This window comes from Eimeria necatrix, genomic scaffold (assembly GCF_000499385.1).
Source record: "Eimeria necatrix Houghton genomic scaffold, Enh_scaff2, whole genome shotgun sequence".
NCBI lineage: Eukaryota > Apicomplexa > Conoidasida > Eucoccidiorida > Eimeriidae > Eimeria > Eimeria necatrix.
In genome coordinates this window covers 113602-181193 of record NW_013652627.1, presented here as the reverse complement: position 1 = coordinate 181193, position 67592 = coordinate 113602, and the positions used below count along the sequence as shown (strand labels likewise).

Genomic DNA, 67592 nt, shown 5'->3' with positions numbered 1-67592 from the left:
GTCACGCAGGACCTCCTTCTCCTCTTGCTGCTGCTGCTGCTGCTGCTGCTGCTGCTGCTGGTCACACTTGCTGGAGACGACAAGAGTGCAGCCCCTTAAAGCCATTATTTCTGCTGCTCTTTGGGGGCTGTGCGGCAGCAAGAAGACTGGGGGCCTCCCTACTGGCTCGTGAGAGGCAGGGGGTGGAGGCGGCTGCTTCAGCTGCTGCAGCAGCGTCTGATCTGCTGCAGTTGGCGGCCCCCGCTGTCTGTGCAGCTTCTGCTGCAGTTGCTGCAGCTGCTGCTGCTGCTTCTGCACAGCAGCAACCCACTGCTGCTGCTGTTGCTGCTGCTGCTGCTGAAAAGAAGCCACAGAGCCAACGAACTTCGGACCCAGACAGCCACGCCGCAGCAGCAACACTCCGTTGCAGACCTGCTGCAGCAGCTGGCGGTCGTGAGAAGCAATTATCATAGGAAGCGGCAGCTGCTGCAGCAGCTGCTGCAACGCAGAAGCAGAAGTAGCGTCTAAGTGGTTCGTCGGCTCATCCAGCAGCAGCAAAAAAGGCCGCCCACATAGCGCCTTCGCAAGCAGCAAACGCATTCGTTCCCCGCCGCTGAGGGTCCCGAGTTGCTGCTGCTGCTGCTGCTGCTCTGAAAAGCCTACATGGTGCAGCACCGTAGCTACCCACCGCTCATCATCTTCCTGCTGCTGCTGCTGCTGCTGCAGTTGAGACAGTTGTGACGCTGCAGCCAGCATAGCACGGTCCGGTGCCTGCGAGTTGCTGCTGCTGCTGCTGTTGTTGCTGTTCAGAGTGAGGTCCTGAAGCAGTCTTCGTTGCTGCTCTATCTGATACTGCAGCTGCTGCTGCTGCTGCCGCAGGTGGCTGTACACTTCCTCTCTGACGGTCTTTGCTGCAGCAGCAGCACTGAAGCCTTCGAGGCCCTCTTGCTGCAGCAGCGCCACGCGAGAAGGGGAGCATTTGAAGCGAATGAGGCCTGAGACGACACCTGTTCCCATTTCAAATGGACTCTGCTGCTGCTGCTGCTCCTGTGTCTGCTCTTGAAGCTGCTGCTGCTGCGGCGGCGGTGGAGGCTGCTGCTGCGGCTGCTGCTGCGGCTGCTGCTGCGGCTGAGAGGACATCCTCCGCAGCTGTCTACGCGCAGCCTTACTCAATTTTTGGCGATGAGTTCGCTGCTCAGAGCTTCCACTACTTTTCTCCTGCTGCTGCTGCTGCTGCCTGAGCTGCTGCTGCTTTTGCAACTGTTGAAATAGCTGCTGCTGCTGCTGCGCAGCAGCAGCTGCAATCGCATGCAGCAAAGTGGTCTTTCCCGCTCCATTGCTGCCGATTAGGGCCAGCTTTTCGTGCCGCTGCAGCTGCAGCGACACCTGCTGCAGCAGCGCAGCAGCGCCGGAGTGTACAGACACCCCTTCTAGGCGCAGGATCTCTCCCTGGCTCTTTCCGTCCTCTGCTGCTGCGTGCTGCTCCTGCTGCAGCTGCTGCTGCAGCTGCAGCACGAGGGGTGACGGTGCAACAGGCGCATGCCCTGCAGGTGCGCCAGCACTCGCCGCGCAGTGGGCCGTTCGTGGGAGGACTTTTCGAGTTGCTGCTGTCGCTGCTGCTGCTGCCGTTGCTGCTGCTGCTGCTGCTGCTGCTCCCGTAGCCCCCTTTCCTGCCACTGGGAATGAAAGCAAGAAGGATGCGCAGCGGGAGAGTCGGCTTGACGCTGAGGAACAGCAGCAGAATGCCAGCAGCAGCAGCGGCAGCAGCAGCAGTGGTCGTAAGGCTACGCACCCTGAAGCCCTCAGCGGGGCCATCAGTAAGCAGGGCCTGTCAGCTGCTGCTCCTTACGCAGCAGATGCCTGCTGCTGCTTCTGCTGTCACCCTCGGCACTGCTGCTGCTGTTGCTGCTGCTGCTCCGATGCCCAGCCCAGCTACAGAAGCTGCAGCACTATTCAGCTCAGCGCCCCCGGTGTGTGGCTGCTGCTCCGCGCACTACTGCATTTAGTGGGACACCCCACCCACAATTTCGAGCTGCTGCTGCTTTCCCCGCTGCTGCCGCAGCAGTTGCTGCTGTCTTTGCCTCTGCTGCTGCCGACTGTGCAGCGGTGAGGCTTCGCATGGGATCAGTCTGGCGAAACCTTTAAGGCGCTGCCCAACCAAAGCTGCTATTGGGGTTTCTGCTTCGGCTTCACCTTTGCTGCTGCCGCTGCTGCTGTTCTTGTTGCTGCACTGCCTGGGGGCGTCGAGTCGCAGCTGCCGCCAACCCCCGCCATTGTTGCTGCCTTTGCCTTTCCCGCGGTTTATGGGGATTTAAAATGACCTGGTAATGCCATGAATTTCACAGAGCCCCGGATCGTCCGGCGTAGCAGCAGCAGCAGCTACTTTTTGCTCTCGCTGCTGCTGCTGCTGCTCCGCTTGCTGCTGCTATTGTGGCTGCATGCGGGGGGCCTCCCTGTGTGGCTGTTGCTGCATCCCGACGACTGCGGTGTAGAACATTTCCTTGATTTTTATTTAAGAGAGGAGGTTAAGGAGTGGTGACGGCCACAGCGAGCCCTCCAGCGCCACCGACTGCAGCTTCGCCGCTGCAGTAGCAGCAGCAGCAGGAACGGATTCTGCACGAATATCAGGATGACAACTGGAGCTTCGAAGTTCACGTGAGTCCGCTGGATCTGACAGCTCTGCAGCTTGAGGCATCTACGACGCCCTCTGCTGCTGCTGTGGCAGCACCTGCCGCAGCAGGTGCTGCTGCTGCTGCTGCTGCAGTCAATGCAGCAAACGCAGCAGCAACTGGAGGAGACTGCGCCGCTTCCTTCTGGGGCGAGCGCTCACTGGGAGTATCTGCTAGGAGCCGATGGACGGCGGCAACACTCAGATGGGCCCCCCTGGGGCCCCAAAGTCAGGAGTTTCTGCTGCTGCTGCAGGGGCAGCAGCAGCAAGCGCCGCGCCTAAGCGACGCAGTCGATGGGACCAGACACCGGCTGAGATTGAAAGGGAGCAGCTGCAGCGACAGCAGCAGCAGCAGTCCTCAAGTACTGCATGTGGGGTCCCAGTAGGATACGCTGCTCCTCGTGGCAGCAGCAGCTGCAGCAGCAGCAGCAGCAGCAGTAGCGTTGGTGTCTACAGTCCTGGAGGTGGGAGCACACGAGATGCTACCCACAAGAGTTTGAGCCACAGCAGCCGCAGCTACAACAGCAGCAGCAGCAGCAGCAATAGCAGCAGCAGCAGGGATTTCAGCAAGCACGGCACCGGCCAGTGCGTTGGAAGCTCAGACAGGATTAGCGGCTGGGATTCCGTTGGTTCAAGGCCGAGCAGCAGCAGCAGCAGCAGCAGCAGCGGCATACCTTACAGAAGGGGCTTTGACGTGGGCCCGGACACAGCAGCTGCAGCGTCCCCACATGATCACCAGCAGCAGCAGCAGCACTGGAGCCAGCAGCAGCAGCAGCAGCGGGACAGCTACAGTCATGCAGCAGAGAGACACAGTGGGAGCATCTGGAGAGAAAGAGGAAGCAGTCGTTATTGCGGCAAAGGCCGCCGCAGCTGCAGCAGGGGCCGCGCGAGCCGCAGCCGCAGCAGCAGCCGTGGCCGCCGCAGCAGCAGCCGTGGCCGCCGCAGCAGCAGCCGTGGCCGCCGCAGCAGCAGCCGCGATCGCCGCAGCAGCAGCCGCGGCCGCCACAGCAGCAGCCGCTGCCGCCGCAGCAGCAGCCACAGCCGCCGCAGCAGCAGGAGCCACTACCAGCGGTCTAGAGGAGGCTGGGACGTTGTAGAGGCCCCACAGCCCACAGCAGCAGGGGGCCCCCAAGGGCATTCGCTGGGGGCCCTCCAGGGGCAGCCACTGGGGGCCCCCCAGGGGCATCTGGTAGGGGCCCCTCAGGGCCACTGGGGCCCCCGTGGGCAGTTTGGCCCAGCTGGAGGGTACCGGGGTGCTGGGGCGGGGGACTTCAGCGCGGGGTCGGGGTCGGGAGAGTCAGCAGCAGCAGCAGCAGCAGCAGCAGCAGCAGCAGCAGCTGTTGCTGCTGCTGCTGCTGACTCCGGAGCCCAGCGACAGAGCCAGGGCTGGAGGGGGACCCCCCGCCGACCAGCGCCGCAGCCGCAGTACTCACAGCACAGATTTCACCAGCCACTGCATCCGCAGCAGCAGCAGCAGCAGCAGCACTGGGCGCAGCAGCACCACCTAGCGCAGCAGCACCACTTGAGGCACCCCTCGCCGCCGCAGAGGGCATATGGGTGGGCCCGCAGCGGGCCGTCTGCTGCGGCCGCAGCTTCCATGGGCGTCCCGGGAGGGCCTGCAGCAGCAGCAGCAGCATCAGCAGCAGCAGAAGACCCGCAGGAAACAGCGCACGTGTGGGGCGCAGCAGCTGCTTCGGAGATCCGGGCCCTTGCAGAAAAAGCAGATCTTTCGCTTCCTGCTGCTGACCCGGACAACCCCTGGGGAGATAGCCGGGAAGTGGAGCTGCAGCGGCTGGAGGCGTGGGGCCGTGCTGCTGTTGCTGCTGCAGTGCAGCGAGGCTTCGGCGGCGCTGCTGCAGCAGAGGCAGCTTTAAACGAGTACAAAAAGGTCTTGCTGCAGCAGAGACAGTCGCTCGCAGCAGCAGGGACGCCGGTCACAGACATGCATCTTTTCACCGAAGGAAGCGCAGAGGAGCAGCAGCAGCAGCAGCAGCAGCAGCAGCAAGACAGCAGCACGATTTACGTTAGAAAGGACCGCAACCTGGAGTCGCCAGGAGACTCCAGCTTGCCGAGTCCGTCGGCTGCACCAGCAGCCGCAGCAACAGGACAAGGCACACAAGAATCGAAGTCAGTAGAAGCTGCAGCGGCAGCAGCAGCAACTGCAGACGTTGCGAAGCAGGGGGAAACCAAAGGCCCTACTGCTGCTGCTGCTGCTGAGCAAGATGCTGCAGCAGCAGCAGGAGGCACAGCGGAAGACAGCAGCAGCGCAGCAGCGGACGCTGCACCACAGCAGGGCGCAGAGGCGCCCACTGATGATGATGCACCTGCTGCTGCTGCTGCTGCTACTGCAGCAGCAACCGCAGCCGCTGCAGCAGCGGCGACTGCCCCTCCCGAAGTAACAGAGTCGGTCGAGGGCGCTGCCGAGGTGCAGCATAGAAGCAGTGAAGACAGCAAAAGGGAAGCAGACTGCGACGCGGCAGCAGCAGCAACGGCAGCGGCAGCAGCAGCTGCAGCGCCTGCCGCTGCACCCTCACCTGCAGAAGCAGCAAAGCTTGAAGGTGCAGTAGCAGCCAAAGCAGCAGCACATAAAGTAAGTGGAGATCGAGGCGCGAGAGGCAAGGAGGAAGTTGACGCTGGCAGCTCAGCAGCTGCTGCCAATGCTGCTGCTGCTGCGCATGCTGCTGCAGCCTCAGAAACACAGGAGAAGTCACCGTGTCGCACCAATGAGAAGCCGCAGCAGAAGCAGCAAACAGAGAAAGACGCAGAAGAGCAGCGAGAGGAGGGACAGGCTGTTGGGACAGAGGCTGCAGCTGCAGCATCGCAACAGGAAAAGCACGAGCCCAACGAGCAACAGGGGCCGCAGCAGCAGCAGCAGGTGCAGCAGCAGCAAGAAACGCAGAAGGAGCAAGTCAATCCGCAGGTGGAGCCGCAACAAGAGCAGCATTCGGCCAAGCAAGAGCCACAGAAAAAGGAACAGGAAGACCAGGAGAATCAAGGGGAACATAAACAGGAACAAGCCCAAAGGCAGCAGCAACAGCAGCAGCAGCTGGAGCAGCAGCAGCAGGAACCACAGCAGCGAGAGCAGCAACTCGAAGCTGACGAGTCGCAAGCTGGCAAGAAGGCGAAGTCCCAGAAGGCGGCAGCGGCAAAGTCTGGGGGCGGCAGCAGCAGCAAAAAGAAGAACACAAAATCGGGGGAAACTCGGGTCTCTCGCGAGCTGTGGGGTCTGCTGCAGGAAAACTACCAGCCCATAGAGCCGCGCAGAAATGCTGCGCGCAACAGCAGCATGGGCAGCAGCAGCAACAGCAGCAGCTCCAAGACCGGTAGCAGCAGCAGCAGCAGCACACCTTCAACGGCAGGTCGCAGTAGCCAAGCAAAAAGTGAGGCGACCCAGCGAAGGGGGCAGAAGCAGCAACAAGTGAAACTACACGAGAAGCAGCAGCAGCAGAAACAGCAGCAGAAGCAACAGCAAAGGCAGCAAGAGCAACAGCAAAAGCAGCAGGAGCAGCAACAGAGCTCACAGCTGCCTACGGCAGAGAGAGAAGCAACGGCTAGCGAACGGGCTCCCGCTGATGCAGCAGCTGCGGCAACAGCGGCACCTGAAGACGCAGCAGCAGCAACGAAGGAGCAGACGCAGCAGCAGAAAGAAGCTGAAGCAACGACATCTGCAGCACCAGCAGACCAAACAGCGGCCGGGGCATCGCCGCCGGAGACGCCGGTAGCTACGGCAGCAGCAGCAACAGAAACAGCAGAGTCTGCGGCTCCTCTCAAGAGCTCCGAGACTACAAACGCGACAAGTCTGCTCTTTTGTTGTTACTGCTGCTTTTGCTGCTGCTGTATGTGTGGCATGTACAGCGGCTGCCTCTGCTTGTGTCGCTACTCGGCTGCTGTTTTTGCTGCCGCTGGTCCTTCCTGCTGAAAGTGTGGCTGCTGTTGCATTGATGCCGCAGTTGCTGCTTCTGCTGTGCTTGCTGCAGGTGCTGCGCCTGCTGTTGCATCAGGGGAGGAGGAGGGATTGGAGTCCTTGCTGGCTGCTGCTGGTATTCGTCTTACGCGCACAATGCTGAAGCAGCTACAGGAGCCTGCGAATCCTCAGCAGCAGCAGCAGGAGCAACAGCAGCAGCAGCAGAGGCAGCAGCAATCTGTGCAGCGGGCAGCAAAGCCAGCAACTCAGAAGCCTGCAGCAGCAGCAGCAGCGAAGGAGAAAGAGGCTCCAGAGGACCCTTTTGCTGCGTATGGGCAAAAGCTGGAATTTCGAGAAGACAGGCAAGGTGAGGCGGAGCTGGCCTTCTTCGAGTGAATGCCTGGGGCGGCTCGTAGCCAGCTGGCTCGCTAACTAGCTAGCTAGCCGAATATTTCCATGGCTAGCTGGAAGTGCCTTTGAATTTGGAACTAATTGGCCTCCTCGTGTTGTTCCTTCCTTCATCTTTTATTGGTGCCTTTGCCTCGCTCTGTCCCTGTCACCTGCGCCGCCAGCTGCTTTCATTTTATATTTGTATCTGGGTGCATTCTAATTTTCTCATTGCTGCTGCTTCGCTGCTTCTCCACTTATTCTTTGCTGCCTTTGTACTGCCTCATTGTGTCTCACCACTGCCTCAATGTTGCCTCGTTCCTGCCCCCTTACTGCCTTTCTGTGTTCTCCCCACTTCCCATTCATCTTCCCACATTTATGCCAGTATATGCCCCGTATCGCCTCTTCGTCTTATGTTTATTTTGGCTTTTTTCTCTCGACTGGTCCGTGTTTGCTGCAGTGTTTGCCTACGTGGGCTGCCGCGTGCGAGTGGTGCGGGCGTGGCGGGACCGGCAGAGCCCCGAGAGCTTCGACTGGGCAGAGGGGGTGTTGAAGTACTACTGGCCGAAATACCGGTCTGTCTTTGTGCACTTTTTGCTGTCTACGAACAAGCAAGACATCTGCAGCCCCGCTGACGCCCCGCCGCTGCACCTCGCCGCCCACCAGCTGCCCTTTTCCCCTGAGGAAACTCACCGCGGCTGGTTTTCTCTGGCCCACGACATCATTCGTCTTGCTTCGCCGGAGCCTGTTTGGTGGCGCCCCGAGGTGGCAGTGCCCCTGCAGCTGCCTCGAGACAAGCTGCAGCACCCCAGAGGCGCCAGCTGCCCCACGCAGCAGCAGCAGCAAGAGCTGCTGCAGCACGCAGACGCAGATGCGGGCCAAGAGACCCAGCAAGGCGACAGCCAACACACACAACAGAAAAAGGCAGCCGCAGATTCCCCGTGGCAGTCGTTGCCTCCCCAGGAAGCCAGGAACTCTGCTCCCACCGACGCAGACAGCGGAGATGGCAAAAATAGCGGCCAAAGTAGCAGCAGCAGAGCCCAGAGATGCCGAAGCTGCAGCAAACCAGTTTACTACATTATGACCCCGGGCCAGCCCGTGGAGGTGCCGCCTGAGGTCGCCCCCAGGGAGCTCCTGAAGAGCTACCCTTCCTGGGCCGAGCCCAGTAATGCAGCGCAAGCAGCAGTAGCAGCAGCAGCTGCTGCAGGGCCAGCACCGGCAGACGCACAAGGGGATGTGGCAGCAACAGGCAGCAGCAAAAGTAACAGTACTAGCAGCGGCAACGGAAACGCAAACAATGCCGCACCCTCTTCTCTAGGAGACACAGACACTGCAGAAGCCGTCAACCTCTACTGGGGTTTGCAGTGCTGCTGCTGTCGGCGCGTCTTCCACACGGCCTGCATTCGGCCGGCCCACAGGCGCATTGCCACTGGCGGGTGCGCTTGGGAGTTATAGGATTTAGGGTTTAGGGTTTAGGGTTTCTGGTTCAGGGTTTGAAGTGAGCACTGCAGGATAGTAAGACGGCGGTTCGTAGATGCTGCTGCTGCTGCTTGACTCGGCTGCAGTTGTTGCTGCTGAAGTCAGCTTTTGTTGCTGGTGTTGCTTCAGGCTTTTGCTCCCTGTGTTTCTGCCGCTGCTGCTGCTCAGGATGTCGCCGCATGCCCTGTGTATGGAAGCTGCGCGGCACCGTAAGCTGGTGGCGGAGCGAGAGGCGGCCATAGAGCGCCACAAGAAAGAGAGAGAAGCTGCGGCGGAGGGCAGCAGCAGAAGAAGCACCAGCAGCAGCAGAGACAGCAAGTACTACCGCTATGAAGCCGTGTCCTCCCCGGCCGCTGACCAGCAGCAGCAGCAACAGGACTTGCTCGAAGACGGGGGGTCGCTGGGGTCGCTGCTGCTGCAGCAGCAACCCGAGGAGGGTGCAGATGACGCAGGTGAGTTGCTTCAGCAGGTGTTGCATTTCCCTCCCCGTGAAACGTTTGTTCCTCTGCTGCTGCAGCCGCTGCTGCTGCTGCCATGTGCTGCTATTGTCCGCTGCAGCAAGTGGCTGGCCGCTGTCCCCCAGCAGCGTTGTTTACGACCGGGCACGCAAGGCATATCTGAGCACTTTCGTAGTGCCGTCTCGTGCTGTGTCTTTGCCGGTGGGGCTGTCTGCTGCTGCCCGAGCGGGTTTGCTGCTTGGGTTCAAGAAGCAGCAAGAGGCCCGCGCGCTGCGGCGCTCCTTCTCCCTGGCCCGCTTCTGCACTCTGCCCCTGGCCTTCGCAAGGGCCCAGTCCGCCCTTTTGTCTCGCCAGGGTTCTCTTCACTGGAGGCTTTCGAGACACCCTGGTGATGAAATCGGCACGGAAGATGTGCCCGCCCCGGCCGTCACAGTCACTGCCAAGCAGCAGCAGCAACAGCAGCAGCAGCAGCAGCAGCAAAAAGTACAGTCTCATCAACAGGCAAAACAGTGCGAAGAGCAGCAGCAGATGCAGCAGGAACAGGAAGAAGCCAGCCAGCAACACGACCTTGCACCGGCCGAGCAGCAGAGGGAAGGCGAGGAAAGCATGCTAGTTGACGCTGAGCTTTTGGAAGCCCCACAGCAACAAAAGGATCAGCAAGAACAGCAGCAGCGGGAGGAGGGGGAGGAGCAGCAAGAGGAGAGAAAGCAGCAAGGGGAAAAGGAGCGAGAGGAACAGCAACTAGCCGATCGAATGGAAGAGGAGCCAGGGAATCCGCCGCATCTTGCCGAGCAGGAGCAGCAGCAAGAGCAGCAGCAGCAAGAGGCGCGGCAGCAAGAGCGGCAGCAGCAAGAGCAGCAGCAGCAAGAACAGCAGCAGCAAGAGCAGCAGCAGCAAGAGCAGCAGCAGCTGTCGCCGCGGCCGGAGCAACAGCAATCTGAAGAGAATGCAGCAAACTCCACAGCGTCCAGGGCCACGCTAAAAGTGCAGCTGTTTCCAAACCCCCGAAGTATTTTGGGGCTGGAGGAGGGCGGGCGAAATGACCGGGGTGTACGTACTCCCTGGGTGTGCAGGGACTGTGCGCACTGTTTGTACTGCTGCGAGCCAATAGACTTACCCCTGACTGCCGAAAGAAGCCCTGCTGCGCTAGCTGCAGCAACAGCAGCAAATCGCGCGGCTCCAGGCACTGCCTCCAGCCCGACCCAGTATGAGGCCACCTGCCAGCCGGTCCTGAACTGCCACTGCTGCAATTCTTACGCCCACGGCGCTTGCTGCTACCCCAGTGTACGTGATCGCGGGAGCGATGCTGCTGCTTCTGCAGCAGCTCCGGCTGAACGACGCGTCTGTCCCGGACCCAGTTTTCTCCACAGGGGCTATTTGAATGTGTTTCTTCTGGTCAATTCATATTTCTGTTTGTCCGTTTGTGCCAGCAGCTGTGTCTCACCATGCCTGTGCATCCCATAGTGTCTGAATGCCTGCAGTTGGATCAGCTGTTGCTGTGGCTGCTGTTGGATCCGTGCGCTGCAGGCCGCCATCTTGCATGGCTCTTCGTCTTACCGCTGCGACTCTTGCAGGCGATGCACTAGCTGCGGCTACGTGGACCTCTACTGGCCCGAGTATGCAAACTGGGATCCCACGTCTTTCCTGCTTTGTGCACAGTAAGCTTGGCTTTAGGGCTAGGGTATGGGTCTCCGGATTCAGGGTTCAGTCTTCACTGTTTAGGGCTTCGGGTTCAGCTGATAATATGTGAAGCGAGATATTCAATCACAGCTAGCGGTGTCGTGGGCTGTTCGTGCACGCTAGCGCCGTGAGCAACAGCAGCAACACTCATTCTTGGTAGAAGCACCCACGCAGCAACAGCAGCAGCAGCACCACCTGCAGCAGGAACTGCAGCAGCAGTGGCTGAGAATCTATGTGCCCGCAGCTGTCGCCGGAGCGTAGACGAGGGCCAGTTCTGCTTCATGTGCTCCAAAACATGGGTGGCCGATGGAGCAGGAGGAGAGGATTTGTCAGCAGGCAGCGCGGGGTGCACGGGGCCGGGGGGGGGCTCTGTAGAAACTTGGGTGCAGTGTGATGGCTGCAAGGCCTGGATCCACACCCGGTGCGACCCCCGACTGGCCAAGGGCCTGCAGGATCCCCAGCAGCTGAAGACCATGAAATACAGGTACATCATGTTTCCGCTGCTGCTGCAGCTGCTGCCATCGCTGCTGCTGTCGCTGCTGCGTGCACCTAGGCAGCATAATGAATGGCTTTGGGAGGCCGATTCGGGTTGCTTAGTGCCAGAGCTGTTTTTCTAAATGCCTGCAGCCTGTGCCGAAGCGCTGCGTCTTATATTGCGAGGATGCTGCTGCTCCTGCTGCTGCTGCCGTTGCTGCTGCTGCCGTGCATCTATGGCTGCGGGCTTTGGTCCTGGTGCTGCAGGTGCCCGTCGTGCCGCTCGCCGTCTCGCCGGCAGCGCTATGAGCGCATCGTGGCTGAGTTGATGTCCCAAGACCGCAGTGGAGAGTTTTCGTTTTTGCCGGATGCGACATTTTCGCTGTACTGGCGAGTTGTGCAGCGGCCCATGTGTCTGTCTACAGTGAAATCGAAGGTGCGCAGCAACGCCTACTCCTCCTTAGGATCTTTCTTGAGCGATATTTCCCTCCTGATTCAAAACATGAAAACCCTTTACATGCCCAACACAAGGCAGTACAAGGCGGCAGCTGCTATGCAAAAGAAAGCAAACGAGCTCCTAACAGGCGTCCTCGAACTTCCCCACAAGGAGCCCCTGGCCCTTCTGGACTCACACATACCTCCGAGTCCCAGCAGCAGCAGCAGCAGCAGCAACACGGGTACCAGTGAAAAGGCGCGAGAAACGAACCAGACCCCTACTGGGGAGGAGCGAGGCATGGCAAAAAGTGAGTTTCATGGGACAGCAGCAGACTCCGGCTCAGCTGCAGCAGCAGCAGCTGTTTCAACAGATGACGGGCTCGAGTCTGCGGTGGACAAGGTGGGACACCAAGCAAAGGTTGCCGCCGGCCTTCGCCGCGGCAGCGCGAAGGGATTCACGAGAAGCAGGGACACTCCGCCTTCTGGATTGTCAGCAGCAGCTGCTGCTGATTCCCCACTCGATCCAGCAGCAGCGGCGTTCACGACGCAGCAGCTGCTGCAGCTTCACTCTGCTGCTGCTGTTAAGGGGATACGGCAGCTTCTGCGCAATCAACAGCCACACTTTCCCTGCGGTTTTTCGCTTTCTCCTTTATCAGCTGTCCCTTGCTTTGGTCCGCCTCCTGCCCTACAGTGGTGTTTCAGCAGCAGCAGTAGCAGCAGCACGGAACTTGGCGATATGCTGCTGCCGCATTCATTCCTTTCTATCCCGCAGCCTCCGCCTCCCCCACCCGGCCAGGCAATTTATTTGCTGCAGCTGCCTGTATGCGTGAGTAGGCTGGCAGCTGCTTCTGTCTCAGAAGTGCCTCAGCAGCAGCAGGAGCACCTGCAGCAGCAGCAGCCGCAACAGCCGTCACACAGCACGAGCGTGGAGACACGGCGCAGCGCGGCAGCTCAGAGGAAGAAACGAAAGAAGGACTTTGATCTTCAGCAGCAGCAGCAGCAACTTCAGAAGCGCGCATTTTCAGCAGCCATAGCAACTGCAGCAGCACCGGCTGCCACTGGTGCACCGGCAGCGGGAGATCTGGGAGCAGCCGTATCTGCAACTGGCGCGCTTCAGGTGTACAAGGGAAGGCTGCCGTCTTGCGTTGCTGTCTTCTCAGCAGCAGCGGATGTGGCCTCATATTTGCAGGCTTTTCACTGTCTTTTTGGGGCTTCAGGCAAAGAAACGGCTTTCGCTGATGGCCTTGCTGCTGAAGGAGATGAACCAGTAGCGCCACATCTGTGGCTGGATTGCTGCAGCATTTGCGGATCCTTCGCGTACCAGCAGCTGCTCTTGCACTGCCGCTGCTGCGGCGAGGCCTTCCATTCGTATTGCTTGGGAGTTTCGCCTCCAGGGGCCCTTGATAAGAAGAAAGCGGCGTTGGCGTCTCTCTGCGGCAGCGGCAGCAGCAACGGCAGCAGCAGCAGCGAAATGGACTTTCTTTTGACGACAGCTGAGTGTCCTGCGTGTTTGTCTTGCGTCTCTTGTGGAAATGCTGCTCCTTGTTTTTCCCTGTGGGACCCAAGAAATATACGAGACAGAGCAGCAGCAGCTGCTGCTGGAATGCTGCCCCACGAGCAGCGACAGCAGCTACAAAGGCGCAAACCACGCTGGCAGTCTGACCCAGCAGCAGGGACTGTCACTGCTGCTGCTGCTGCCTCTACAGCTGTTGATCGCATGCTGGACATTTGCTTCTGCAGTGACTGCGGAGCTGCGGCGCACAGCCGCTGCCTCTACAGGGTAGAGGAGGTAGTAACGAAACAAGAAGTGCTGCATAGCCCGCAACAGGGGCTAGTGCACCAGCAAAAGGGCTTCCTGCAGCAGCAAGGACTGTGGACAGGACTGCCACTGTCTCGCGAACAGCTGCAAGTACCTCCTGCTGCTGCGGCTACTTTGAAAAGCAGCAGAGACGCAAAGGTGTTACGAAACCCAAAACAGCAGCAACACAAAATGACTCGGGCTATGGCACCAGCCATGGCTTCTGTCGCCAATGCTGCTTCTACTGCAGCAACCGCAGCAGCTACTTCAACTTCGGCTCCAGACATTTTACAGCACAAAACGGTGGCAGGAGCTGTCGCGCTGAGTACTCTGCAACCACAGCAGCAGCTGGTCAATCAACAGCAGCTGCAGCGGCTGCTGCAACAGCAGCCGCAGCATACACTGTTACAACAGCAGTCACAAAATTATCTTCGGCAGCAGCAGCTGCTAACACCTTCGCAACAATTCCCATCTCAGCAGCAGCTGCAGCAGCAGTATCGTATGCAGCAGACCGCGCAGCAGCAGCAGCCGCAGCAGCATCAGCAACTCCAGCAGCTTATTCAGGAAAGAATGAACAGTCTGCAACGGCAGCTTGATGGCGTGGCTAGACAGCAGCAGCAACAGCGGCAGCACTTGCGGCAGCAACAGCAGCCCATGCTGCAGACGCAACAACGCCACCAGGGTGGAAATCATCTGGAGCAGCAGCAGGCTTTTCAAAAGCGACAAACAGGACAGCAGCAGCAAGAGGCGGAGCAGCCCTTAATGCTGCTTAGGACGACTATGCTGCAAACGCAACAGAAGCTTCCGCAACAGACTTCTCAAATGGCACTGCTGCAGCAGCAGCACCAACGGCAGCAACAGCAAGCATTGCATCAGCTGCACGCGCAGCAGCAGCAGCTGTCCAGCAGGAGTGCGCTTCAACTAGAAAGAGCAACTGATGGCAGCACTTCTGCAGAAGGCACAGCAAAGGCTAGTGCAGCAAATCAGCAGCAGCTTCTGCAGCAAGAACAACACTTCCAGTTACAGCAACAGCAAATGCAGCTACAGCAACAGCAAGTCAGGTTGCAGTTGCAGCTGGAGAAGCTCCGGGGGACACAGTCAGCACCTGCAACAGCACATGGGAATGCAAGCAGCCCTACGCCATCTTCTGCTGATGCTCAGGCAGCAGCCGTAGTTGCTGAAGCTGCTGCTGCAGCAACAGAAGCAGCAGCTGCTGCAGCAGAAGCAGTGTCTGCTGCGATTGCTGCGCCACAACTAGGTGGCGCCTCATGTGCTGCTACGCCCACGAGGGCGCTGCCTTCAAAAGCAGCAGAATTGGCGGAAGCACTATTGAGCGCAGCACCTTCGGAAGCTTCAGCAGGCGAAGCAGTAATAGCACCAGCAGCAGCTGCAACGGCTACGTCGTCTGCAGCATCTCCTCAGACACCTGTTGAAGCGACAGAGCCATGCGACGTCGCAGACCAGCCGAAGCCGCAGCAGCAACTGGCAGCAGATCCTTGCCACCAGCAACAGCCCCCGCCTCAATTCCCGCAGAATCATGCCCAGCAAAACGAATCCTCCCCACAGCCATTGCTGTGGGCTGGATCGACTGTGCCAGCGCAGCAGCAGCAGCAACACCAGCAGCAGAGGTCCTTGATCTCCCCTTTGCTTGGCACTGGCAGTTCAGTTGCAGGCAGCGCTTATAGTGCTGACTCTGCTGTGCTGAAGCAGCAGCTGTTACAACGCCAGTCTGCCCTAATCTTGAGAAACGAGCAGCTGATCCAAGCGCTGCAGGGGCAAGCGGGACTTCGCATACTTCCTCCTGCTGCAGCACCGTCTGCTGCTGCGCAGCTACCTGTCAGTGTGGCGCAGCAGCAGCATTCGCGCCTGTTTCAACTGCAGCAGGAGCAGCTGCCAGGAGCTCCAAGACAGCTAGTGTCGCCCAGTGCTGCGTTGTCGTTCGACGGCTTCGATGCCAGAGCCGGCGACCCCCGACAACAGCAGCAACCGCCACAGCAGCAGCAGCAGGTGAGCCAACAACTTTCTTCGCAATCTCTGAAGCAACAGTTCCTACAGCGGCCCTTGCTCCAGCAGCAGCTGCTACAGGAACCACAGCACCACATCCCTGGGGCTTCTCCACTGCTTCAACAGCAACTGTTGCAGCAAGTGTCCCGACAGCCTCGCGCTTCCCCTGGCAGCATTGTTTTGTCTCCTCTGCAGCAGCAGCAGCAGCAGTTGCGGATGGGCGCTTGGGGCATGTCTCCGGACTCTGTTGCCGCACCTCATGGGCACGTTTCAACGCTGCATCTGCAGCCGCAACAAGTGCAGCAGCAGCAGCTGCAGCAGCAGCAAATGGTTGTGAGGGTGGAGAGCTGCGCCTGGCAGCGCTGTGGTAGACTCTCACTATTGTGCGGGGACTGCAGCAGCAATGGCGTGCCGGCTCCTCTGGCCTTACGCGCTGCTCTGCAGCCACTCCAGCAGCAGCTACTGGTGTCGCCTGCTGCAGGTGGGTCTGGCCAGCAGCAGCTGCAGCAGCGGCCTCGCGATGCTAGTTCCGGTGCCCCTTCAGGACAGCAAAACGATGGCGCAGCAGCAGCAGCAGGAGCAGCAGACGCAGCGGGCCTGCGAGTGCCAGCAGGACAAGCAAGCACAGCACGGGCAGCGGATGAGAGAGTTGGGGATGGGGGCAGCAGCCGAGGTGTAGTGACAGTGTGCGCCCTTTGTGGATCACTAACGAAGCGTCTACCTGCTGCAGCGGGAGGGGCAAGGGGCCTTGCAGCTCGTTTCTCTGGGGGCGGCAGCAGCAATACGAGCAAAAGGCGACTCCCTGTATTTGTGCTAGATGGGCTCGAAGGTCTCTGCGTCTCCTGCGCAGCACTCGCAGATGAACCGCTACCAAGTGCAGCAACCACGAATGCAGCAGCAGCAGCAGCAGCAGGGAAAGGCTGCACTGCTTCTCCGTCTCCCCTGCTGACGCAGCCCGGGGCACTATCGCAGCTGCTTTCTCGGGCCCAGGTGGCATCATCAGTTTACTCGCAGCTTCATGCGCTGCTCGAGCAGACGCTTCTGCCTCTGATGGATTCCCCGCAGGACAGCAACAGCAACTCTGCGGGGCAGTTGGTCAGCAGTTCTGTAGCGGCAGCAACAGCAGCAGGCCGGCACCAGCTGCAGCAGACAGAACTGCGACTCGCCATTGCCGAACTCACCGGGCATCTGCTGCGAGCTGTACAATGGGAGGAGCCCTCTTGTCAACAGCATCAGAAGCAGCAGCAGCAACACAAGCAGCAACAAAATGAGGACTATCACAAGTTGGCCCTGGACTTGTTCTCGTTGCTGCAGACCTTTGTCAATCTACCGACAGTGCTGTCTGTATTCATATCATCTGTTTTGTTGCAATGGCGGCCTCAGTCAAAGCGAGAAGAGAAGCAGCGGGACCCGCGGGTATGCCTGGGTAGCCACTGCTGCAGCAAGACGCGACTAAAGTGTTATACAGAGTCTTTTGCTGGCAGCACACCACCCAAGCGAGTCAAAGAGTGCATGCCAGGCGATATTAAACGTTAATTTTGTTCAACTTATGTCTGCCATGCGATTTAGGTGCTCCTGACGTTGTCGCAAGCTTGTGAGCGACTGGCTATGCAGCGGCGTCTTGGTTCAGATGCTGCTGCTCCTGCTGCTACTGCCCTTCCTGCTATTCCCCTTGCTGCTCCTGGCGTCGTTGCTGCTGCCGCTGCTGCCTCAGGAGGCTTTCCACCATGTGCCCCTGAATGGCGGGAGCTACGAGCTGTGCGGCGGCAGCTCTTCTGCAGGCTTCATCGCGCCGTCTCCTGCATGGAGCGCAGGAGCAGCAGCGAAAACTGTGGGACCCAAGCAGTTGACACAGCAGCGATTCCATCTGTTCTCGTTCGTCTGCTTGCGCTGCGACTCCGCAATGGAGACCCTCGCGTCTGCGGCTGCGGCAGCTGCAGCAGCAGCAGTTTGCTCTCTGCTTCTTGCAAAATTGCAGAACGGGACGGACGCTGCTGCGTGCTGTGTGGGCAAACGGGCGACAGAGTAGTGTCTGGGGCTCTGCTGCCGCTGCTGGACTCTTGGGTCCACGCTGGCTGTTGCGCCTGGGGCGTTTACTCATGCACTGTTGTGCCGCTGCTATCCCCAGAGCTGCTGCAGCTCGCCGACCCGTTTGGTGCGTCGCGTGAAGTTCAGCAAGTGCAAAATTCGCAGGGAGCTGGGGGGTCTTCTCCTTTCGTGCCCAGCATAGTACCAGAAGCAGAGAAGACGGCAGCAACCAGTCTCCAACCAAGCAGCAGCAGCAACAGAAACAGTAAAGGGCTAGTGCGATCGTTTGCGGCTCTACCAGAACAGCTACCTCCTTTGGAATGTTCTGCTGACGCAGTTTTGCTTGCTGCGGCGGCTGCACGCAACGCCCGCTGCGTTGCCTGCGGGTGCAGTGGAGCCTTCGTCGCGTGCGCAGGTTCGCAGCAGGCATCAGAAGAGCGCTCTTGCAATGCCCGTTACCACCTTACGTGTTTGCTGCTAGCAGCAGTTGGGAAACGACCCCTTGAGCAGAAGCAATATGTGCAGCAAGAGCAATCTGCAAGAAGTCCTCGGCCCCGGGTCTTCGTTACGCTCCGTCGCTTTTGGTGTCAGGACTGCTGCGAAGAAGGGCATGCTGCTGCTGCAGCTGCTCCTGCTGCTGCTGCCACATCACCTGCGACATTTGACAGTCCAGTGGAGCCCGAAGTTCGTATGTGCCAACCCGAAGCAGCAACGGTTACAACATTGGACAGTGCAGCAGAACAGGACCCACTTTTCGTTTTTCTTGAGGGGGTGGGTGGTGGCGCTGCAGCGGTTTTGCTGCGGCTGCTGCTTCAGAGCGTTCGCATAAAGCCGCCTGCTTTTGCTGCTGCTGCGGCGGCAACAGCAGCAACAGCAGCAATGGCTGACGTGGATACACACCCGCTAGGCGCAGCACTGAAGCAGCTTCCAGCAGCAGCTGCGGTGGAAGAAGATGCAGCAGCTGATGAAACCGGCACTGCTGCGTCTGAGACTGTGGCGTTTCTGCAGCAGGTAATGGCAGATGCTCATGCGGCTTTGCGTGATTACTGCACTCTTCTATCTCCTGAGCTGTCTCCATATGTTGGCGGGCGATGCTGTGCTGCTTCTGTGGTTCCCTATTCCTTTTCCAACGGAGCCATTGGCTACCATCAGCGGCAGCATGTGGAAAAGCAGCAGCTGAAGTTGCGCGCACCCCCGCCATCCTCGTTGCTGCGGTACGGAGGTCTCACGCTGGTTTCTCTTGGTCTGCCTTTGCTCTTTGATGGAAGCCGCAGCAGCCTATTTCCTATTGGGTATTGTGCTACTCGCCGCTTCTGGGGTGTTCGGGTGCCCAGTCATGTGCACCACCCGGCCTGCATCAACAAAGACGGTAGCAGTGAAAACAGCAGCAAGGGCATCGTTGTCAGCGGATTCCTCCAGAGGGCTACGTACCTCTGCAGTATCACAGCGCATCAGAGACGCCCCTACTTTACACTAGACTGCCTCGCAAAGCCTGCCGCAAAACTCGGGGCAGCAGCAGCAGAGAGAACAAGTATCCCAACGAAGCCAGCAGCAACAGCAACTGACACCAATGTGTGCACTGCCTGCCAGTATGGCTGGCGCGTTGCAGAGGGATTCGATTTGAATGCAGTCGTAGGGACGCTGATGCAGCAGCTGCAGATACAGTTGCAGCAACACCAGCACCGACCGCCCTCTGTCTCTCCTGTAATTACAGCCGGCATGGAGGCCTCTGCAACGGAAAGAAGCAACTGCAAAGTCAGCAGTAGCCTGGACCCCGATGCCTTGAGCGGGGACACGAAGGGCATAGTTGCTCCTCCTGCGTCCCTTGTTGCAGCCACCCCTGCAGATGAGCCGGCAAGCCCGTCGCCTAAACAGCAGTCCGCACAGCTGCGGCCAGAGCAGCAGCTGCCCTCGCAGCAGCAGCCACGGGACGGCCGAGTGGAGGCAAAAGGCCCAAAGCCAGTAGACGTCTCTTCTCTAGATCCCGAGGTCTTCTTTGGTCTGAGATGTCCATATGTTCAGCAACGCCTGAGAGAAGTGACTCCACAGGTGTTGGCGGCTCGTGCGCTGCAGCAGTTGCAGCAGCGAGCATTAGCAAGGCAGCGGAAAAAGAGGTAAGGGTGTACGCGCCTTTGCGAGCTTTTGGCTACAGTACATGTCTTAGGTACAAAGATCAGGACTAAAGACCAAAATTCAACCTTCGAATTTGAGAGTTTTGGTAGGTGTGCTGCGGCTTTGCAGCTGCACTAGTACTGCTTGGGCCGATGGCAACGCTGTTGCTGCGAAGAGAGGGGGCACCTTCTGTGTGCCGCGAGATCTCCAGTCGTCGGCAGTGCCTGACGCTGTAGAGGGCGAGGAGCTCTTTACTCGCGTGCATGCCAGGGCCAAGGTGAGCTGTTGTCACTATTGCTGGTCCTGTTTCTGTCAGCTTTTTGGTGCAAGTCAGTTTGTGTAGCTGGCACGCACAGCTGCATTCGTACGCTTTGCATTTATGCACTTACCCGACCCGGCGGAGAAATAACTTGAGCGTCGTAGTGTTTCTGCTGGTGCTGTTGCTGCGGATTCAGGCAGATGCCGCTGACGCAGCAGCTGCCCTTGCAGCGGTGGGCGCCGGCTCGTCCCGGCAGTCTTCAGGCCGCCTACGCGCGCAGGGGAAAAGGGGATTCGAGGCGCTGTCCCCTGCTGCCCTCTACAGGCTTCTGCAGAGTGGGGACCAGGAGGTAGGTAGCTGCTGCAAATGCTACTGTGTTGCAGCCGCTGCGTTTTGGGCCGCTGCTGCTCTTTCAGAGGTAGCGCACGTTGAACAGTGGCAAAAGCTGTAGCTTGCAGCAAGCTAGTATCATTAGCCGCAGCGGATAAATAAGATGCCTGTCTTTTGGCTCCGCGAAGCTATTTGATTTTGGCACCTAATGAAAACTTCGCTGCAATTTGCCTGTTGACAGGAGCGCTTGGCAGTAATGCCTTCTCGAATTCACGGCCTCGGTCTCTTTGCTCTAGTGCCAATTGCTCACGGCGAGGTTAGTCTCTTGTACTTTAACTCGACTCTCCCGCATTTTTATGCAGTGTCTCCTTTTGGCTGGTAGGGGGGCTGTATCGCGGTCGAATTCACGCAGCTGTTGTGTGGCTGTCTTGCATGCAGTTTGTGCTTGGTTGCCTGTCTTTTGTCTTCAGCCCGTGGTGGAATACGTGGGATCCGTCATTCGGAATGTGTTGAGTGACAAGCTGGAGGTGCTGTACGAGCTGCAGCGAGGTGGCGACGGCTCCTGTTACATGTTTAGGCTAGACGATGCATTTGTGGTGGACGCCACCCGCCGCGGTAGTGCTTCTCGGTTTATAAACCACTCTTGCGCGGTGCGCCCACAGACCCCACGGACGCAGGCAAAAGCGCAAATACAGTGGCGTGGAGAGAAACTATACTTTTGATTCGCTCTATTTTGTCATTCTTGTGTTCTACGGGCATACCTTCATTTCCTTTGTACAGTTTACTCTACTTATCCCTGTTTGTGAGTGTGTCCTTTAGCGTAGCTGGCTGTCGCCGCCTGTAATTCTTGTTCTTATAACAGCTTTCGCTTTCGTTTGTTTGTGTTCGAGCTTTTTCATGCCTTATTTAGCTTGCTTCTGTCAGTCTCCCTCGTGGCTCATTCCCCGACTGTGGCTTTCCCATGCGAGTGCAGGCCTCCACCATTTATTCAGTGTGCTTGTTTCGGTACGCCTGACTTGGTTGAAGCATTATCTGTGTCAAATGCATTCAGCGTCAGTCGCCTGTGTGTTCATTGCGGCTTCAGCCCAACTGCACTTGCCGCATCGTCGTCTGCGACTCTGGCCACAAACACATCCTCATCATAGCCAAGGAGGATGTCCCCGCAGGAGCAGAAATCACCTACGACTATCAGTTCGGCATTGAGGCTGAAGGAGACAAACTTGTCTGTCTCTGTGGGGCCCCTGGATGTCTAGGCAGGATGAACTAATCCTTCCCAGCCACATCGGGCCTTGCGACGTAGGTAGCAGCACCAACAATGGCTTCTGCTGATGCAGTTCAAGCTACGCGCATAGTGGCAGTAAATACCTGCTAACATGCAATGCTGCAGTGCCGAAGTCGCTGTGAAGCCACTGAAAATGTCACTTAAACGATTCTGCCCAAGCAATACTTCACCATGCTGCTCTGTTACAAGCAGACACTGGTGCCGCTACTAGAGGCCTATTGCTGCCGCTGCCGCTCACGGCGCACAGCAGCTCGCAGGTGCTGCGCTTCCGACACCTGCTGCTGCAGTCTTTGCTCATGCTGCAGCAGCAGTTTAGTGGGTCATTGTTTGTTAAGGAAAACGTTAAACAAGCTAGGCAGACGGGGTGAAATTGTCAGGAAGTCGAAAATACGCAACGGCAGTACTGCAATGCAATAGCAGCAGTGAAGTTCCATCGACAGCAACTTTTGATAGAACAACATCAGAGTCAGTGAACGCTAGGAAGTCCCAGCAACTAATGAGCTGCGCTAGTCTTGATACTGCTTTGGCTGCTGTCCAGCAGCAGATGCTGCTGGTGTTGCTTTTGCTGCTGCAAGTACTTCCCTTGAATGCGGCAGAACAAGAAGTGAAATTCCTATGGCATTTGTATGAATTGCTCAAAATCCTGAGAGCCACAGCAAACAGTCGATACCTACGTGCGTGCAGCTTCTACGTAAATGCACTGAAAGAGTAGTGAGGAGCGGACGCTGGCAAGCCGCGGGTATTTCATGGATAAAAGAAGCCAAGAGAATACCAAGCGTGTGTTTGATGCATTGTTCAATTGTTCATATAGGTATGCACGCAAGCAAATTGACACACAACAAATGAGCAAGCACCCATGTGGTGGATAAAAGACGGACGTACACACATATGGAAAGGGGACTAGACATATCTGTACATATATATATACATACGTGTGTACGAGATCATATGCATAATCGCCAAATACATTACTCATCTCAAGCAAACCCAGCCTCATCTCCGGCGCTCACTTGAAGAGTCACACGCCCGTCTCCGTCAATATCTCCAGCGCGGAGAATCGCGCGTAGCTGCACATCTGCATGCATCCAAAGACAGCGGCGACAAAGCAGCGACCTGCATGTACGGCTATCCCAAAAGCAGCAGTAGCAGCAGAAGCGCTGACAGCGGAAGAACAAGAGCAAATGCTGGTGCCTACCTAACGCCTCAGGGTCCTCGTGGCTGAGGCTTGTTTCCTTGATGCAAGCTTTCAGGTCACTAAGCCCCAAAACCCCATCCCCTGAGCGGTCCAACATTCGGAACGCTGCCCTGCAGGTACGAGAAAAAACGCATGCGCTCCCCGCACAAATTTGGGATTCAAAAAGCAATCCAGACACCACCACCAGCATCTGCTGCAGCCGCTGCGGCATCTTACGGCGGGTAACACCATACAAACACTATTACACTAAACGGCGCAAAACGTAGGAAAAACCAGGGCAAAGTCTTCAAAGGCAGCATGCCAATGCAAGGGAAACAGATTCGGGCCGCCACAGCTCTTGCAACAGCGGCAACCAAGCAGCGAGAGCAACAGCACCAAAGTCCTCTTGCCCACTTGCGGAGAGAAGGCTGGGAAGCCAAAAGAGATGAATCTAAAGTTGCGGCGAGAAACTCTGAGAGTTCGATCGCCCCGCTGCCATCTCCGTCGATCTCGGCTCCAAGCAAAAGCAGCTCGAAGTGAAGAAGCAGCCAGCGTGACACCCAGGACACCCATGCATCTTCATCCTGCAGCTGCAACTCTTGCTGCTGTTGTTGCACTGCCTCTACTGTCTGCTGCTGCTCCTCTCCTTGCTGCTGTGTATCTTGCCGCTGTGAATGCTGCTGCTGCCTCTCTTGCTGACCCTGTTGCTGTGGAGGGGCTCCCACGCCAAGCGCAGCTGCAGCCTTGTCCTGGGCTGTGTCTTCCTCAGCTTGGAGACTCAGTTGCCCCAGAATTGCTGCGAGCAGCAGAAGTGATAACATGCCATCTGCAAAATCGCGATAAGACAACAGACCATCTCCGTCTTGATCAAATGACAGAAATAGCAGTTGCAGCAGGCGTCGCTCCCGCAGCAGCTCCTCGCCAGCTTCGTTACGGGAACCGCGCAACCTCCCGCTGCTGCTGCTGTTGCTGTGTAGCTCGGATATGCATGGGCTCGACTTCAAGCAGCGAACAGGGCAGGTGTAGCTGTCCCCCCCATGCTGCTGCTGCTGGCTGCGGATGTCACTAACACTGGAAGAATGGGTCTGGCCGCTCCCAGCAGCGTGGTTGCTGCTGGTTCCAGTACTGCTAGTGCTTGCCGTCTGCAACACCAAGAGCGCCTGCTGGCTGTTGCACCCCGGAATATGTCTTGGGTTTGATGCGGAGTGGCAGATGCAGCAGCACGACGGAAGCGGCCTTGCTCCTTTGCATGAGCAGCAAACCCAGTCTACGCCTGCTGTAGCGGCAGCAAAGTCTGCTCTACTACTGCTGCAGCTGGGAGTGCTGCTATTGTTATATCGATTGTAAGAAGGATCTCCACATGTATGCGGAAGGTGGAGTAGCTGCTGCCCGACACTGGGGCTTGGAGACGGCGGGGCGCTACCCCTGACAGCAACGGCCAAAGCCAGCAATGCCTGCCGCCGCAGCAACGGACCCTGGGTAGCCGCTCGCAGCCGCCGCAGCAACTCTTCTGCTGCCGCTGTGTAGTGCAGTAAATGAAGCTCCTGCTGTCCGAGGGTACAGACGTAACTCAGGGGCTCCTGCTGTTGCTCTATTTGCTGGCTTCCAGCCCATATTGAAGCTAAGCAGCCCACGCCAGCAAGGGCTGCAAAATTGTCGCTGCTGTTATTGTTGTTTGGGACGCTCGCCGCTGTTAAAGTCTGCAGCCACTGCAGGGCAAAAGCCACACGGCGCGGGATGTGCAGGTGCGGCTCGCGTTCTCTAGGAGCTTCCGCATTACATAAGTCCCCCAGTGACGCTTGCACGTCCTGCTGCAGCTGCTGCTGCAGTTGCTGCTGTAGTGGCTGCACCGGCCGCTGCGGTGGCACTTGCTGGAGTGGCGGCAGCGTTGATCCTTCTTCGCGCAGCACGGTGGTTCCCCTGCCAGCTGCTGCGGCCTCCTGCATAGCCAACGTAGCTGCAGCAGCCGTCGCGCCCGCCAAGGCCGCTGGCGTGGTTGGAGCTACTCCAACAGCTGCAGTGGCGGTCGTTGAGCCAATGGCATCGAAGGGGGAACACACTACAGGGTGCGGAGACGGTATCTGGGGACCCTGATGAACCCAAATATCGCCAACCGTGCCAAGGGGGGCCATCTCTATGGGCATGCTGCTGCCTCTCCTGCTGCTGAACCGGCTGCAACAGCTGCTGCTGCTGTCCCTTCGCTGCAGCATGCCAGTAGGCACGCCTAGAGACTGTAGAAGACTCCGAGTTTTGGCCTTATATCGCTTCCGGCGCAGCGATAGCGGCGGGCTGCTCGCTTCACAAGGGTTGCTGCTGCAGGAGTCCCAGTTGCGGTAGCTGCTACTGTTGGTACTACTGCTTCCAAGTCTCCTTCGGCTGCAGCCGCAGCTGCCTTTCGATATGCAGCAGTTTCCTCCGGGGTGTGAGAGACATCCAGTAGCACATGACCAACTATGTGTACTAAGCCTGTCTCTTGAACAAGACAGAGCTCCTCCAGCGTAGTCATTGCAGTTGGAATTGCTGCTGCTGTCACCGCTGCAGCTACTGCTATTGCTGATACTGCCATAGTTTCTCGCTGTCGTATTGGAACACCAACACAAGAAGCAGCTGCTGTCTTCCAGAAATTTCAAACGTGGGCGGGATCCGACAGTTGCCGGTTGCTGCTGCTGCTCTGACTCCCCTTCTTCTCGCTTGTGGACTTCCTCATCCGTCCTTTTCTCAACAGCGGCCATATCTGGCAAAGCATCTGTACCTTCCCAAGGCCACTTAGGGACGCCTGACAAGCCGCGACCAAAGGGGAGAGAAGAAATACATTTAGTGACCTCTTCTGCTGTCGAGGCTGCAGCAACAGCAGCGCAAGTCTCGATGAGTCGGCAGAGACCGGCAATGCGCTGCCCTAGCAGCCGTGCCGTTGCAGAGGCTGCCAAAGAACGACTCCCTGAGCATTCTTCCTGGCACTTCTCATCTTCTGTTGCCGCGGCGATTTCTGCTTCTTTTGGCGTTCCGTCTGCGACTGTTGCTGTTAAAAAGGAGTCTGGAGAAGCCGGAGCTGCAGTGCCCTGGCAAGAGACACTTCCGCGCCCGCTAGGGGATGTTTGACCTCCCGCAATCGGCTTAGAGCCGCTGCAGCACGAAGAAGCAGCAGCAGGCGACACCGCCAATCCCGCAGCGATTGCAGCAGCAGCTGCTGCAGCCGCTGCTGATGAAGAAGCTGCTGGTCCAGCCGCAGAACAAGTGAGCGGCGACAGATGCGGCATTGAAATGCAGCGGCAGCGGCGCGTGTCGGCGGCATTGCAGGCAGCGAGAGAGGAGACGCAGCGAAGTGGTGACAACCTTCTGCTGCTCCAAGTGCCCGAAATCGACGTGGGGACTAATGCATTGGCTGCTGCCGCTGCTGGGATCGGCAGGTGGAGCGGCAATAAGCTGCTGAAGAAACTGCTGCCAAGGGCTTCGCCCACAAGTAATCTCCAGGCAGGGTCAGGCTCCAAGAGCGCAACAACAAGCTCCAGCGTTTCTGCAGAAACCTCTTTCCACACAGGATGCGTGAACTTCAGCTCCCCGTGCAGTACCTGCAGCAACAACAGCAGCCATACGAAAAGCAACTGCACAGCCTGCCCTAAATGATACCCTGGCACAAAGGGGCTCAAAGGCTTCAGCATACTTCAAGCACTCACAGAAGATGCCAGCAGTCACAACAGCAGAAGGAGCAACGGCAGCAGCAGCGAACCCGATGCAGCACTGACATTGTAGGCAACAGTTGCATCGTCTGGGCCGTCAAAGGGCAGCTCCCCACACAGAAGAAGATAGAGCATGACGCCACAACTCCAAGCGTCCGCCCGCTCTCCATCATATCCCAGAGGTTGCAGGCGATCCTGCTGCTCCTGCTGTTTCTGCGAACCCTGTCGCTGCTGCTGCTCCTGGGACTCCTGCTGGAAAGACCCATCCTCTTCTTCATGCTGTCGCTGCTTCTGCTGCTGCAACTTTATAGCATTAGTCTTCTCTACTAAGTCTGCTGACAGCCGCAGAACCTCAGGAGCTGCAAAACAAACAGTCCCAGCGATGGAGTGCAGCAACCTCTTCCCGTCCTCCTGTTCCTGCTGTTGCTGTTCTCGCTGCTGCTGTTCCTGCTGACGCTGCTGCTGCTGCTGCTGCTGGCAATTCTCATCCAAGCCCGTGAGCTTTTCACTTTGGCGATGTAATTCGTTTAAAGCACTGCTAGGCGCGGACACAGAATCACGCGGACAGCACGGTGAAGCAAGGGGTGCAGCAGGAGAGGAAGCAGCAACGCCTGCAGCCACTGCTGCCTCGACGAGATCCATAAGAGACTCCCTTCGGGGGGCACTTGGGCGGCGACAAAATCGCCTCGCCAAACCAAAATCCGTCAACTTAAGCGTCAAACTACCCGGCTCAGCTAGCAAGAAGTTTTCTGGCTTTATGTCTCTGCAGCAACAGCAGCAGCAGGAGCAGCGGCTGCAGCGGGAATGTAATGTGAACTCAAAAAGGTTGACTACATTTTCACTATAGGCAGAAGCAGTGGCAACCAACGCAAACACACCAAAAAAATGCACTGCTCAACCAACCAATGTTAGACCAACGAGCAATCCCTATGCGAAGCAGGCATCAGCTTGGGTGCAGCTGCTGCCTTTATAACATCCATCAACTACAGCAGCAACAGCGTAGCAGAGCAGAAAGATCAAACCTGGCGCTGCAGGGGACACACCTGTGGCAGATTCCATGTTGATGACAGCAGTGTGCAGCGGCAAGCACCTGGTACATGATCAGGGCTGCTTCTTGCCTAGAAAAGCGCGGATGCACACAGGAACCCGAAAGGCAACAGCGGCCCGAACACGGTGCGCTCTTAGCCAGCTCGTCGAACAGCTCCCCCCCGCGGCATAGCTCCATCACCTGAAACAATGGGCAACGAGGCAGCGGTCGCTGCGGAAAGTAACTATTGTACGTAGCAAAATGCCGTTTATCTAGAGCTGCTACAGTGACCACGGGCTGCTCAGAGGCCAACATGAGGATTGGAGGAGCAACCATCCCAGAAAATGCACACAACTGGTGCAGCAGCAGCAGTTGCTACTGTTCAAGTACTATAAATTTAAGCACCGCCTCCAGCAGTCGCGGGGAAGTAGGTGCATAGAGAGTGCGGTGAAACGTTAATTACGCGAGACACAAAGTGAGGGAATAGATCGAAAAAAAGACAAGCAGAGCGTATTAGGAGACAAAATGATTTAGAGATGCTGAAGACAGGCCAACAAAGAAGACAGGAATGACAGGACTGGAGAAGTAGCGAAAGCAATAGTAGGTGATGCAAGTTTACGGACTAATAACCAGCTCAGACCGAGAGTGAGACAAAGGCGCACGCAAGGAAACTGACGCGAGGGAGACAAGGACGCTCAAGGACGAACACAGTCACACAGAAGAAACAAGTAGACTGAGGCGGCGAAGATGAGAGGGGACAGAACGAGAGGGAAAGCTAGAGGATGCAAATCGAAAGGATTGAAAAAACTGGGCAGACACTCACCACAAAGAAGTAAGCTGTGTCGTCAAAGCATTCGAAGACCTTCACGATGTTTGGGTGATCTATTTCGCGCATTAGTGCTACCTCCTCGCGAGCCATTGCCACGGCATGTGGCGTGCTGCACAACAGCAGCGGCAGCAGAACCAATGGCAGCACATAGTACGGCGGCTCAACCTTCGGCAGCAGCAACACCAGCACCCCTGGTTGCAGCAAAGAAAACCGAACGCATGCAGTACGTAGTATCAAATTTAGATTTTCTCCCTCTGGTTTTTCCCGTCTCTCTGCTTTCACGAGATTTGGACATAACAGCGCGTTGCAACAACAGAAATAGCAGCAACAGCAGAAGCAGCAAAAGCGGCGTGCCTCTTGGGTATGCGTTTGACGGCCCGCTGTATTCCCGATAGTCTCTCAATGGCCACGAACACTTCGCCCCAAGAACCCGCGCCGATCCGCTGCTTGAGCACGTAGTGCTGGAAGATCTTGCTGGTCAGCCCAGTTGCAAGCTGCAGAGAAAACAACAGCGGCAGCAACAGCAGCAGCAGTGTGCCTCTGAGGGTAAGTCTGCGGAGACAACTACATCAGCAATGATAGCAAAATGAGAATTAACAGGCAGTTCCAGTAATTCACCCCGCTCTCCGGGTGAAACTCCGAGTGAAGCCCTTTGCAGTTCAGAATAACCCTAAGCGGGTATGTGTAGTCTTTGGCATCGTCCCTGTCATCTGCTCCGTACAAACGCTGTAGTTCCTCCACCGGTATATTTGCTGCTTTCCCAACGTGACCAGGTGTTCTAGACCAGTCTGGTGCCTGAAATGCTGTTGCTGCTGCCATTAAAGTTGCTGGTCCAGAACCTGCCGCTTCCAACTGCGCCGCTTTTGGTGTCACGGATGATGCAGATGCTGCTGCTTCCGCCACAGCTGGTGTGTCCGAAGCTGCTTCTGCTTCGGGCTCTGTTGCTTTCGCCACTGTCGCTGCCGCTGTTGTCGCTCGCACAGGCTGCGGGAAGTCCGCCGTCCTCTTGCTGTGGGCGCCACTGCTGCATCTACTAATTCTGCCATTGCCACTGCTGCTGTCGTTGCCATTGAGGCTGTCGTTGCCATTGAGGCTGTCGTTGCCAGCCCCTGAAGCTTCGGGTTCTCCATTCTCAGCGCAAGAGACCACTTCGCTAGCTTTGGTCTGGATGTCAACCCCAGAAACAGAGGGCTTGGGGGGCCTTGTCCTACGGGACAGCGTTACGGCTTTCATTGCCATGTTCTGCACGGCTGAAGCAATCGTGTCTGCAGCCTCGTGCTACGCTTCGGCTGTTGTGTTCGATCCCCTTGCACCTGCTCTATTTGCTGCTGCCGTTGCAGTTGCTGTTGCTGTTGGGAATGGCTCTGCTGCTTTGTCGCTGTTGCCCCTTCTCCACTCGCTGGTCCTACTGCTGTCACTGCAGTGGGGTGGATGCATCTGGGATATGTGGAAGGCTCTCGTTACGTGTGAAGGAAGCACAGAGTCGTGCTGGCGGCAGATGTTGACGATAGAGGGGATGCACTTGAAAAGCGCCAGTAAGACCAAGCCCTCTAATCCCGTCAATGCCACCAAAAGCCGGAATGTGTAGGGTAGATGCAGATGCGGGCGCCCCCAAAAAAGACAGCGAGGCCCGGTCTCGGCCAGAGCTGAGGGCTCAGCAGTTCTTACATCCGTGGCTAGCCCCCCCCCCCCTCCGGCAAGTTGATAGCGGTCGCCGTGTGTACCAACAAGGCTACTGCGCTAGAGCGCAAGGAGACGGAGTCTAGGAGAGTCGGGGTCTCTCCCAGTTGAGTTGGGCATAAGTATAGGAGGCACTCAAGATGCTGTCTGAGACATCTTGCTCGCTTGTTCTAGTTGCGCCGGCAGCGGCTCCTGAAGCCGCAGTTCCAGCTGCCGCTTGCTGCGAATAAATACGATGCCAGGAGGCATACAGGGACACCTGCCAATGTGGCCAAGATGACGCGGTACCCTTCTTTACCCTGGGCTGTCAATCAGTAGTGGCAGGGTCTACTGTTGCTGTTGTTGCTACCGCCGTAGCCGCTGCTCCCACCTGCTTCTGCCGCAGCTGGTATCCTGAAGGGGCTATTTCTCTTACACTACAAGCCACGCGAATAGATAAAGGTGTCAAAAACAAAAGGAACAGCAGCCAACGATGCAGCGCTGATGCTTATGGAAACGTGCTCCCTGTCGGGTGCGTCTGTGCCTGGACCGGTCGCCAAAGTGAAGCCGACGCCGGCGACAGATCTTCCCCCTATAAAAAGGCCATACAAAACAAGTGCGAAAACAATGGCAAAAAACAGCTAATTTAAGTGGAAGGCAATACCCGAGGGAAGCTTAGTTTGTACAACACCCAACCAAAACCCCGGCGCCCGACCCCCTGAGCAGACGCTGGGGCCCTGGGGCTGCGCCAGTGGAAGCTGGTAAGCAGTACGGGCTGGATACGTCGAACTTTAGCATGAGTGTGTGTGTCATATTGTTCTACGCTACTGATCGTTTCGTGGCGGCCTTAAGGTCAAGCTGCTCTGAAGTTGAAAGAACTACCTCGGTTCCTTGCTGTGATTGGCCGCTCGACAGCACTCTATATGCAGGCACCCTCACGCCAGGTAAATTTCCAAATGAAATATGCTGACAGGGCAGCTTTAGATGGAAAATCATAGCCGAAGCATGTACGGCGAAGACACGACACGGATAATGTTGAGTACTGTCTAGCGAGCTAGCTTGCGCACTAAAACCAAGGGAGCAGTACACACGCGTTGTCAGTTGGTTAGAGTGAGTGGGTAACGTTGTTTATTCACAGTGTGTACGGAGTGAGGTCAGGCTACACCTACGCTCGAGGATGAGAGAAGTGTGAGGGAGGCCTGAAGCTTCCGAGTATGTCCCCATGTGTAACACCACCACGCAGCTAGCTGCTTGTGCTACCCCCCGAACTGCAGTTTCACAGGTGAAACAGGAGGATACTTGTCGACACGTACTTTGAGATACAGCCGCATGACATAGCATTGTGAGCATGGTCGTGCTCTTGCCCAAGCCGTGCTCGCAAATATTGCACAGCAGTTTTGAGTACTGCGCTCATCCTCATTCGGCCTACTCAGCATTAGTCCTGTATGGAAAAGTTAGCGCCCAGATATGCGCATAAATATGCGTGGCGCTGCCCAAATGCAACAAGTGCTGGTCTTTTTGTCAGGTTAGGCATGGTAAAAGTTGACAGGTGAAAACGGCAACAAAGCCAAAGGAATTTAGGTATCTTTGGTCGCTCTAGGCATATTCTCCTCTTGGCTGTGACATCTTTCTGGCCTGTCAACATTGCACTAGGAACAGATGAGTGGGATTCATCTCTTTTACCTAACACGGTACTAGATTGAGTTACACCAGACTGAGTTACACCAGACACTAGGAACGGTTGAGTGGGATTCATCTCTTATACCTAACACGGTACTAGATTGAGTTACACCAGACGAGGCAACTTGTTACTTCCAGTGTACTAACGTCAGAGCCAACCCGGATAGCAAATGGTGCGAATGACCTGTAGCACGTTATATCGAACGGGGGAAAAACACGGGTGGCCGGGTGAGGCTCATCCCCAAACCCCTGCAGAGCGCGCAAACAGCTTAGTGGCTGAGCGGTTGTTACGTATTTCCACGAAGCTGGTGGCATTACTCCTACGGCCGAGCCCATGATAGTAATAACGTAATCTGCATGTGCAAGCAACGTTACAGGAGCGAATCAACAACTCAGTAAGGCAGGGGACCACGAAGTCAAATATTATTCGCGGTCCACTATATTGGCTAAATCCCACGCTGGGTCTGCCTGTACTCAGCACAAACTTTGCCCTGCAGTTGTGTAAAAGGAGGTAGGGAGTATACCGTTTAATGCCTTTGCATCACAACAAGACGGTCTCACCCCACGCTATTTTCGCGCCCTCCGTGAGAGCCTACTCCAAAACGACGGAAACTCGCCGTCGTCTTTCGCCGTGCTTCAGTATACGCTCCAGGTGAATGGCTACAGCCAGAAGAAGCACAGAATGTGTCTACTGTGGTACCTGACGTATTATGTGAAATAGCGTCCTTGACGCTCTATCCATAAGATTACCATCAGACCTCCCCTTGGACCACAACATCTTGCTACTGTTCGGCAGACTTCCAGCGAAATCCAGCTTTTACCGTAATGACGTCCACTTAGCTCAGTTTTAGCATACAAAGCAAGCCTAAGATGATTGCGAGTGGGTGGATTCGCCATGCGTATTCATCAATCTGTACCATGGCAATAATGGTTAAGAAGCATGGTAATCGTTCATACCAGTGAAGCATGTGCACCGCAGCTGTTTCGTAATCATTGAAAGCCTTGACGGCTGCTTGTGGTTTCCCCACGGCCCTGCTCAGACAACACTAGAGATGCTGAAGGCTCCTTAATGCCTTTCCAGGACATCCTGTAAAGTAGGTTTTGAACTGAATTGAAGGCCTAAGGAGCATTGAGAAAAGAAGCTTCTCTGCTTAGCCATGAAGTCATCCAAATATAGGGTAATGTACTATGGCTCCAGTGATGCCCCAGCTACCTTTTAGTGTAGTACCAGCATATAGCACTAACCCTTACAAAGTCAATTGTTACTGCACACCGAGCCGAGGTGTTTATGTACAGCTCCAGTCTAGCTAAACAAGGTGGCGTTGTTTGACAGCTTCCCCGCACCTTCTTCAAGCAAAAATATTACTCCATGCTCTATAAATGTAAGTTTGCCGAGCAGGAGCGCGCCTACCTCGGTAAAACAGTCAATACAGACAGCACAAAACCCACAGCAGATTGAGCATTACTGATACGCGGATGGCCACAGGCGTTAAAAAATGAAGAAACTTGAATGCGCCGAATTCTAGGAACGGCAAACTGTTGTCGCATCTTCTTGCAACTAGATTTCGTTGATAACATTCAAGTCGTCGATGAACACACTTGGAAGCTTGCGCTCTTCTACTTGCCTTAGACTCACACTCACGCTGTGTTCAACATTGAGGGCGCTTGATCAACTTTACGGTCCTACAGGTTTCAGACACTCTGATGGATTAAGAGTCGCGCATGAACGTCTCTGGCCATGCGATACGGACGGTAGTTGAGATGGAAGAAAACGCCGGCTGGTTTCCTCAGCCAAATCTCCAAGCAGCAGATATGTTCGATTTATGAGTGACAGGTTTCCTGTGTTAGCTCCTGAGCTTTACGCATAAGACGCATCGAGTTTATAACCACGAATATTTGGACTATAACACTGGGCAAGTGGCGTCACCAATTACTATGGCATACACCAACCATCAGGCCCTGATCTCCAGCGGAAGGTGCACAAGGCTAAGCTGCTATGTAATCTCACGGCTCGATGGCTTGACTTTCTGGAGGTATTCCACAACCTCGCGGAAACGTATTTATGAGGTACGTGGAGCCAAGCGGCCAGAACACTATCAAGCTATGTACTTTCAATGTTCTGAATCCACAGACATTTGAAAACACTCTGTTGTTACGATCATTTTTTCCCTCTCTTCGGTATGCGAACCTGGACAGTCTCAACCTTACAGCAATTTCCAACTTAAGCGCAACTACATGGCAACGAGAGGAGCACTTATGCGTGCATATAAGCTGCCTCATACTTGTCCGCCCATGCCAACGCCATCAGATATTCCATCTACTGACGACCAACCCAAGAACACCCAACTTTCGAAGCTTCCTGCGCCCGTGACTTTTTTTTGACTTGCTTTTTCCCCTACATGATTTGCAATACTAACCAGTTGAAACATTCTTAGTGCAATAAAGACAGATTAGCTTTTTTCTCCACAAGCATGTTTTCTCAATTGGTTCCTGTTCTGCGAAGCCAACAGTCGCGGCACTACGAGCCGGTGGTACAACGCAGCCGAAGTTCCGCAAGCGTCAGCGCCTATAGCGTTTCTCACATACGAGCCATAAACTCAAAAGATTCACGCGATTGCAGCTTTTTGGGGGCAGATGCAGGTTTTTCCTGCCCTTGTTGAACATTTCTACGGGCCAGGCCTGCGTACTCTACCACCTGATACATTGAGTCTTCTGTACAGCGCCACGCTTGGAAGGCGCTCAGCCGAAAGCCCTATGGCATAGTCCACCACAAAAGACATCCTCTACATTCATAGAAGTGCTGAATGCATCTTGACATGAGTTTTCTTGCGGGCCTTCACCAGCTCAGCGGGCCATGATTCTATCCTCAAACGTGTGCATTCCTCCAGCACGGAGGCACATTTCATGCGCTTGCTGAAGGCGGTCATTCAATACACGGAAACTTTGTGATGCCTCCCGTTTTACCGAGGCATCTACTAGCCAGCCTGGTGGGACCGCAAGCAGGTAGTTGACATAGAAACGTTTTCAAATTACCAGATATCATAGAAGATTGCCAGTTTGTGTCTAGTTTTTCCCGGGTATAGACACCTTTTAGGTAGAAAAAGATTGCTGCAGCCTTTTTCTGCTTCAATATTCCGGGCGCATGCGGAGAATGCAGCAAATATGGAATCGTCCAGTGACTGACGTTTAAGAAGGAGCGGATTCGCTTCAACAAGCTGCTCAGTATCTGACATGCCTAGTCAACCTAGCGCACCATGCGATGGACCATGAAGCGAGACGCCCTATAAACTTGCTTCAGACGAAGGGTAGTGTTAGTCCGTTGCAAGGAGCAATAGCTCGGCATGAACTAGGTGCTTATATATCGCGGAAATTGCCAAAGCGAAGCTTGCTCATGTAAAATCCTGTTGCTGCAGTCACTGCTTGGGCAGGGAAAGTCGACCCCGGTATCACCAAAATTTTTGCCTTTTTATGCCAGATAGGCTGAATCGGTGGGTCACTAGTGGGAAGGCAGCGCCTACAAATTTGTGCATCGGGAAGTGTCCTCTATGATCGAGCACGCACCAACGATTTAGCGCTGCGGGTTTCTTCTGTTTGGCATGTGCCACAACCGTTGTTGCAATCAGCTATTTGTCTCTTTGGGACCGAAATATCCCCACACGCTGTACAAACGGCGTCTTGTTTGCTCGTACGTAGGTGTTCGGCTGCTATTGACGGGAGAACGGGAGAGCAGCGGTGTCTCATGTTTATGATACGCTTTTTTGTCCAGGCTGCCGCTTGTCCTGCTTTTTTCCCTGTAAAAGTGCAACGGCGGATGGTCCTTTTTCCCTTGGCTTCTTGCTCTGATTTCTCCAAAACAATAGCTGTGCTGCGGGTAGTGACTTCTGCAGCCCCTTAGAGCTGTGCTGGACAGCGAAGCTCTTCGTATTCTTGCCAGATACCATGATTGTATTTTATCTTCTGTGATATATACCTCGTTTTTATTCCATCAGTCTAGCATAGTAACCCGTTCCAGGTGGTCCCTGCAATCATCAGGGTCAAGCTGCGTAAGGGTTTGCCTCGATCAGAGAATCCCAACAAAACGTTGAGCTCATCTGGTAGTTGGGCTGCAGATAAATAGGCAGGATTTAGGTACTTTCCGTGGGGATAGTCAACAGCATTTATCAGCACGCTAGCGCAATGCTGTTTCAGATTTTGGTGCACATCAGGACGGGGCATCTAGTAGATCTGAAGAAGCACAAAACGATGCAGGGATTATTCCTGGAGAGAAGTGTGGTCCACAACGCCGAATAGAAGCAGTTCGCTCCACCAAAATGCATTGCTTCTGTGAGGGCAACACTTAAACCAGCCCCAAAGCAAGCGCCTGTGCCTTATTACCACTTGACCCTAGCAAGACCAAACAATGAACGGCAATTTAAGTGTTAAATGGTTTAGTTGGTATTTCTACTGCACAATCTGTCTTTTCTCCAGAAGTTCCATTCAGAGTGTAGTGCCCAGCACTACGTTGGGGGGTGGCGCTCGGCTGGGGAATCCAGCCACTGGGCAGCATTTGATGCTAATTATCATCATTGTCTTTTCCTCTAATTTGCCTACTTTTTATTTTAAGCGCAGCTCCTGTTTTGCGCTGGCTACGCGTACACCCAGAAAACACTACCACCAACCTCATACCACCCGGCGTTATCGTGGTGCTATTCTCTTCGGCGTAGATTGCACAGAGGTAGTATCTCTCCCCGTGGCCTCTCCACGTCAGCGGTAGTTTCTTTTAACAAGGAAGCCACCGGGGCATCACTGCAGAAGTAGCGGCAGCAGTGGTAGCAGCAGCCATGGCGCTGCCGCTCCAGCCAGCCTGGCGGGAGCCAGCTAAGCGACGGCTGCCTTCCATACACCAAGGGATGCTTACAGAAGATGTAAGAGCTCCCTGCTCTTCCCCGCCCAAGATCAAGGCACGCCGTCTAGAGTGCAGCCCGGAGGCACTCGCCCTATCTCCTCCTAAGACAGCACGTACGGCAGAAGCGCTACAAGCTCGAGCTAAGCATCTCCGGGAAAGAAGTCCCCTCTGTTCCCCTCTTAAGAGACGCCTACAGATGCCCGTGAGCGCTGATGAAAGCAGCGCTTCCTCTCCGAATGCATGCGCATCTGCTGGTGAAACGAATGCAGCATCAGCGCTGGCGGCAGAAATCGGTGACTCCTCGAGCAGCAAAATGCTGCAGTCTCCCGTCCGCTTGCATTTTCCTCTCACCAGCAGCGGAACTCCGCGTGCAGCACCTGAGCTTCCACCTTTTCCTTCGGCCGTCTCCCACTGTGTCGCCCCTGCTGCTAGTTCCAGAGGGTCTTCTGATACTGCTGCATCTCCTCAAAGGCAATTCGCTGCAGAGGTTGGGGGCCCACAAGAGGTTTCAACTGGGAGAGGATATGGTGCACCATTCAACCTCGATGCACGATCTTTCCTCGCCACGGCAGCAGCTGCGGCTGCTGCTGCTGCAGCAGGTCCTGGAAGTCCTCAGGGAGCTGCCACGGCAAATGCACGGCAACAGCAGCGCCCCTCATTTCTCGACGATCCTGCTTCTCCATTTAGTACTAGCAGGCGCCGCAGGCCTCCACCTGCTGCTGAAGTTGCTGCTGCAAGTGAAGCGGTAGCAAAAGCAGCAGCCACCCCATCACCAACACGACGGCCTGCTGCTGGTGCTCGAGGAATTCCTCCAATGGCCGCTCATGAGGACTCAATGGACCACAAAGTATCTCCTGTAAGCAGCCGAAGGCGTGCCTCTCCCTACCACTGCAACAGCTCCAGGGTAGAAACAACGTCCGTTGAAAATGAAGCAGTCTCCCCCTTCCGACTGACACCTCCTCGAAAGAAGCCTCAATTCTCCTTTGATGGCGAGCATGGCGCCCAGTGCTCGCAACAGAAGCATTCGGAAGAGCAAGAATTAGCCGGAGATTGTGAAATGCGCCTAACACCACAGGAGGTTGCTTCCATGCAGCAACTTTTTTCTGAGCAGCAGCAGCTCAGCCAGCGGTTCCACTGCAGTGCCCTAGACACATGTGCTGCAGCAGAAGCTCCTCTCGCTGCTGTCAAGCTGAATAGACAGCTTGAACGTCTTTGCCGTCTGTATGGGCTGTGAGTGATGGTCACTTTGACAGGCAGGAGCTTCCGCACTGTTGCTGCTGCTGCTGCTGCAAGAACTTAACTAATGTAGCGTACTGCAGCTATGCGTTTCTTCCTATGGCATCATGTCTCAAGGCTTTGGCAAATTCGTGGTTGTTTGTTAGGCACAGGGGCCTACTAGGCCCTCTCTATGTCAGTTTTTGAGCCTTTCCCTTCTGTCCTTTGCCTCTCGCTGCGGTTTCTTGCAAGTTTTATCGCATCGCTCTTACTGTCTGTTGCTGCTGGTGCTGCTGTAGGTTGAGAATTCTGTTTGACCGCTTTTACGACCGCGGGGAGCCTTTGTTGCTTTTTTCGGGTATTCTTCCAGCGTACACAAAACTGGCCTTGACGCACTATTCCCGTAGCGCCGCAGAACCCGACATTGGTTCGGTCAAAGGTAACAGCGGCAGCAGCGGGGTTGGCTATACGTCAAGCGTCAGCACGGGCAGTGGCAAAGTGAGGAACGATCTGATAAAAGATGTAGGGCGGCTGGTGTGGCTTCTTCCACAGCTGCTGCAGTGGAAGCCACGGAAGCCGAGCGGTAGTGCGATTGCGCCATCAGCGGCTCCCCTAAGTCCTTTGCGACGGCAGCAGCAGATGCACTATGACATACAGATCATGGAATTGAAGGATGGGATTCTGCTGTCATCTCGCGCGCGTGACGGGGAAGAGAGACAGCAGAAGCTGCGCGAGCGTCTTGTAGCGTACACACTGCAGTGGCAGAATTGCTGTCTGCAGCTACAACAGCAGCACGAGATGCGGCAACAAGTATCACTGCTGCGGCGCAGTAGGGAGCTGTTAATACAGCACGCAAGCTGGGTACCCGGATTTGACGTGGAGAGTGTCCCATCTCCGCCTGCCGCTGCACCTCCTGAACCGCAGCAGGAGCAGCAACATGTGCTGCAACCTCAACAAGCTCCAGGAGCTTTCAAGGGCGAGTCCTTAATCGGACATATTGGTGGCAGTCCTATTCGTTGTGTCAGACAGCAGCAACAAGAGCAGCGTGCAACTGGAACACAACATGTGCAGATGCAGGAGCAAAAGAAGCAGCAAAACAAGCAGGTGGAGGAAACGGAGAGCGGCAAAAGCGCCACCCCTGTTGCGACCACTTCTGTTGGCGGCGTCTCGTCAGTTAGTACTTGCTCAACACGACAGTCCTTGTCTCCACCAGATCTTACCAGGGAATGCTCATCTCCATCGCTGCTGTCGTCGCCTCTCGCTCGGGGTCGGCAACCCACGAGGCGTCCTTCTCTTTTTATGCCGTCTGTAGGAAACCGCAGCCCAAGTCCTTCTTTGGTCAGGCGCTCTGTGTCAAACAGCACCAGCCCCACCAGGTAACCAGCAGACGAATCATTCAACTGGCAACGTAGCTCCCGCTTGCTCATTCAGGGCACCCGAAGAGAGGCATTTTGCTTCTGTGTGGCTGTTCTTGCAAGCACTGAGGAAGAGTTCAAATTTGTAGCTGTTGTCGCCACAGCCTCACGGACGATTTTGGGAAGATTGTCGCAGGTAGTCAATGCCGCAGGTTTCACTCTTTTTTTCATCGCCTTTTCTGTTTGTCATTCTGTAGGAGTCCTGTTTCGGAACGACTGCGCCGCAAAGTAAGTGCAACAGCAACAAGCGGTGAAAGCGCTGCTTCAGACCAGGAGGCCCGGTGATGAGGTGTGAGGGGTTGTCTCTTATTGGTTGCTGATGCAGACTGAAGAGCGGATGGCTGCGCGCCTGCAGCAAGAAGCAGCGCAACAGATACGAAAGGAACTCTATGAGTAAGTCGTGCGAGCATAGCTGCTGCTACTGCCCATATGCACACCCTGGGAGCTAGGACTCCGTTTTTGTGCAATCTGACGGAACCTCCAACGGTGGATGCAGTAGGACGTGTACTGGCATGCCACTTAAGTTCTTGCCCCCGATTTCTTCAGGAATGTACAACGACTTAAGGAGGTTCAAATCGTTCTACAGTGTCTTCTCGATGCATGTGTATACCAAGACCGACGCTCTGTATGCCAGTCATGTCAACGCGCCCCATTAACGATATAAGAGCAACTAGCTAAGCCTATTCAACTAGCTGCGTGCAGTCAAGTAGCTAGGGGAGTCTACAAGCACAAGGAAGCAACAGGTTGCCCGTGTTTGCTGGTGCAGCGCATTGACGTGAGGGTGCTGACGGATCTCTTTGTCTCTAGAGTTCGGACGCCTTTGCCTCTCTCAGCCGTGGAGAGAGCTGTGGTATTTTTAGAAGGCATCTTTCCCGCAACGTAAGCCTCCGTTCCTTTCATCCGTTGTGTCTTGTGCTCCTGCCGTCAACAGCAGCAGAAGCAGCAGCGGTAGGCAGCTGCTGTTGCTTGTCCCAGTGATGATGATGGCAATGGCCGTCTGCTTTGCTCGTCCCTTTGCTCAAATGTCGGGATCCGTCCGATAAAAATTCCTCTTGTGATGTCTTTTTGGGGCTCTCAGTATCCAGCTTCGCTCGAACATCATCACGGTGGATCCATCAATCGAGTAATTTTTCACTAAGTTTAGTAAATGCGAATCTGACCCCTTTCGAAGCAGTCAGCCTAGCTTGGTGCTAGCAAGCCACGGATGTGTAAAGACAGAGCACACAAATGCAGTCCTTTCTCTGATGGGAGTTCTGGAATGTTTTGTGTCCTGATTTTCAGCCATTTGTCAGTGAGGAAGGTGGTGGACTCCAAGCTTCGGGAGGCACAGGAGGCGGCTCTCGCTGCAGATGCGAAGAAAGGTCTTGCGCCGCTTGAATAGCTTAGTTTTCTACTAGTTAGCTTAGGTTATTGTAGGTCCACGAAGCTACATAAAGAGAAGGCTGCCATCAGCCGGCAATATAGATGCTTTAGGCACATGAGCGTTCGGCAGAAGTGTATGCTTTGTCTTCGGTTCCACTTCGTGTTGTTTTCCGTCAACAACTGTCAGCAGAGCTGCAGGAGAAACAGCAGCAGCAGCCGCACCCTGCTGTGCTCTGGTACTAGTCAAGATGAAGAGCGGAGAGGGCTCGTTTGTTGGCGTGAAAGCCGTTCTGGTTCCTCAAGATGCCACTTTCCTGTGTAGCCGTGGCGCTCTTCAATGAAGTGCAATGGGATGCTCCTCCTCACGGCCAATCGCGTGCATGCTCTTTTACCTAACACCCCACAGTGGCTTTTTTGGCCATCTTATTGTGACAGCTCGCAACCAACCCATTACTCACATTGACGTTTGATTTTACTTTGGCGAGCTTGATTTTAACCGCTCTGTTTTGTCGCTATAATGCTCTTTCAGAGTTAGAATACTCCGTTTCAATCATATGCGTGTTTCGTGAATTAGCGTTTTCTACAATTTGCTCGAAATTCGTGAATTGCAACTGCATCCAGGGATTGGACTCAACATATCGCTGCCGGGCGTACACTCAGAAGTAGCCGAACACAGCTCTTTAGAAAACCCTCACAGTTCTCAAGGCCCTGCATTGGCAACAAAGTCACACTTCAGACAGCATGCAGAGCGGTTATAAAGGTCTAAGGGGGCCGCGGAAGTTGCCAGTCAGGCCGAGGAGGTTAGGTGGACCGACATGTTTCAAGCGTCACTCCCCTTCTTACGGGTATTTTGGACGTCTAAGTAGATGACGCAGATACGAGGAAGAAGAGGTGACGTGCTAGAGGCAAAACGCACCAAAGTTACGATCTATACAGGGAGACACGCTGAGACACGCTGAGTGAATCGAAATTTGAAGGTGCAGCAAAGCGGTGAAGACATTTGCTCTCAGGAATCTCAATAAATAGTCGCACGTGCCATTTTGAAATATTGCCAGAGAGACCAACCAATGTTGGCAGGCCACAGGAGGGCGGCATGCAATGAACTGACACTATTTGCCAGACCAGCATTGGCGTTCTCCAGTACAATCCCGTAACTTCACGGTAGCGCAGCCAGGACTGGGGAGTCTGGGTTTTCGAGTTGTACGAAGTTGGACTGTTACTACTTCGAAGTTCTGATGCCTTGGCAATAATCGTCCGACACTCGTTTACTCAAGCAAGGCGAAACACATCACTGCCATAGCACTGCGATCCGCATGTCAAGCTCTGTTGCCTATTGACTATCCAGGGACGGTGGTTCGGCTATCTGCCGAAGTCCTACCACTTCCGAGCTTTCTTCCGTTAGCTTTATTTTCTTGCTACCCGCTGCTTGCAACGGTATATACGTATCACTCCTTTATATCCTTATTTCTGCAGCACGCAGTTTAGCCCCAGCTCACACAGAAAGGAAGCAAACAGTGCAGCTTTGCCTGGCAAGGCTCGTCTCCCACTCCTGCGAACGGCGTATTGGCTTGCCCAGCGAGCTGCATGGCTCACCGCCGCGTCGTTTAGAAGCTCTTTCCATCCAGAGAATGGCACGTACACCTCTATACATTATATGGATATGTGACTCATCGTTTTCCTTTTCCTGTATTGTGGTGAGGGATTTTGCGAGAGGCCATTTTCCTCGGCGTTAGCCTCCGCTGTATTTAGGTTCATCTTGCATGCTGAGGACGTTCGGATCAAAGTATTGCGAAAATATGAGCTAATCGGAGGCGCGGTTGTTCTTCAGATTCTTTGTGCTCAAGCGAGCACCCAGTTGTGCAGAGGTGTGCTGTGGCTTGACAGATTGTACTATCCATGTGAAACCGCCCATATCTAGCCTCTACCCGTGGTACCTCGGCCATCTGTGGAATTAAAATGCTTTTCTAGCCAAGCTCTTAGGAAAATGCATTTCCGAGTTAATGTTGCTGCTCGATGTGGCCAACAGGCTACGCAGAGTTTTGCGTAGGCCTGAAAGGTCACCGCAGAATACGCATATAGTTTGATCTCAGTCATAATGTTATCTGGTAAGGTACGAAGAATCCCTTAAAATAGAATCAGTACGATAGTGAGCGAGCTGTCCGGTACTCACCTCTGTACTGGTCCAGCTGGACCACCGGTTGGGCTCTAGTCTTTCAGATGCTGCTCATTCCTACGTGCACGGGAGCGTTTGGAAACTGGACCAGAATCGTAGGCCAACTGTAACTAGAAGAAGTCCACGAAAGCGAAAATACATAATATTTGGTGGACCAGTTGTTTTCGTGCGACGAGTGGGAGCAGCGGCCTTCTGGCGGGCCCCAAGGAGTCGGCCGCTCGGGCTTGCCTCGGTGAGGTTTCTCAAGCATGCTGGGGGCTATCGAGCACCGCTGAGTGGTGATAAAGAATGCTTGTTTCTGGTTTCTGAAGAACTCTTTTCCTACGGATTGAGCAAAGAGCCCCGTTATTCTGTCTCCCGAATAGCAGCAGCTGGGCCACGCCAGCTTGCTCCGTCAACGCGCCCTTGGTATCGTTACAGAACGTAGCCCAATGTTTTTGGGCAAGGTGCTGGGCACATCTGCAGTTTGATAGGAATGCTTGCTTAGAGAGGCTCTTCGCACAGACCCGTACCTTCGAACTGAACGCCTCACCAATCGCACCTGCCTGCTCGCCGAATCGACTGACGGTGGCACGTGGTCGAAGAACTGCGTTCTTCCTCCCCCCTGCTGCGATTTTACCATTAAGATTCCTTCAATTTTTGTTTTCAGCTCCACATTCTTGCCTTCTTTCAGCCTACCTGGTCTTGGAAGCAGCATTTTTCCTGAACTGCCGATATTGGCTGCCTCGCAGGAAGTACAGCCTATAATTTGCCAACTTTTTTTCGCTGCATCTTCCCCTTCAACAAGAATTTTTCCCTTCATCTTCTCTGGTTATTGAGTGATATTCCACCGCCACAGAGGGGCTCGCTGTCCTGCTGTTTTCGAGGGTTGTCCTGTCCTCCACCATCCTCAGGGCCATTCCCCTTATGAAGCAGCTAATGCATGTAGTTTGGTGCTCTTTCTCAGGGGATGCTATGGAGTGTGAGAAGTCAATAAGCTAGATGGCCTTTCTTTGTTGCGACCATTTATACGCACTCGTGCCTTGCATTCCATCCCCCATCTGCACTCTGTTTAATCTCCTATAATGCTTCATAACGGGCACCCGTACAACTCACTTTTGCCACGTTTACTGTAGCCTCCTCCGCAGTTCGCGGCTGGGAGGAGCCCTAAATTCGGCGAGAATGGATGCCGAAAACTTTGCAAAGCTCACGGCAATCTTGGACTTGCTTGACCGCTACAAGAAGAATCTTGCACAGGCACTGCAGCAAGAAGCACCTGGACGGGCGCGGAGCGTGTTACAGGCAGGCCGAACCCTTTCCAAGAGGTCGACGCGCACGGAAGGCTTATTTGGCTTCGGCAGCGGCAATGAAGGTGGGTCCCGTGTGTGTCGTTTGCCATACGAGTTATAGTGAGCGTGACACTTTGAGTGTGCGACTGAAATTGGCAAATATTTAAGCTTGAAAACGCGCAGTCGGTTACTCCGAAGCTACCTCAGGTCGTTGAGGAGCTAACCGGAGTGGAGACGCGCGATTCTGACCGCGTTGTGAATAGTTTCCTGTTGGTTTCATGGCTTTTGCCAGGAGTTGCAACATCGGATCTTCAGGTCTTCACTGAATTTTTTTCAGGTCTTACGTTTTGTGTAATTTTATCCGTGCAGCTCACCAGCAAATGGACGCCGTGGCGCATGCCCTGGAGCGGCGCAAGACAATCAAACGTACTCAGACGCTGCTGCTCCGGAGGCGAACACGCGTACGCAGGTCTTTTCCAAGCTTGTCAGAGCCCGCGAGCAAGTCTGTTTCCATTTCTTGTAAGTCAGTGTACAGTTTCTCCCTGCACATAGCCTGGGTTAAAGGCGCTCTTAGTATCCTACGTCCTTGTTTTGGACGTTGTATAACGTATGATTGCGGATTCTTCAGGCCTTGACGAGGAACTGCAGAGTTGCGTTGCCAGCCGCGGCATGCTACATATGTTCGGAAGCAACCGAAGCACAGACAAGCAGGAATCAGATGAATCCGACTGCGATGCAGTGAGCAATTCTCCACAGTCAATGTGCCAACCGAGTACTTTCTCTTTCTTTAAGCCATTTCTCCACTGATGGTTTGCGCCTTTTGTCGTTCTCGAGTTCAAAGGTTGTTTGTTGCCATTGAAGGCTCTCAGTGGGAAATAATGCGCATCCAGTAAAGGACAATATGTTCTTACTGAGAGCTGCTCTATCAACTGCGCACTTGAGAGGTGGCGTATGCTTGTTCAGTGAAACTTAGAACAGCGTGCATCAACTAAATAGCCACTGTTGCTTTTTGGCGTCATGACTAGAGGCAGCTATTCTTGCCTTCTTCCTATTCAGCAAAGCGATTGCCTGGATTACATGTCGGATAGGGACGTCGAACCCCCTGACGTTGACTGGGAAGGTAAGTTGCTCTTGAATGCAGTGGAGCGTGACTGCCCGAGCACGTTCTTCGAAAGTAGAGCGAAAAATGTAGCAGTTGAACGCGCATACTTAAAGAGATTGGGTGCGGTTGTGACGTCAGATTCAGCATCCCAAAGGAGGCTCTCCACTTGCAGTCTTGAGAACATGACAACAGATGATTATACCAATCTGCATCCCCAGGTCTTGGGTCAGCTATTTGATAAAATTTTGGACTATCTTCAAAATGATTTTGATGATTTAGTAGGAAAGTTGAAGGAACAGGTAAGCATGATGCCTCGCGGGGGAGTGCACGTTGCGCATTGTTTCTGTGTGGCGCGACCCCAGCACGAAGCATTTCTTCCCATCTTTTGCACTGCTACCATGAACGGTGATTTCTTTTTAATGCAGAATGTACACTTGAAGCAGGACGTTATATCGCTGAGAAAAAAGCTTCAAGATGCAGTGGAAACCAATGATGAGCAGGTCGGCTAATTAATCTGCAACTTCAGGCTCTCGGGAGGCACGGCATTCAGTAGAGTTAGCATGTGAAAGTATTGGGATTAGTCACCAAGTTTTCGAGTTTCTGTCGCTGCAGGTTCAAGAACTCAAGGAGATGACCGAGCGCATTTCAGATTTAGAGGCCGAGGGACGGGAACTGACACGCCAGTTAAGTACATTGGAAGCACGCATCAAGGCATACCAGGTAATCCTTGAAGTTGCGGCCGCCGCAACAGAATTGGTTTGCTGCCTGAACGTTTTACTGCCTGGAAGTGAACTTCCAAAAAACTGCGTATTTTGGGGGATCTCTGTTGGCTCAGGAGAACCAGAAGGATTTGGTTAAACTCGAGGAAGAAAAACATAACTTGAGCAGGGAGTGTGCGGCTCTCCAAGAGCTTATTAAGAAACTGACCGTGCAAGCTAGCACCCAGGACTCTCAGAAAGTGACGGAACTGGCGCATGATCTTGTTACGCTTAAAGGCACTACTCAAGCGAAGGACGAAGAAATAAAGTCTCTTAAGCGAGAGCTGGATCGCAAGGGCAGGCTACTGGAGTCTTTGAATGTGACGCTGAGCACACAACAACAAGCTCCCACCTTGGAGTCGCCCAGAGGAGGAGATGTCACGAGCAGGCAAGTCACACCTCGGGGCTCTATCAGCCATTTGTTTGGTGCGGCGCCAAACCCTCGCAGGGCGTCTGTAAAGCAACTCCTTGTCACTCCCCAACCCGTCCCTGCGGAGCCTGCCGTGTCATTGGCCACCGAGCTGCACCTGACCAAGTTGGGCAGCATGCCCCGTAGGTGAGTAGTCGAACCCATTTTGGGCGAACGTTTTCAAGTTGACAAGATGCGATGCGGCCAGGGCTCCCGATCAGAAGAAAGCTAGCAATTTTAATAGCTGGGCGCCTAGACTTAGTGCTTGAGCGCATTCGAGTTTCTTGAAACAAGCAGTTCCTATTGGAGCAGCAACCTACAATACGTAGGGGCTGCGGTGAACGTTGTGTATTGTTGGCATGTTTCAGGCTGAGCGAGGTACAGGACAAGCTGAGATCAACCCTCGCGGAGCTGGATACAGTAAGGCAATCCAATGAAGAACTTAAAGCAGAACTCACTGCGATTAAGAAGGAAATGGAAGAAAGAGATGCAGTTTCACAACAGAAACTGGAGGTATGACTTTCGCAAACCAATGGAGAACTTAAGGCAGAGCTCACTGCAATTAAGAAGGAAATGGAAGAAAGGGATGCAGTTGCATCACTTGGCGAAATTATCCTCCGATGCCTCACCTGCTTTATTTAGACTTGCGCACTTCATTGTTTTCAGCGAGGGCTGAGAGGCTTGTCGCGTAGAACCGGACACAGTACAAACAGTGGCTTCATATGCTTTTGTGTACTGCTGCATTGTCGCTTTAGGAACGTTCTCGCGAGCTTGCTGCCGCCAGAGAACAACTGGAGAGGAAATCCGCTGAGCTACAGCGCACTGCGCAGGCCCTTGAAGCTACCAAAGACGATCTCAACACTTCGACTGCTGCCCTGTGCTTGACGGCTGCAGATAATGAGCATTTGCAGGCTCAAGTGCAAGAAGCAAGGCAAATGCTTCGTGACGCTCAGGTACGCGCTAGGTTTTGTAGACATTTTAGCCGCAAAGCCTGGACTGCCCCTGTTTTGTCTCACGCTGTTTCTCCTACAAGAATGCAATTGCCTGTAGTTATTATGGCTGAAAATTGTGGCTTTGTAAACGCGCTATGCACAGGAAAGCCATGCCAATGCTTTGGCATCGAGGGCACCAGCAGATGTTGTGAAGAGTCTTGAGGAGAAAGTAGCGGAGCAGCTCAAAGAGTTGCAAGTGAAGGCGTCCCTTCTCGATCAAGCTGAGGTAGGAGCGTGTTGAGCTAGGAGGATCTGGCTAGGAGCCGAGTACGAGCACCAAGCAGTGTTTCTAAAAGCCCAATGAAGGACAAGCACGGACAAGACTGCGGAGTTAGATGGCCTGCTGAGTGTTTGCCGCAGAAGCATCAAGCAGAACTAGAGGAGCAGAGGGCTACTCTTCAGCGCAGTGTGGAAGAGAATATGAAGCAGATTGAAGAGCTTTCCTCGCGTGTGAAGAGCCTTGAGGGACAGCTAGTAGAAACGACGAACGTCGCGAATGCGCTTGGCGTGACTACTCAGTGAGACGCTGGATGTGGCTGGATTTCTTCTTTGCAGTAACCAACATTCAGCTTCAGTGTGATCATTCCTCATTATTTATTTTGGCGATTCATGCTTGAGTAGCATTGAACATCCCAGCAGCCGTACCCATTTCTTGAGCTCTGCATAAGCTTGTTGCCATCACTCAGTAAACTAATGGAACTCGTGAAACGTGGGAGTGTTAGCGAGGAGGAACGCGCCGAGGCGGAGAAGCGGAGAGAGGAGTTACTAGAGTTGGTAAGTCCGATTTATTCCATGCATAAGGAGTTTCATGGTTGCCAACCAGTATGCCAAATCCACGAACCGTTTAAAGCGCACTGTATTTAATAGGAGTGGCATCTGTTGCGCCATGCATTGTGAAGCTCGAGAAAGAACGTCGCCGCGCTGACGCTTTGGCACAGAGCGCCCTCCAGCAGCGTTCCATGGAAGCAGAGCAACGTGAGTTTGAAGCCAATGCTAGGGAAATGCAAGAACAGCTCCAGCAACAAGTGGAGTTTCTGAAGGGTAGGCTGGCTAAACAAGAAAGCGAAGCGGAGACTTTGAAGCAAGAGCTGGTGGCGCAAGCCAATGCAGCGCAAGAGGCGAAAGAGGAGATGCAGGCAGAGCTTCGCTCTGCATACAACAAATTGCAAGAACTGAAAGAGCAACTTCAAGAGGCCACACGGCAAAAATTCGAACTTGAGATGAAAACAGCAGAATTCACGACTCAGAAGGAAGCAATGAGCCGGCTAAATGAAGAAAAACAGGAGGCACTGAGGGTGCAGGAAAGGGAGGTGCAGCACATGCAGGTGCGCATGCAAGAGCTCCTCGACAAAATTCAAGATTTTGCCACTCGTGAAGCTGCATTCACAGAAGAGGCTGAGCGCTTGAAAAAGAATATTGCTGACCTTGAGCTCGGGCTCCAGGCCGAGAAGGAGGAAACCCAGCAGCTTTTGTCCCAGAAGGAAGAAGAGAAGCGACAACTGGAATTAGCTCAAAAGGCTGCCCTTGCAGTCATGCAGGAACAAATTGAACAGTTAGAGAAAGAGAAATGCACTGCTTTAGAACAAGCTGATCAAGGAGCTTTGTGCCTGAGGAAGGAGTATGAGGAACTCGCAGAGACAATAAAAGGTCTGAGAGAGCAGAATTCATCCCTTTCTGCTCAACTGGAGCAAGCGAATAAAAGCCATGAGCAAGTAGCGCTTCAGTGGCACCAAAAGCACGAGGCTCTTCTTGACAGTTTGAGCAAGGCTCAGGAAAAGTACAGAGAACTTGAGGCTACGCTAGAGCGAAGCACGGAACAATACCAAAGATCTCTAGAAGATGCCCAGCGACAGCTTGTGAAGCTGCAGGCAGCTGAACTTGAGGGCAGGGAGGCTCAGTTCAAAGATCGTTTGAAAGAACTTGAGCAGGGCTGCCTTCGACTTCACGTTGAAGTGTCTGAGCTTAAAGAGAGGCACGCGACAGCACCGCAGCCTGTTATGCAGGATTGGAATCTGTATGAGGCAGCAGGGCTGAAGGCGCAGCGGGATGTTCTTGCAGAGCAGGTGGAGAAGCTGCATGAGCAACTCAGGGCAAAGGACATGGAAAGTGCACATGCAATAGATAAGGCAGAAGAAAATCAAAGGCATTTCCAGCAACTGCTTGCTTCACTGCAAGAGCAACAAAGAAAATTGGAGGAGCAGGCGAGCAATCAAAAAGAAAAAGCTCTCATTGCAGCAAATGAACGCATGCGTCGGGAAAATGAATATCTAAAGGTTCGTTCCATTGTTCTCACTCGAATTATGGAGTAGTAGGAAGCGCTTAGTTGCGATAATTGCAAGGGCAAGTTGCTAGATCTGCAAAACGCTCAAGCCTCTCTCTGAAGAGCTTTTAAAGCAACCGTAATGAGTCGCATTCCTCCGAATTACAGTCGTCAGTTTTCTATGTTATGTCTATATTCATTCCACTATGTGTTCCGATTAGGGAGAGCTAGAGGAGCTCAAGGCCCTCATTCTGACGGAGCGTCGAGATGCTGGGCTTGCCGGTGTACTCGAAGTGCTGCAGCGACAACTACATGACCTCGCTAACGAGTTCAATGCCTTCAAGAAAGTTGAGGCTCAGCAACTCTCAGACTTGAAGGGGGCGGTTAGTGGTACAACTCAGGTTTTTAATGTTTCTTATCCTCCATTTGTTATTCCGCTGGTGAACGTCCACGAGAGCCGGGACAGCAACGACAAAACCATCAACATATCTGGTGGGCAAAGAGACTTTCTATAGGAAATGTCCATTCTGTAGTCAGTGGTTGTAGGAATTCGAGTTTGTTGAATGAACTTTGTTCTTGTGGTAATTCAAACACGTACTTCTCAACGTCGTTTCTCGCAGGCATGCTGGACATCCGTGCTGCGGCAACGGGTATAGTACCTTCTGGTTTTGGTGGCGTTTCCCGTCCACCGATTCCGGCGTTGCAGGGCAGCAGGTTCCAAGATTGGCTATGCAAGTGGCGCGACGGCTGCTGGTCAGCGAATGACTCTCAGAATGCACACACATGCTGTTCTTCAGCTGCCTACTCGACTGACATGCAATCAGAGCGATGGCAAACCCATACACAAGTTTTCAAGCCAGCGTAAGCACGAACCAGTTAGCTGTGACTGCACTGTGTCAACTGGACATTTCGGCGGCAGTCAACTTAAAGTTGCTTACATTATTTCTCATGCTGCTGCTTATGCTGGAACAAAAGAAGAACCTAGCGCTTAATAATAAACTCTGAAAAAGGAAATGTTTTCTGTGTTGAGCTGTGGCAGAGGAAAAGACGAGGTGCAGGCGCTTCGTCTTTACATGGGGTCTTCCGGAAATTCCCCGCGTTTAGAGGGGCCCTTCCAGTTATCGGGAGACATTGACTTATCGCCGCCGGAGACAAGTCGAAACGGCAACGTTGCATCGGCTACAGCTTGCTGAGGCTCGCTGCCAGCAGCCGAGTTGTACCGTCTACTGCACTGCGACTTGTTGAAGCATGCGATAAAATCGTCAACACAGCTTAGCCTGGCGTCTTGAGAGGCTGGCATATAGTAGCCAGACCTCAATTAGTGCTAGTATCATTCAATGAAGAAGCCCTAAGGTACAGGTGCTGAGCTGCTGAGTCTGCTACGTCAGCCTCGGGTCGACTTCCCTGAACGAAGACCGAGCAGCGCCCATTCCACGCGCTGCTGTAGTAGCGGGCGCATTTTTTCCTGTCCCAACGGCTGTACGTACGGTGCCTTTGGTTTGTACTCGCTTCGTCCCGCAATTTAGGCGCATCGCGTGTCTTGTAACAGCGGCCATGAGGAATTGCTTCATGTGGCCCGGGGTGCCAGTGGTGCCGCAGCGCTCTTCTTGTGTTTACCCATATCTCTGGTAGAGCGCTCATTCACCAGGCATCATGGGAATTTTTTGTTCTTGTTGAAAGCTGTGTGGGCTCAAGGAAATCTAGTCTGCCGGTAGGTAGCCTGGGACGCCACGAGGTCCGTAGTTCCTTCAATCACGTCCCGTGTCAGTTGTCTCATTGCCTGCTTCTCCTAGGTTTTCTGTAGCTGCTGGGGGATTGTGCAGGTGGCAGTTCGCGTCTAATTTGTGAAGGCCGACACACAGTGCTAGGACGTCTCTGCTCTCAGTGGAGATGCTCAAGGCTCTCTGTGGTGCAGTAGACGATCGGCCTGCAAATGGCACTAAAACAGTTGCACTAGTTGCACATATTGTAGTGGGATGTGGCAGCGCAAATGCGTTGAGCTGTAGGGGCACTGTCTGAGGATATTTCCGCTGTTCCCGCGTCCGCACGGGTCACTGAGTGGCCGCGTGTCCCTCGGTAATAAGCAAGGTTATGCACACTCCCAGTGCCACACCATCTTAAGTGTTAGTCTTTCTATATCTCCTCACTAAAGGACGTTCCGGGAAAAGGCAACCTCAGTTTTGCGGTGGGTGTGCAGTGTCGTCTTCCTCACCCCCACAGGTGGCACTCGTTACACAATGAATAGCATATATTGCTAGTGCACGATTGTGTACACTTAGGAATATGAATGCTGTTCATTTTAAACACAATTCATCATGTCTTGTTGGTTCCAAGCCCAGCTTGTCATTGGTACAGTCTGCGCCAGCGCCTCTCCCCCCGGCCTCAACAGCGTCGAAGCAGCAGTGCTCTCCACTGGTCTGTTATAGCAAGACCATCGGTGCAGCCGGTCCGCCAGATTTTTGTTTTCTCGTTATTCAGTTATTATATTGATGTTTTTGTCAAGAGATCAGGCAATATATGCGTCTGGTCTCACAAAGTTGAATTGCGAGACGACAGCGTCCACCTCAGGATAGGGTCTCGCCTTCAACTGAGTTGCGTTTCTGCTCCACTGCGTCATGGGCTGGCCCTACAAGTCATTTTTCGTTTTTTGTGGTTCTAACAACACTGCAATCAACTGCAGTTCCAAAGGTGCTAAGTGTCTTTTTTTTAGGACAGCAGTTTTCGAAGGTACGGGATGTTGACCGCGTCGCATCCCTTGCCTGACCCCCTACCGTCTTGAAGCAGAACGTAGGGACTCTTGAGCATTTTCGAGCATCAGGATCTTCCTGTTTTTTAATGAACTGAGTACTCGCTGAGGTAGAAGCTTCAGCTGCACGCTGCTACCAGCACACCTAAGTGAACCACCCCCCTCTTGAAGGTTGAAGGACGCTCCGAGATTCACCCTGTGCAGGGTTGGAGTTTATCCCAGAAAAGGGATATAGAATTTAAGTACGATTTTTGGAATACTGTATCAGCTGTAATGAGCTCTGATCTTGAAGATATCGGAGCTGGGCACATGACAGGCGACGGTTCAGCAGTGGATTGTTTTCGTGTTAATATATTGGAATATAAGTACCCTACGAGAATTTCTCTGCTTAGGAGAGCACAGGATAGGAATGGGGATTTGACGCATTTCGTCCCTCCGAGTAGAATTGTAGCTGTTCTTGGATTTTCGCAGTCATTTGCGGTTGGAGGCTCCCTTGCTTTGCGAGTTCTGTCCTCGAGATTTGCAGCTTGCATTTTAAGTCGTTTTTTTACCAACGAGTTGCTCTGCACACTGACCGGAAGGAAGCATACTGTCCAGTCAGCGTGAAAAGTTCGCGGTACACGGGTGTGAGGGAGGTCGCACAGCATTTTGTTTTCGGACGCTTTATGGAAGTGCTGGCGCTTTACTGCTTACGAGGAGCGTCTTCTCAACCCCTTAATAAGTGTATCTTTGCCGCCGCTTTATTTTGAGCTCCACAAGTGTTTAAATAAGGCCTGTCTCTCGGCAGCTAGTTGTTCTGTACTGCTTGTTGTGCTTGTTCTGGCACGGTTGAGCGTGTCTTCCTGAACTTGAGTAGTCCAGCTGTCTGACTGAGTATTGGAGGAGCCGGCGGAGCTCGGATTGATATAGAGGAAAGTAGCCGACATGGACGGCTTTAGACACGTCTTCCTTATCCCATCGGATGGGAGCTTTTCATCAGCCCAGGGACAGCAGACGATGCCGTGGAAGGGCGGGTTCGCGGCAGATGGGAAGAACACACTTGCTTCCATAGCCTCTCGCAAATCAGGTGACGGGGGCAATGACCAGCGCCTCGTCCTTGGCGGTGTTGCTGCAACGCTTGAGCATGTAGGCGAAGGTGCTCTTGGCGGCCATGGTGGTGACAAGAGCAACCCCGTAGAAGGCCCTCGAGGCCGTCGGTTGCCAGACGTCGAGCAGCTGCTCTCGCCTAACCCTAGTGTGGTACAGCAGCCAAAGGAATTGCTTTTGGAGGAGCTGCTTCACGCTGCAGAACAGGGATTAGTTCAACCAGGGGCCCGGGAACCGGACGGTCAGCAGTATGTCGATATTTTGACGAAGTCCGACTCGGCGCAATCCGGAGGGAGAAGAGCTCGCGATGGCACACCATCTCCAACCAAGCACTCGGGTCGTGAACGCCGAGGAGAGAAGGGGGCGTCCAGCCGCTCTTCCAACGGGATCCTCGACAGTCATTTAGCCCTCCAGACTGCCCTAGTCACAATGCTGCATCTTCAGGCACAAGGCGGGCTTCAGCGGAAGCCCGTTTTCCCAAAGCGGTAATACTACGTAGCTTGCTGGCACTTCACTGTGCTCACATCAGACTGCCAGCTGCATGAGTATGGTCTTGCGATATGGCAGTCGTCTGCTGGTCTTTTCTTGCAGACGTGCCCTTGATGAGTTTGCGTGGGTGAACTGCTTTTTCTGCAGGAACTTGCTGTGCTTGAGTTTCTTGAGATTGGGCATCTGCCCAAATAGGGAAAGCTGCAACTATGCGCACAACATGACGGAACTACAGAAGAAGCTGGAGCTGCGGAAGACATCTTTGTGTAAATACTGGTTAAAGGGAAAATGCGAGAATGAGGATTGCAATTTTGCTCACGGAGAGCACGAGCTTCAGTCGACTGTTGGTGTTTTCAAAACAACCATATGCAAGTATTGGCGACAGGGCTGTTGCTACAGTGGAGAACTGTGCAGGCACGCACATGGAGACGCGGATCTTCGACCGGAGAAGTACGCTTGCTTCAATTTCGTCGCATCTTACTGTCCCGAGCAAAATGCAAGTTGCTTTTGACAGCAGAAGTGCGCCTTTTGAGAGTGCTCTGTTTGTTTACCTGTGCCTTGTTGCTGCAGCCTTCCTCCTCACCTAGAGAGGAAGAAACGGCAGCAGCAGCAGTCTCGGCTTAGTGGACGGGGCTCAGGCCATAGAAGGGAAAGGATGCCAGCAGGCTGCGGTGCAGAAGCCGTGGAAGAGAACCGTGACAAATTGAAGGACAAAGGTGAAGTCACGTTTGACTGCCTGCGGCAGGTAATAAATGGAGGAATGCTACCTGACTCGGGCGCCAACGCGTCGGCATCTTCTTTGGACACACTTTTGGCCAAGGTGAACTCTCTGAAGCGTTGGGACACCCAAGGTTCAAGTAGTTCGGACCGCTCAACGGATGCTTTGTTGTCACCAGCTTCGGAATCTCCCAGGTGCTTGCCGTCTCGCAGTTGTACGAGCATCTCTTCAGCATCAATGTGGAGTTTATCACCGGAGCACAGTTTCACTTCGTCTACGGCGACCGGATTGGGAAATGGCTGCGCGCTCCCCAGGCAGGCTGCACCTCTCCTGACCCGATGTTCTGATATAGCATTCGATGGCTCGACGCTAGTGGGTGCGCAGACGGCTCTTCTGGCCGTCCATGGTTCCAGGCGTAGCACTGAGCCTGCCTTCGGGACAAACTCCCTGATGGATGCTCAGGAGGTCTTTGGTGCATATGGGAAGTCGTACTCGTCGCCCATTCAGTTGCATAGCTCTACGGCTCCTCCACCAGGGCTTACAGGTCTACATAGCTTACGTGGTACAGAGGAGATGCATTGCCGCTTACCACGGCGACGATGCGATTTGGACAAAATAGTCCGAGAGGGTTCACCGTACAGGGAGAAGGATGCATCACGAACTGCATTTGCAGAGAACGGTGCAGAAGGCGGGAACAGCATCACATGGTCAGCAGCTTGGTAATTGCGAGCGATTTGTTGCAGAAGCTGGTGCCACTTCTGCTCGCCCATTTTATTGCTGTTCCTTTGAAGAACGCAGCGTTCGAGACCTTAAGCTACGGACAAGGATTCACATTAAATATTATTGATTTTCGTTCAACAGGGATGATACCCCTGACGTCAGACGGTGTGCTGATGCAGGTACACGTGCTTGCGCGTCATGACTTGAAAACAAATGGATTGTTTCCCACGGGACGCGGCCTGATTTGCCTTGTTTGGCTCTCGCGCAGCTGTGGCTGCTTGTTTTGTTAAGATGCGTCCTTCCGTTAAGAAAGCGTGGCGCTTGTTGATTTTGCATGATCCGTGCCATGGCTCTTTTCATACCAGTCCGTGATATTATATCATTAGTCAGCCGTGTTGATTGAGATGCTTTGCATAACACGCGATGCCTTTTTTTTTCTGTGGGCAGGAGAGAGGTATGTTTTTAAGCACCCATCGCAGAGGTGGCTGTATTGGATGCGCAAATAGGGCGGTGATGAGTAGCATTTAGCAGTTGCCGCTCAGCTTGTGTCACCGTTTGCTTACCAGCCATGTGTGGAAACTCTGTATGAACGCCAGGGTGCATCACGCTGTGCTCTGGCATGAAGAGGAGAAGATCCCCTTGACAGTGCCAGGTCCGCAGGTCCATTTTAGTGGGAGCGGGGAGCTTCGCAGCTCGCTGCCCTCCTTCCAGAATTTATGCTTAAAGTTAGCTCGGTGTATAAAGTCTTGAGCGTCTTGCAGGTGCGCAGCACGGCATAGCGAGCATTCAGCAAACATCCTCCCGTTTTGGGGGCGGCAAGAGTGGCCAGAGAGGACCAGTGACACGTTGCAGAGCACTGCTACGTAGAAGGCCGTCTTTCCAAGGTGGTGTAGTGTGAAGAGGTTGCGCAGTAGTGCAGAACGGGGGCACTCTGTAGAAAGCCAGGGCAAGTGGCTTTTAGCAGGATGCGTTCAGTGGCACGCAGATCCTCTTAAATGGAGGATGTACTGAGCTCCAGGTTCCCGTAGTCGTGTCCTTTGGTACGTACGCCTCCCTGGAACTGATTATTTTAAACCTAGAGGCTTTGAAGAATTAGGACCTCGGACTGTTTCAAAGGAAGGTGGGCACAGTGGGCGGCCGTTTACCAGCCTGGATAAGCTCTTTCCTCAGTTATTTGATTGGTTCTACTTTGCTTACTCCAAAGTCTACCGGAAGTAACATACAAGGACTTAGTGCACGTTCAACGCAAGACGAACGTTACAAAAAAAAGGAGAGAGACCGCCGCCACGCCAGGGGCAAAACCCTTCAGCAACGCAGCAAGTGTTTGACAGCTCGGTGTGCTGGACACTCTACCTGACATGCCTTACACACAAGCGCTACAATATCGTTCACCACCAGCTTGGGATAATCCTTCTCGCTTCACTATCTCGCAGTTTGGTGTAGTAGACAACTGCGCGTAATGCTTGCTCTGCATGAGAACGATATAAAACTTCCACCGTTTTCAGGGTGGAAAATCCTTTCTTGCTTCACTTTGCTTCCGTTCTCGCTGCTGCTGCGCTCGCAGAGCCCTTCGTAGCTCCTGGGTTCCCCGATGGACAATCTGGTAAGTTCCATAAAACAGCGGGGAGCAAGAATTGGAGAGTCTCACACAGAAGCCTGAAGGACGGAGAGCTGAAATAGAGTTAAAAATGCCAAGTAATCATACCAGTAACAAAGCAAAATGCGAGGAGAGTCATATTTTTTTGCACTTACTCCCTTTAAAAGATTGTCGAAGCTGTCTCGTGCGTTGAAAAGGGTCATTTCTAGAACCCCTTTCTGCGGTAGTTTAAGCAGGTTCACCAGTGGGTCTTCGCTGCTCGCGGCTGCCGCCACTGCAGAAGCGGATTCTATTTCAGTGTGTGGTTCACACATGTGCTGCTCTTCGAGTCCCGCTTTTTGGCGATAGGGGCCCTGCTGTGGATTTAGTGCTGAGTTAAAGCATGCCGCAGATCTAGCACTACTGTCGAGCTTGTGTCAAAGAAACAGACGTGGCGCTTTTTTGCTGCGCAATGTTCCTGAGCCTACAGGAACTTCTATAGTTGGGCTTCGTATACTTCTGAACAAGCAAGCGGAGCACCTACAGTACCTTGCACGGTGCTCAGTACGAATGACTTGGGGATAAGACGGCTCTAAGTAATCGAAGTAATCATCTGACCTTTTTGTTCGTCGAGGAAATTGATAATCCTGAAAGCGGTCTCGGTGTCTGTCTCGCGTAAGTCTATGCGTCCGCTCGTAATGTAGGGAATCTGAGTCATCAAAACGAAAATTACATCAAATGTGGATCCCTTACGCATATTACTGGAAAGCACAGCTAAAATGACATGGCTTTAAGACTTACGAGGATGCGGCTAAGCTTCTTTACCCATTCATTTGGGTCCGTCTCCCCCTCCTTGGTGATTTCACTCAGTGTTTCGCTGCATCTTTCCCTCTGCATTGTGCATAATAACAGAATGAATGCAGAGAGCTGGTACGGCCTAAGCCTGGGTTTGCGCAAATCAGTAAAGCAGTGCTACCAGGTAGACCCTAGCTAGATGCTCCGTTCTGCGTACCAGGTCGGCCTTAATGTAAAGAAAGGAAGTCAGCACCCTGACTTTGAGTGGCGTCGAAAGCAACACGAAACGGGGACGTAGGTAAGAAATGAGCTCTTCATCAAGCAGCTTTGCGGCATGACAGGAGGACCAGTTGTCTTTGATACAGCCAAGGTAGGCGACGTACTTGGCACTGAGTGCATTGGACTTGTCACTGTCCTCCCCTGATGAGCTTCCTTTTTCTCCGTTTGACTCACCCGTGTAGCCGATTTCCCCAGATGGATCAGGGGTGCTTCTTGGGCTGGATCGGACGGTCTCTGTCTGCGAGTGGGAGCTGGGGTCTTGGCGCGTGGCTGATGGGTCCACTGAGCTCAGTGCCTGAGAACACTCCTCCTTCATAATGAATTAAGCTACAGGCAGTGGCAAAAAGACAACGGGATAACAGACACATATGCAAGCATGTGTCATTCTACGCCACAGGGGGACGGCGCTGATCCCAGCTGAGTACTGAACAAGTTCGTGCAGCAAATGACTCAGTGTGAAACTTTGCTTTTAATGCTGGGAAGCTAACGCTATCGTTCAAGGTACTTTGCTGGTGTGCATGGCCAGAGAGGCGAGCCACTCCTCCGCATGCACACGCACAATCGCAGTCCGAACAATAGCCGAAACCACCTAAATACTCCAAATGTATGAATCTTTTATTATTATTATTAGATATAAGTTGAGGACAGACACTCCACTCAATACAAAGCCAACAATTTTGCTGGAGCGCACGCATACAAGGCTTCACAGCGGGCTGCGGGCGTACTCCACGTCTAGCGCATTCTTCTGGAGTCCAGCAGACTGGATGAGTTTTGTGTTTGAATGAACAATTATATATGCCAGATCCAAGGTACTTTTCATTGCTTGGTTGCTTGCACTGCACGGGGCAGACCTGTTCAGTTGCGCTTTCCGTGCTCATCTCAGATTTGCGGAAAGCCTTCCGTTGCAGTTATTCGAGCCTCACCGTAGGCCTCTGAGCCTGTCATAAAGCTGACAGCTGCAGCACGCTTTCTTTCCATGCCTTGGTGCATACGTTTACGTGCTCACTCACATCTGTGCCATCACGCAGATCTGTGCCATCAATGGCGCGCGTTGATTCGCACTAGCCCGTACGAAGTTGGAAGTTGCTTCCGGGATGAGGAGCCCACACTGCCCATTTAATGGTCTGCATGAGCTGCCCGTCAAATTCCACATGTAATTTTCTCCTTTTAAAGACTACATCGAGGAAAGTTGCTCTGAAGAAAAGTAGTCTGGCCCAAAACGCAAGATGCTGTAGAAGGCTATTGCGAAAAATAGCACGTCACTATAACTATAATAGTAGTGCAACCGGGTGCGGAACTCCGTATTATGTAGTACAGTAACTCCGGGGTGCTGGGTAGGGTATCAAGGACCCGAAGGACTGGCTACTTCTTGAAGAAGGACCCATTTTTTGAGTTTTTTGAATAATCTATGTGAGAACGTCGCTAGTTGTGCCAGTATCAGATTCAGCCAGAGACGCATGTAGCAGAGAACTGTTGTTGGCGTCAATGTTTAGGCAAGCTTCGCAAACGCGGCTATGTCCCTTATATATCACTCTGCTCATTAGAAGTGCTGAACAACAGCTTTAAAAGGTGGCTGCGGTGTTCCTCAATGCATTCTTTGTTGATGAAGACTCTATGGATTATGGTGGAGCCTTCAAGTCCCCTTGTTAAGTTGCCCTACTACGACCCCCTGTACTGACGGCATTCGGCCTCTGGCGCGCTAGAGCAATGCATGTTTATTGTGTTCGGCAACTTTGGTGTACCAAATACTGCATCAATGCTGTATTATTTTTGAATAAGCAGCTTATTGAGAACGGCACTGCACTTAGAAGGACCTTGCGTGCACATGCTCTTATACTGTGCCAGGAACTGGTAGGAGTGCCCATGGGCAGTGTTCATGTTCATGTAGACTGTAATCTGAAGGCAACATAATTTGAGGGTAGAAGAGCTGAGGCTACGAAGGTTGCAAAAACGACACCGCATGGTAAAGTTCGATGCAAAGGGTCGGCAATTTAGAAAGCCGCACAACCAGGCACAAAGTCAGGAACTGTAACCGTATAGGCATTGAATTGGGGCGTGCGCGTAAGAGCTACTGTGATCGATTACCAGCCCAGCATGTGGTCGGCTCAACGTGAAATTCAAGGGACACCGGTCATTGAGCTTGTGATTGCACAAGTAGCATTGAGCGGAAAAACCGATGAATCGAATTCGGGAAATGAGCAGGCCTAACTGGGAGTGTAGTCCACCGTGGCAGAAAAAATAGACCCGTGACCGTCAAGTGCCCTTTCTCCGTAAAACTCTTCCGTATCCCCAAGTGCCCTTTCTCCTTAAAACTCTTCCGTATCCATTACTGCGAATCTTCACACCCAAAGCTAGCCCTCAGTACCCGATGTGCTAGCAAATGTAGCGACTGTTACAATGCCGATTGCATCTTGCAACGTCGAGGCCAGTACACTCGGTGCACAAGCTCAACAAGCCCTAAAGCCTCGTCCCGTGAGCTACCCTGCCTTTGGCCATGGTGGAATTGTCCCTGCATGGCCTACAAAGGCCTTGCCAATTTATTATGAAGCGTTGACTAGCATATTTGTAGTTCGCTAAGCCTCTGTCGCTTGAGATCGTTGCCTCTAGCCACCTTTGCCTCTCTTCCTTCTTTAGTGGCTTGCTAGATGCCACTGGATGAAGGTAGTAGCAATAATTGCATCACACCTAGGGTAGCTATTGCTCGACGATAGGAAGGTACAGCGAGAAAACATACAGCGGCATTGCTGGCGAGCAAGAAAGGATAGGGGTGGCGATGCAGAATGGTCTGGATCACGCGCAAGGCACCATGGCAAATGTATGTAGCAAGTAACGCCAAACGGTGGGTGGCTTTGCTAATGCTCTAGCTGAGCGTAGGCAAACCGCTGTAAACGTGCCAGGAGATGTTGCAAGCCATTCAAGAATTGCCTTCATGAATGGCTTGCAGCATCTCCTTGCTGAGCCCTCCTGTGTCCCTTACCGCGTAATCAATGTCTTTTCTCCATGAGTGTTGCCCATGGTTTTTGCAAACTAGGACGTGTCACTCCCTTACGACTTTGATGTTGTGTCAGCCTACATTATAGTACCGAACTTTCTACAGGTTGTAAGATCAGGGACCGCAACAGCAGCCAAGATCGTCTGCTATACAGGTGTTCCGGCCAGTCATTACTTTTTGAGGTGGGGAAAAAGCTGGCTTAGTTCAATTTCGAGAAGAAAAGTACTAAAGCAGCAAACACCGTCAGGCATCTGGCTGACAGCCGTATTCTGTATCGAAGGTTCCCTAATGCATTCATTTGTGAGGTCTTCGGTTCCATCCTGGCAGCTGCTTCATGACAATGCATTTTTGTGTTCTGCCTGTTATTTCTAGACCGAAGGAGAGACCGAACGTGTTAATCCTAATCTGGGGCAGGTGCTCTGCACGTACATCCACGAGAACATGCGTGAATCGGAGCTGCTCCTCTCTCCTAGCGAGGTACAATGAAACATGGAAAAACACCCCTGAAGAGACTTCACAAGCATCAGTGCAATATCCTGACCAATAGCGGTAGAGGTGGTAAAATACAGGCTGACGACTGCAACGACTGAGTGTTTAGAGGGTCGAGGAACGCAGAATTATTGAACAAGAGTGCCTTAGGGTTTCAACACCGCACGCATGGCTCAAGATATCTCCTAATATTAGCCATCATACCATGCCAATAGTAATATTTACTCAGACAAACTAAAGTCCCATCTCGTCCCCTGTGGCCATCAGGCCATCAGCCGACTGGCCCTGATGCATATAATGCACATGCGTGAGAAGCCGGCATGAAAATGTGACATATGCCATGGAAACAGACAAGCAGATACTGAAACTGGAAAAATAAAGAAAATTTGAGGTTACAGGACTCCATTCGGCTTGGTGTACGACACGCATATACTGCGCAATCGGGATAGGGAGAGACGTAGGCTTGAGGAGGGATGGGATAATTGAAGCCAGGCGCACTCCTCTAAAATGCCATGATTGTGTGATTCAAATCGCGTGCCAATGGACTCAATTCAAGGGAGGAGGCGTTGGATGAGAAGTGCCGCCTAGTTGATCGTTGTCCAAGGGAGCATCTCCGTTAGGAGTGGTCGCCGCTGCACACGCGCACCGATGAATGCCACCATTTTATACTATGGCTGAAGTTTCTGGCTAATGTAACCCTATTAAGGACATTCAGGGGTCGGCGCCCGTGATTCCTTGGGAAATGCGTGCTATACGAGGCAGTTCGCCGGGCTCAGCAGGGGCTACTTATTAAAGATGCCTTGGCAATGCATAGAATACCTTATACTGTGCATCCTGCATGCGAGTTTTCTAAAGGTCCTGGAGTGTTTCTATGATAATGAAGCCATCAAGCCGTACGCCGCCGTCGTACTTTGGACGTGTTCAGCCACTCTGAGAGGGAGCCTGATGATCTGCATATTCTGTAAACTGAGTGGAGCACAATAAGCCGAGAAACTCTTGGCCGTATATCGCTCGTGTCTGCTGAGTGGGGTTCACAGCACGACTAAAGAAGCCAAGCAATATTTGTTCATGCTCAAGGGCGGCGTCCAATTCATAGCTGAACCCGTCAACTCACAAAAAGGCGTCACTATGTATGCAAGCTATACGGTTCCGCTCCCAGTTAGGCACTGCTTTAGGCTACGTAGTGCATTAATATGAGCCTTTGGGAACTAAAAAAGGCACACCTTTCCAAATGAGGCGGACGACAGGCTGAAAAGCATCGGCGAATTTCGGTTCCATAAACATGCAGCAATAGTTGGCCGTAGCAAGGAAATGACATACACGGGTCTCGTTGTTTCACGCGCTGAGCCATAGACAAATGACTTTAACTGTGTCAGCGACTGGCTTTATACCCACTGCGCTGGCTTTGTGTATGAGGTAGGTAAATACCCGTCCGAAAACTTGAACCATCAAGAGTTAAGCTTCTCTCCAACTGCCTATCAACTATTCATGTCCCTTATTCCGGCGTTATCAAGAATGCTTAAGAGTGCGTTGTTCTTTTCCAGAAGCATGCATTTACCCATTTCGTTTGGACATGACGGTCCACTGGAAGAGCGCATTAAGCTTAGTAATGTGCTTCACGATGATGGTGCGAACTTGTCACACAAGGTTAGTGTGCCTAGCACTGTCGCCACTGTGTATAAGGGCGTCATTTAGGCACGTGCTTTGAGCTAGTATCTGTTGGGCTTACGTGTTAGTATTGCGTTGAAGAGCGGCGAACGTTTCCATGAGGCAGAAAGGCATTATCCCACAGCGAAATAACCCCCTTACTAAGCTTAATGCGCTCTTCCAGTGGACCGTCATGTCCAAACGAAATGGGTAAATGCATGCTTCTGGAAAAGAACTACGCACTCTTAAGCATTCTTGATATCGCCGGAATAAGGGACATGGATAGTTTACAGGCAGCTGGAGAGGAGCTTAACTCTTGATGGTTAGTCACAATGCGCAAATTCGACTCTTTTGAACTATCAGCATACGTCTCAACTGTAATCTTGAGGGCACAGTAAGGGGAGTGCGTACTTATTATCGCCTTAGCGCATTTCATAGGCAATAGTCATAAGCATTGAGCTTAGCAGGCCCCATCTGGTAGGTAGGGGGCTTTGCTGAAAGCATGCCAGAAAGAAGCAGCATGCGATGCTGCAGGGGCAATTCTGGATGCAATCAGGCAGATATTGTAGGGTAAACAGGCTAGAGCTCACGGAATGCGTCAGACACGGCCGGAGGCGCAATTTGCGCTTCTGCTGTATGCTTCACTCTCATAACTGGCGCCTGTCTCGTCAGTAAGTCATTTGCTTACACTGTATTTAGCTATAACCCGTTGCCCGTGTCTCTTTCCCCTTTCGCCCAGAATGTACACAACATACTCGCTCTCCCATGCTCTCCCATAAGCCCTTGCCCCTGTACTCTGTGGTTGCCAAACGGGTCCAGTGGATGTGAGCCAACGCTTCCGCTGCCTCCTCCCGCTATGATGGTTGATGGTTCTTCCATTTCGCTATTCATGATTAAAATGCCTAGCCCGGTCGCAAGTTTGGCACAGGAGAGGAAAGTATAGTATTTCTTTCTAGAACTACAACTCTTTCTACTGTGGCTATAATCTGTGCAGTATGCTCTCCGTGTTCGTCTTTGTCTTCAATTCAAGCCTACGCTTCCAACATTTAAGTACAGCATATGGCACGGCCCTCTATGGGATCGGTTCTCTACTAATTTGAAACTGTTCTTGTGATACATCCGGAGCAGTAAGGCAGGACCTACTGGTTCCCCAAATAGATTCTGGTCCCGTCGCCTGCGTTTTATCTTCAAATCTGCGATACAGATCTGTATAGAGCCTAGGAAAGTCCGCATGGTGCTCCCATGCTTTTGTCCGCAAGTTGTGGTGCACTGGAACCGACCATTCCTGACGCTCTCTTCCGGCATTTCCCGTGGGAATTCCAACCCGGCGGTAAGTTTTGGAACAAGATGTAGCTTATTAACAGTTCTGCCACCGGCGCTGAAGGTGCCGGTGGCAGAACGAAGGCGGGAGATCAACTCCTGTGGTCCTATCCGCTATGCAGCCTCAGCGATCCCTTGAGCCAAACTGTCCGTTGTTTTACTTGGTGGTTTGCGAGGTTTCCCTTGCGTGAAATTCATGTACGCATCAACGGCGAGGGCTCTCCTGGTTCTTGCATGGCCGTTGCGTTATTGCGGTTCATACGCCACAATTCAGGCACGTTCTCCCCAGGTGCCGATTGATGTTAGTGTGCAGTGGTGTCTATACGCTTGTGCTGTGGCGCTGTCCAGATATCATCCCGAACTCCCCCCACTTGTACTGCACCCAGCTGCCCAGCATTGCTCCTAAGCAGTTAAAGAATGCTGACTATCCTCATCACGAATTAATAGTGCATAAAGTAAGTAAAGGCCGCGGCTTGTCAACAGCACACAAATTATCCCAATCCGGAACCCCTAATTTTGTTCGCACGCAACAAAGCTGGGGATATTTATCGACAGACCTGACGAACAAATAAGCCATTCCAAATTGGGTGGTCTGATTGCCTCCTTATGTTTCTAATGTGTCCCGCAAACGCTATCTAGCTGCGTACTTTGTGGCTGACAGTAAATAGAGACTTTTTCTGGAGATTTCAAACGCTTGAGAGAAATGAATACAAAAGAAAACTCTAAAGACGGATAAAATAAGGCAGTGACCAGAGAAGTCGCAGTGGACGACCAGTTCATCTGCCGTGAGACCCACATGCAGTGGGACTGCAAAGAGCCACTCCAAATGATTAAAGGCAGGCGCTCAAACAATTTAGAAACTCCCGTAAACAATCATCTTTGCCTTGAGCTTCCCGCACCTGTGCAGAGGTAAGCATGATCATGCGCAGACTGACACAAGCCAACTCCTCTCCAAAATGTACGACTTCAATGGCCGATGCTGCGCTTAGTGGATTAGGCTGCTTCGGGTGTTGCCCCTGGTGCTCTCGTGAGAAACAGCTCCTTCATTAACTCGTAGCTAGCGAACTGAATCGCTCCAGCCGGTATGCTACGCAAAGTCGCCGGCCATATGCCGTAGTAGAAAGCGCGGAAGCCTTCAGTATGGCGGATGGCATTGAAGCACCTCAGCGTGGAACTGAAGTAAGCAAATTGCAACAATAACAAAATCACAGCGGGCAGGACACACGCAAAGACCCTTTTACAGGTACAGATGGAGCTGACAACAGACTGGTCAGTGCACGCCGTCAGGCACACAAACTATGGCCTTAAAACAACGAAGCGCGAAGAGTTGAGCTGCGCAAAGTGTGCCGGCATCTTGGAGCCACAAGGGCATAGGATACATGGCAGCACATACGCGTGCGCTGACTGCACTTTTACAGCAAATACAAGCTTTGGCAATTCATGTTTATTTGTTTCTTGCCCGAAGCAGCCTTTTCTCCGAAACAAAGTGATAGAAGGCTGCCACGCTCATTAGCTGGCACATATCAACGTACACCGATGTACAACAGATACACAGCCGGTTCTCTGTGTAAGAGCGATACGCGCAAGGGCGTTCTTGAGTACCTGTACAGCTTAGGGCGGCCGTCTATGCCGTCATTCATGAGGCGCTTGCGGATGGTGTCAAACGGAAACACAATTGCTTGTGCCGCCATGTTGGCTGCGCTGCCTGCAACAAACATAGTAGCTCCAAGAGCAGCTACTGCTGCTAAAGCGCCACCACGTAAACTAAGGAAATGCTCTTCCGCTTCCAGTGGCATAGATGCAAATATTTGAATACGTCAGATATTCGTACAAAACCAAAGACTGCCTCACCAATGTCCAGGCAAAAGGGTATGTAGAAGCGCACAGGTCTACGCGCCGCCATGTGCAAAGCTCTTGGAACAACTTCACAATTCATGCAACTGTACAATTCCAGTAAAAATTAATGCTACTGATGATGCGACCTGATGCTGACGGCAAGGAGCATACCTGAGACACCTGCCGTGAGCAGCACAAGGGGCCACGAGCCTCCCGCTTGTCTTCTTTGGGCGGCATCTCCCAAAATTCTGAAGCATACAAGGTCATTCAGACAAAATAAGTTTTTAAGCTCGAGCTTCTGGAGAAGACGGCAGTGCTGTCAATCGCTCTGCGGGACCCACACTGTCTGTCGGCTGCTGCTACTCATTAACGATTGTGACAGATTCACACACATAAACGCCTGCTCGAAGCTCCTGCTCTTTGCCCAATGATAAGGGAGTACATATGCATGCAGCTGTGCTTAAAATTACAGAGAAAATCTTACGAGCCTTAGCGTCAGCATTTGCTTATGCTGTGGTTGCTCAGCGTCACTTTAGCCTTAGCTGTACATTAACAGGTGTATCTATCAAATCACTGGTCTCTGAAAGGGAATATCTGTAGCACAGTACTCTTGGAAGGCCTCTTCACTTTTAAATGTACCCTTACCTCCTTGACAAATCAAAAAATGTCATCTGTAGCATGACGTATGGCACGCCAGACCAAAGGGTGACTGAGTAGCCTTTAAAAAAACCTCTAGGACCCTCCAGTAGCCACACCCGTTTTGCACAATCCAGCACCCCCCTATAACCCTCATTGCCACAGCCAGTTTTACTAATGCTGCTGCTGCCGCAAGACGCTGCAGCGTGTGAAGACCCTGCGCGGCCCAAGGCTGAGGCATTCACGCCAACAGCTATTCTAACGGACAGGAGATCCAAAGGGTATGACAGGGTCTTCTGCAGTGACCCAGCAATAGCCCCAGCTAGAAGCAGAGAGATCAGGCTGCTGCCGTCGCTGCTGCGGCTGACTGCGCTGCTGCTTCCGTGCTTGTTGCTTCTGTCTCCGAGGGCTCGCTTAGCTAGATCGTTCGCCGGAAATTTGATGGCGTAACAAGCAGCAGCTCGCATTGCATTTACTCCGTTTCCCTTCCAGAGGCCCCTTATGCCTTCCTCTTTAACTACAACTCTGAGAGCATCAACGATGCCTCCGTATTTATTTATGTCTCTGGCCCTAGAAGCCTGGAATACAGAGGCCCCCTCTTTTGCTGTTGGAGACGGGGCTCTTCGCTGGTGTTCCTGGCTGTGCCGCAGCATGCCCTGGACTTGGTAAAGAAGCCTCAGGCGATCCATTGGGGCGCAAGCTGTCTTAGTTACAAGGCCACTGACGGCAGCACTTACAAGCAACTCAAAGGAGTCCGGCATCCTCCGCGCTGCGCTTGCTCCTGACGAGAACTTCTGGTGCAGCAATTGCTCCTGCTGCGCTCCTGGAGCCATTTTGGCAAAGTCACAGATCCCTACAGAGCTCTGCCCGCACAGGAAAAGTTGGGGATCTCTCCGTGTTGGTTTCTGGAGAGGCGCCTCCCTGTAGCTGCTGCAGTTTTTGCGGTCGCCGCGGTAGCCTTCTGCACCCGTATCAGCCGCTGCATGGTCAGCTCGCTTTTTTTAAATCAATAAAGAACTGTAAAGGTGCGGGGATGAGAAAGGCTTGTGCTTGGCTTGACAGAGCTGCACGGGCTTCGGGCCTTGCTGGCGACCTGCAAAC

General features: G+C 53.5%; 10 protein-coding genes across 10 annotated transcripts in view; 4 read left to right on the top strand and 6 right to left on the bottom strand.

Annotated features, from left to right (window-relative positions):
• Positions 1–1794, bottom strand: part of ENH_00040960 (ABC transporter, putative) — a gene marked incomplete at both ends in the record, with an annotated part of 2739 nt that extends 945 nt beyond the window's left edge. Inside the window, one exon of the mRNA XM_013579880.1 lies at positions 1–1794. This exon is cut by the window's left edge and continues 945 nt beyond it. Within this exon, the coding sequence (XP_013435334.1) occupies positions 1–1794 (1794 nt within the window).
• A 1037-nt stretch (positions 1795–2831) lies between these two features.
• ENH_00040950 (SET domain-containing protein / Bromodomain-containing protein, putative) lies at positions 2832–21262 on the top strand (the record flags this gene model as incomplete). Its single annotated transcript, XM_013579879.1, has 16 exons — positions 2832–3459; positions 3614–3740; positions 3923–6444; positions 6643–6918; positions 7399–8374; positions 8586–8869; positions 8976–10159; positions 10403–10533; positions 10800–11039; positions 11297–16682; positions 16836–19408; positions 19536–19683; positions 19862–20014; positions 20237–20311; positions 20466–20645; positions 21080–21262. 16 exons carry the CDS (start codon positions 2832–2834, stop codon positions 21260–21262), a joined length of 15066 nt encoding a protein of 5021 aa, XP_013435333.1.
• A 992-nt stretch (positions 21263–22254) lies between these two features.
• On the bottom strand, positions 22255–29223 carry ENH_00040940 (CAM kinase, CDPK family, putative; the record flags this gene model as incomplete). The annotated part of the gene is made up of 8 exons (XM_013579878.1): positions 22255–22352; positions 22473–22582; positions 22866–26020; positions 26195–26891; positions 27172–27356; positions 27979–28093; positions 28399–28478; positions 28603–29223. 8 exons carry the CDS (start codon positions 29221–29223, stop codon positions 22255–22257), a joined length of 5061 nt encoding a protein of 1686 aa, XP_013435332.1.
• A 6920-nt stretch (positions 29224–36143) lies between these two features.
• Positions 36144–40219, top strand: ENH_00040930 (hypothetical protein, conserved; the record flags this gene model as incomplete). Its single annotated transcript, XM_013579877.1, has 7 exons — positions 36144–37438; positions 37723–38799; positions 39036–39066; positions 39164–39231; positions 39385–39463; positions 39605–39717; positions 40120–40219. The coding sequence occupies 7 exons, from the start codon at positions 36144–36146 to the stop codon at positions 40217–40219; spliced, it is 2763 nt and encodes a 920-aa protein (XP_013435331.1).
• A 3315-nt stretch (positions 40220–43534) lies between these two features.
• ENH_00040920 (myosin heavy chain, putative) lies at positions 43535–50407 on the top strand (the record flags this gene model as incomplete). Its single annotated transcript, XM_013579876.1, has 17 exons — positions 43535–43724; positions 44011–44160; positions 44270–44379; positions 44698–44761; positions 44882–45042; positions 45169–45243; positions 45356–45463; positions 45579–46057; positions 46279–46423; positions 46666–46863; positions 47006–47128; positions 47263–47420; positions 47589–47676; positions 47802–49175; positions 49384–49654; positions 49783–50023; positions 50281–50407. 17 exons carry the CDS (start codon positions 43535–43537, stop codon positions 50405–50407), a joined length of 4062 nt encoding a protein of 1353 aa, XP_013435330.1.
• A 2425-nt stretch (positions 50408–52832) lies between these two features.
• On the top strand, positions 52833–54924 carry ENH_00040910 (hypothetical protein, conserved; the record flags this gene model as incomplete). The annotated part of the gene is made up of 3 exons (XM_013579875.1): positions 52833–53479; positions 53631–53933; positions 54054–54924. 3 exons carry the CDS (start codon positions 52833–52835, stop codon positions 54922–54924), a joined length of 1821 nt encoding a protein of 606 aa, XP_013435329.1.
• Positions 54925–55041: 117 nt separating this feature from the next.
• On the bottom strand, positions 55042–55445 carry ENH_00040900 (hypothetical protein, conserved; the record flags this gene model as incomplete). The annotated part of the gene is given in 2 exon segments (XM_013579874.1): positions 55042–55305; positions 55311–55445. Coding segments are annotated over 2 exon segments (399 nt in total).
• A 977-nt stretch (positions 55446–56422) lies between these two features.
• Positions 56423–57887, bottom strand: ENH_00040890 (hypothetical protein, conserved; the record flags this gene model as incomplete). The annotated part of the gene is made up of 5 exons (XM_013579873.1): positions 56423–56521; positions 56674–56888; positions 57116–57206; positions 57299–57388; positions 57510–57887. The coding sequence occupies 5 exons, from the start codon at positions 57885–57887 to the stop codon at positions 56423–56425; spliced, it is 873 nt and encodes a 290-aa protein (XP_013435327.1).
• A 7125-nt stretch (positions 57888–65012) lies between these two features.
• ENH_00040880 (hypothetical protein, conserved) lies at positions 65013–65710 on the bottom strand (the record flags this gene model as incomplete). The annotated part of the gene is made up of 2 exons (XM_013579872.1): positions 65013–65193; positions 65622–65710. 2 exons carry the CDS (start codon positions 65708–65710, stop codon positions 65013–65015), a joined length of 270 nt encoding a protein of 89 aa, XP_013435326.1.
• Positions 65711–66496: 786 nt separating this feature from the next.
• ENH_00040870 (mitochondrial carrier domain-containing protein, putative) lies at positions 66497–67324 on the bottom strand (the record flags this gene model as incomplete). Its single annotated transcript, XM_013579871.1, has 1 exon — positions 66497–67324. The coding sequence occupies one exon, from the start codon at positions 67322–67324 to the stop codon at positions 66497–66499; it is 828 nt and encodes a 275-aa protein (XP_013435325.1).
• Positions 67325–67592: the final 268 nt, after the last annotated feature.